Source organism: Triticum aestivum, chromosome 3A, assembly GCF_018294505.1.
Source record: "Triticum aestivum cultivar Chinese Spring chromosome 3A, IWGSC CS RefSeq v2.1, whole genome shotgun sequence".
NCBI classification, from domain to species: domain Eukaryota; kingdom Viridiplantae; phylum Streptophyta; class Magnoliopsida; order Poales; family Poaceae; genus Triticum; species Triticum aestivum.
Window position 1 is genome coordinate 122,841,584 of NC_057800.1, and position 72,089 is coordinate 122,913,672.

Sequence of the window (72,089 nt, forward strand, 5' to 3'; positions counted from 1 at the left end):
TTATGCCGCTTAGAGCGAGGGGTCGGCCCTGTCCGGCTTAAAGGCGTGTATCGCGCCCCGAGTTCGGCCTTCCGAATACCAGGGGCTTCGCCGAAATTTAAAATTATAGAATTCTATGGCTAAGTGAGAGTGATAAAGCATTATTAGTCTGGTTGCCTTGTTCGTTGTGCTGAGCACCTCCCTCGAAGGACCCAAAAATGGGAACAAGAGTGCTCAGGTTTATCCCAAACACCCTAGCACTCGCGGCATGGGGGCAGAAGCCGAGGACTAGCCATCTCTCAGATTGGATAAACAGCCAAACAGAAGGTAATATTTTAAATTCAAATAAGAGTTGCATAATGCATATGAACAAGTTTTCATAAATACAGGATCACACGAGCAAGTTTCACTCAAATATTACATCCTTCGTGCACACGTCCGCTATGAGATGGGCGCCCTTGAGAACACCCTAGTAGTACATCTCGGGGTGGCGATGCTCCTTGCCCTCCGGCGGCCCTTCCTTGATCAGCTTCAGGCGTCTAGCTTGACCCATTGCAACTTCACACGGGCGAAAGCCCGGCGTGCACCTTCAATGCAGACGGATCGCTTGACGACCTCCAGCCGCGGGCAGGCATCCACAAGCCGCCTCACCAGGCCGAACTAGCTGTTCGAAAGGGAATCGCCAGGCCACAGCCGGACTATAAAGCCCTTCATGGCCTGTTCAGCCGCCTTGTGTAGCTCGACCAGCTGCTTTAGCTGGTCGCTCATTGGCACCGGGTGTTCGGTCCCAGTATACTGAGACCAAAACAGCTTCTTTGTTGAGCTTCCCTCCTCGGCCTGGTAAAATTGTGCGGCATCGGACACGCTGCGGGGCAAATCTGTGAATGCTCCTGGAGAGCTCCAGATTCGGGTAAGTAACAGGTAATTTACTTTCACATGCTTGCTTTGCATATAGAATGCCTTACCCGCCACTATTTTTTTCATCGCATCAATCTCCTAGAGGGCCCTTTGGGCTTCGGCCTTGGCATTCTTTGCACTCTCAAGGGCCGCGACAAGCTCAGACTCCCGCGTCTTCGAGTCAAGCTCCAACGCCTCGTGCTTCGTCACGAGAGCTTGGAGCTCTTGTTGCACCTCGCCCACTCGCGCCTCCTGCTTTTCTCGCTCGGTGCGCTCCTTGGCCGCTTTGTTTTCGGCCTCGGACAACACTTGCTTTAGGGTCGCCACTTCGGCTGTGGCCCCTGGCAAATTCATGATGACCCTGTCATTTTGAAATCACATTCTCTTTATACATAGCCATAGACTAGGTATTACTTACCTTTTTTCTCCTCGAGCTGCCTCTTGGCAAGGCCGAGCTTGTCCTGGGACCCTTTAAGGTCCTGCTTCAGTACGGCGACCTCCGCAGTCAGTGCGGCAGATGCCAGTAGTGAAGCCTGCATACGCATATTGACATACTTATATTAGACTCCTCGATATTGTTTGATCCTCTGTTCGGCTTTTCTTTGTGAACACCGAACAGAGCATCACGGGCTACTGTCTATGCGGTAATATTTTTCCTATATTTTAAACACTCACCTCAAAGCCTGTTAGAAGGCTGGCACAGGCTTCAGTCAGTCCGCTCTTGGCGGACTGAACCTTCTAGACCACCGCACTCATAATAGTACGGTGCTCCTCGTCGATGGCAACGCTGTGAAGCGCTTCTAGCAGACTGTCTGGCGCCTCTGGATGGACAGAGGTCACCGGCACAGGCGTCTTGCCCCCCTTGGAAGGAGGCCGCCTGCCCGAGTCCGGAACCACTAGACGTTTCAGCGCAGTGTTCGGCTGAGGGCCGAACTCAGAGCCCCCAGGGGCCTTGTCCTCTCTGCTCCCGGAGTTTGGAAGGCCGCCTTGAGGCACCTCCGGGACTGTCTCCCCTCGACCCGGTGCCTCTTGAGACAATACCTCGGCGTCGTCCACAGGGTGAGGGGAGGTGGCGGTCGGAACTGGATCGCTATCCATATCCGACTAGCCCAGGGAGCCGTCCGACGACACATTGATACGGGCTCATGGCGGCCTGCATAATCATATTCGGCGTTAGGTAAAGCAGTGCGACAAAGGAATGCCATGAGTTACTCTGGTATCCGAATACTTACGACTTCCCCAGGGGCTTGGCCCTGGGCAGCCACTCGTCTTCGCCATCGGCGGCGGTGGTAGAACTATCCAGAAGGAGAGTCCTTCCCTTCTTGGACCCTTCGGCCTCCCCAGTTGGGGCGACCTTCCTTTTCTTGTCTCCCCCGTCTGGAGGGGGAGCATCTTCTTCTGCCTCCTCGTCTTCGGGGGAGGAGTGCGCCGTAGAGTCATCAGACGATGAGTCTGATGACGCCTGGCGTCGGGAACTCTTTCGGGTTCCCTTGGCCTTCTTGGTCTTCTCCGGCACCTTGTAAGGAGCCAGAGTCAGCATCTTCGCCAGGAGAGCGTTTGCTGGGCCTTCAGGCAAAGGAGCCGGACAGTCGATCTGTCCGGCCGTCTCCTGTCAGTCCTGTCAAAGGTACGGGAGTTTAGATCCCGCATGGAGTCAAACTATGAAAAACAAGTATCCTATAAGAGGTAAAACAGCTTACCACGCTAGCTTGGCGCTTCGCGCTGAATCTGCGATCCTCAGTAGTGGGAGGGGGAACCTCGGTGCTCTTGAATAGCACCTTCCAGGAATCTTCGTGAGTTGTGTCGAAGAGCCTGCTCAAAGTTCGATGCTGCGCTGGGTCAAACTCCCACAAGTTGAAAGCTCGTTGTTGGCACGGGAGGATCCGGCGGTTGAGCATGACCTGGACTACGTTGACGAGTTTGAGCTTCTTGTTCACCATGTTTTGAATACATGTTTGGAGTCCGGTCAACTCTCCTGAACTACCCCAGGACAGGCCCTTCTCTCGCCAGGAGGTGAGCCGCATGGGGAAGCCAGATCGGAACTCGGGGGCCGCTGCCCATTTAGGGCCGCGCGGTTCGGTGATGTAGAACCACCCCGATTGCCACCCCTTTATGGTCTCCACGAAGGAGCCCTCGAGCCATGTGACATTGGGCATTTTGCCCACCATGGCGCCTCCGCACTCCGCCTGGTGGCCGCTCACTACCTTTGGCTTGACATTGAAAGTCTTCAGCCATAAGCCGAAGTGGGGCTTGATGCGGAGGAAGGCCTCGCACACGACGATAAACGCCAAGATGTTGAGGATGAAGTTCGGGGCCAGATCGTGGAAATCCAGGCCATAGTAGAACATGAGCCCCTGGACGAATGGGTGGAGAGGGAATCCCAGTCAGTGGAGGAAATGGGTAAGGAACACTACCCTCTCATGGGGCCTGGGGGTGGGGATGAGCTGCCCCTTGTCTGGGAGCCGGTGCGCGATGTCGTCGGGCAGGTATCCGGCTCTCCTCTACTTCTTGATGTGTCCCTCCGTGATGGAGGAGACCATCCACCTGCCTCCCGCTTCGGACATGGTTGGAGAAGGTCGAGGTGGGAAATGCGAACTTGGGCGCTGGAGCTCGATGTGTGAAAATGGATGAGCAAAGGAGGAAGAAGGCGTGGATGAAAAGGTAAATCCTTATCCCTTTATATGGGCGGACGAAACTATGCGTCCCCACTAGCCTGGTAAAACTCGCTTATCCCCCAAGCGCCATAATTGATGGCGCGGTTGGGTTACCCACACCCGTATTGATGAGAATCCCGTGATAAGGGGACATGATCTCTGCTTTGACAAGACGTGTCAAAAAACTGCCTCGCGTTATGTGCGGGGCTAGTTAAAGGAAACGGTTCGAATAATCACCGGGCCGTGACATAATGTCGTGTTGCCAAAACAAGTCAGCAAATTGGATTTGTGGAAATATTATTCTCTCTACGGTGGTATGTGGAACTTATTTTGCAGGGTCGGACACTATCCTTGTATTCAAATTCTTCTGTGGTGTATTCGGAGGAGGAACCCGCCTTGCAATGCCGAAGACAATACTGCGCGCCGGACTCATCGTCATTGAAAGCCTGGTTCAGGGGCTACTGAGGGAGTCCTGGATTAGGGGGTCTCCGGACAACCGGACTATATCCTTTGGTCGGACTGTTGGACTATGAAGATACAAGATTAAAGACTTCGTCTCGTGTCTGGATGGGACTCTACTTGGCGTGGAAGGCAAGCTAGGCAATACGGATATGTGTATCTCCTCCTTTGTAACCGACCTTGTGTAACCCTAACCCTCTCCGGTGTCTATATAAACCGAAGGGTTTTAGTTCGTAGGACAACATAGAATCATACCATAGGCTAGCTTCTAGGGTTTAGCCTCTCTGATCTCGTGGTAGATCTACTCTTGTCTACCCATATCATCAGTATTAATCAAGCAGGACGTAGGGTTTTACCTCCATTAAGAGGGCCCGAACCTGGGTAAAACATCATGTCCCCTGCCTCCTGTTACCATCCGCCTTAGACGCACAGTTCGGGACCCCTACCCGAGATCCGCCGGTTTTGACACCGACATTAGGCTTCAGCGTTTCTCCTGAGCTGTTGCCCTAAGGCGGTGTGCATGATTCGCTGGAAGGTTGCGCCCATGTTGCACAGTACAAACGGCATGCGGGGGTAGCAGTACACCCCACATGGGGTCAGGAAGGCCGTCTTCTCCACATCTTCTACCGTCATCTTGATCTGGTGATATCCTGAGAATGCATCCAGGAAGCATAGCAAATCGCACTCGACGGTGGAGTCAGCGATCTGGTTGATGCGTGGAAGTGGGAACGGATCTTGGGGGTAGGCCTTGTTGAGGTTGGTGAAGTCGACGCACATCTTGGGGTCGACGACGGGGTTCGCCAGCCACTCGGGGTAACGAACCTCGCAAATGACACTCGCAGGCTCCAACTTGCGAGTTTCTTGGACGATGAAAGCTTGCTTCTCCGTGGACTGCCGCCTTGCCTTCTACTTCACAGGGCGTATGTTGGGGCACACCTTCAAGTGGTGCTCTATTACCTCTCTTGGGACCCCTACCAGCTGATCGGGCTCCCAGGCGAACACTTCCTTGTTTGCACGCAAAAACTTCACTAGCGCCTCCTCCTGAGCGGGCTCGAGGTTGGCGCCTATGGCAAAGGTTGCCCCTGAGGACCCGTCCTCCTTGACCAACACTTGCTTGGTTTCTGCCTTGGCCTGAGTGAAGAACTGGTTCTTCTTGGTTGGTATGTCTCCCTTGGCCTTGGAGGTATCCGCGTCGGTGGGTCATGTTGTCGCGGCGGCCTTGAGGGCGAGCTTGAGCACCGCCAGGGCCTCCTTGGCGCCCCCCTTGATGGTGAGGACACCCTGGCTCCCCGGCATCTTCATGAGATTGTAAGCAGGATGGGTTGCTGCCATGAACTGGGCCAAAGCAGGGTACCCGAGGATGGCATTGTATGGAAGGCCAATGTGGGCGATGTCGAAGTCGATGAGCTTGGTGCGGTAGTTGTCGCGCGTGTCGAACGTCACGGGGAGGCGGATCTGCCCCAGGGAGTGGGCGAGGCCCCCGCCAACTCCCGAGAAGGGCTTGTTGGGGCGGAGTCACTCGAACGGTACATGAAGGAGGCTGAAGGCCTCGATGGAGAGCACATTGAGGCCGGCGCCGCCGTCGACGAGTGTCTTGGTGATGGATACGTGGCAGATGGTGGGTGCGCACAGCATCGGGAGCGCACCTGAACCAACAGTGGAGGTGGGATGGTCCTCCGAGTCGAAGGTGAGGTTGGCCTCAGGCGTGGCCCAGCCGGGCGGAGCCCCCGGGCGCTTGGAAGCGAAGCCGATCTGGCGAAGGTATGGCTTGACGTGCCGATCTGAGGGTGGTGCTTGCGAACCGCCGAGAAGAGCTGCGATGACGGGGGCCACCAGTTCCCCGAAACGAGTGACGAAGAGGCTGCGCAGGTCCTCCCAGGTGGCAACAGAAGACTCTGGCAAGTGGAGGAGCCAAGCGCGCGGCGCGCCCACGAGGGCCATTGGGAACCAGTTGGCCATGATCTTGTCGTCGCCCCCGGCTTTCAGGACGGCCTCCTCATATGCTAGCAGGAAAGCCGATGGGCCCGTGATACGTCCATTTTGCATCATGCTTTTATATCAATATTTATTGCATTATGGGCTATTATTACACATTATGTCACAATACTTATGCCTATTCTCTCTTATTTTACAAGGTTTACATAAAGAGGGAGAATGTCGGCAGCTGGGATTCTGGGCTGTAAAAGGAGCAAATATTAGAGACCTATTCTGCACAACTCCAAAAATCCTAAAACTTCACGGAAGATGTTTTCCAAATATATAAAAAATACTGAGAGCAAGAACTTCACCAGGGGGCCACACCCTGCACACGAGGGTGGGGGGCGCCCCCCCCCCCTACCTCGTGGGCCCCCTGGTGGCCCTTCGGTGGCCATCTTCTGCTATATGGAGTCTTCCGATGGGAAAAAATCATAAGCCGTCTTCTCGGACGAAACTCCGCCGCCACGAGGCGGAACCTTGGCGAAACCAATCTAGGGCTCTGGCGGAGCTGTTCTGCCGGGGAAACTTCCCTCCCGGAGGGGGAAATCATCGCCATCATCATTCCCAATGCTCCTCTCATTGGGAGAGGGGAATCTCCATCAACATCTTCATCAGCGCCATCTCATCTCAAAACCCTAGTTCATCTCTTGTATCCAATTCTTGTCTCCAAGTCCGGGATTGGTGCTAGTAGGTTGCTAGTAGTGTTAATTACTCCTTGTAGTTGATGCTAGTTAGTTTAATTGGTGGAAGATCATATGTTCAGATCCTATATGCATATTAGTACCCCTCTGATTATGAACATGTTTATGCTTTGTGAGTAGTTACTTTTGTTCCTGAGGACATGGGAGAAGTCTTGCTATTAGTAGTCATGTGAATTTGGTATTCATTTGATATTTTGATGAGATGTATGTTGTCTCTCCTCTAGTGGTGTTATGTGAACGTCGACTACATGACACTTCACCATTATTTAGGCCTAGAGGAAGGCACTGGAAGTAATAAGTAGATGATGGGTTGCTAGAGTGACAGAAGCTTAAACCCTAGTTTATGTGTTGCTTTGTAAGGGGCTGATTTGGATCCATAGGTTTCATGTTGTGGTTAGGTTTACCTTAATACTTTTGCTGTAGTTGTGGATGCTTGCAATAGAGGTTAATCATAAGTGGTATGCTTGTCCAAGTAAGGGCAGCACCCAAGCACCGGTCCACCCACATACCAAATTATCAAAGTACCGAACGTGAATCATATGAACGTGATGAAAACTAGCTTGACGATATTCCCATGTGTCCTCAGGAGCGCTTTACATCATATAAGAGTTTGTCCAGGCTTGTCCTTTGCTACAAAAAGGATTGGGCCACCTTGCTGCACCTTATTTACTTTTGTTACTTGTTGCTCGTTACAAATTATCTTATCACAAAACTATCTGTTACCACTTATTTCAGTACTTGCAGAGAATACCTTTCTAGAAACCGCTTATCATTTCCTTCTGCTCCTCATTGGGTTCGACACTCTTACTTATTGAAAGGACTACGATAGATCCCCTATACTTGTGGGTCATCAAGACTCTTTTCTGGCGCTGTTGCCGGGGAGTGAAGCGCATTTGGTAGGTGGAATTAGGTAAGGAAAAAATTTATATAGTGTGCTGAAATTTACTATCACTTGTTACCATGGAAGGTAATCCTCTGAGGGGCTTGTTCGGGGTATCTTCACCTGGACCAGTAGAGCAAAGAGTTGCTCCTCAACCTACTGAACCTACTGAAAATGAAAATGAAAATGAAAATGCTTGCTTTGAAGTTCCTTCGGGTATGATAGAAAAACTGCTAGCTAATCCTTTTTTAGGAGATGGAACAAAACATCCTGATGAACATCTGATATATGTGGATGAAGTTTGTGGATTATTTAAGCTTGCAGGTGTACCCGGAGATGTTGTTAAGAATAAGGTTTTCCCTTAATCTTTGAGGGGAGATGCATCGACATGGTATAGGCCATGTGATGATATGAGGTCTTGGAATTACAAACGATTGAAATTGGAATTTCATTAGAAGTTTTATCCTATGCACCTTGTTCATCATGATCACAATTACATATATAATTTTTGGCCTCGCGAAGGAGAAAGCATCGCTCAAGCTTGGGGGAGGCTTAAATCAATGTTATATTCATGCCCCAATCATGAGCTCTCAAGGGAAATGATTATTCAAAATTTTTATGCTTGGCTTTCTGGTAACAACCGCACCATGCTTGATACTTCTTGTGTTGGCTCTTTTATGATGAAGACTATTGAATTGAAATGGAATTTATTGGAAAGAATTAAACGCAACTCTGAAGATTGGGACCTCGACAATGGTAAGGAGTCAGATATGACACCTAGTTTTGATTGTGTTAAATCTTTTATGGATATCAATATTTTTCGAAAATTTAGCACTAAATATGGACTTGACTCTGAGATAGTAGCTTCTTTCTGTGAATCTTTTGCTGCCTATGTTGATCTCCCCAAGGAGAAGTGGTTTAAATATCATCCTCCCATAGAAGTAAAAGTAGTTGCACCTATTAAAGTTGAATAAAAGACTATCACTTATAATGATTCTATTGTTCCTACTTCTTATGTTGAGAAACCACCTTTCCCTGTTAGGATAAAGGATCATGCTAAAGCTTCAACTGTGGTTCGTAAAAGCAATATTAAAACATATACACCTCCTGAGCAAGTTAAAGTTGAACCTAATATTGCTATTGTTAAAGATCTCTTGTCTGATAATATAGATGGGCATGTTATTTATTTCTGTGATGAAACTGCTAGAATTGCTAAACCCCGTGATAAAGATAAACATAGACCTGTGTTAGGCATGCATGTTATTTCTGTTAAAATAGGAGATCATTGTTATCATGGCTTATGTGATATGGGTGCTAGTGCTAGTGCAATACCTTATTCCTTATACAAAGAAGTTATGCATGATATTGCACCTGCTGAGATGGAAGATATTGATGTCACAATTAAACTTGCCAATAGAGATACTATTTCACCAATGGGAATTGTTAGAGATGTTGAAGGATTGTGTGTGAAAACTAAATATCCTGCTGATTTTCTTGTTCTTGGTTCCCCACAAGATAGCTTTTGTCCTATTATATTTGGTAGACCCTTATTAAATACTGTTAATGCTACCATAGATTGCAAAAGAGATGTTGTTACTATCGGTTTAGATGATATGACTCATGAATTTAATTTTTCTAAATTTAGTAGACAACACCGTGAAGAAGAATTACCTAGTAAGGATGAAATTATTGGCCTTGCTTCTATTCCCGTACCTCCTAGTGATCCTTTAGAACAATATTTGCTAGACCATGAAAATGACATGTTTATGAATGAAAGAAAGAAGGGAATTAGATGAAGTATTCTTTAAACAGGAACCTATTCTGAAAAACAATTTATCTGTTGAAATCCTAGGGGATCCTCCTCCACCCAAGGGTGATCCCGTGTTTGAGCTTAAACCGTTACCTGTTACTCTTAAATATGCTTATCTTGATGAGAAAAAGATATATCATGTTATTATTAGTGCTAACCTTTCAGAGCATGAGGAAGAGAGATTATTGAAAACTCTGAAGAAGCACTGCGCTGCTATTGGGTATACTCTTGATGGTCTTAAGGGCATTAGTCCCACTCTATGTCAACATAAAATTAATTTGGAAGAAGATGCTAAACCAGTTTGTGATCATCAACATCGGCTGAATCCTAAAATGAAAGAAGTGGTAAGAAAGGAGATACTAAAGCTCCTTGAGGCAGGTATAATTTATCCCGTTGCTGATAGTCAGTGGGTAAGCTCTGTCCATTGTGTCCCTAAGAAGGGAGGTATTACTGGTGTTCCTAATGATAAAGATGAATTGATTCCTCAAAGAATTATTACAGGTTATAGGATGGTAATTGATTTCCGCAAATTAAATAAGGCTATAAAAAGATCATTATCCCTTACCTTTTATAGATCAAATGCTAGAAAGATTGTCCAAACATACACATTTTTGCTTTCTAGATGGTTATTCTGGTTTCTCTCAAATACCTGTGTCAGCCAAAGATCAATCAAAGACTACTTTTAGATGCCCTTTTGGTACTTTTGCTTATAGACGTATGCCTTTTGGTTTATGTAATGCACCTGCTACCTTTCAAATATGCATGATGGTTATATTCTCTGACTTTTGTGAAAAGATTTGTGAGGTTTTCATGGATGACTTTTCCGTCTATGGGTCTTATTTGATGATTGCTTGAGCAACCTTGATCGAGTTTTGTAGAGATGTGAAGAAACTAATATTGTCTTGAATTGGGAAAAGTGCCACTTTATGGTTAATGAAGGTATTGTCTTGGGGCATAAAGTTTCTGAAAGAGGTATTGAAGTTGATAAAGCCAAGGTTGATGCTATTGAAAAGATGCCATGTCCCAAGGACATCAAAGGTATAAGAAGTTTCCTTGGTCATGCCGGTTTTTATAGGAGGTTCATTAAGGACTTCTCAAAAAATTCTTGGCCTCTGACTAATTTATTACAAAAAGATATACCATTTGTCTTTGATGATGATTGTGTAGAAGCATTTGAAATACTTAAGAAAGCATTGATCTCTGCACCTATTATTCAGCCACCTGATTGGAATTTACCCTTTGAAATTATGTGTGATGCTGGTTATTATGTTGTAGGTGTTGTTCTAGGACAGAGTTGATAAGAAACTAAATGTTATTCAATATGCTAGTAAAACTCTAGACAATGCTCAAAGAAATTATGCTACCACTGAAAAAGAATTCTTAGCAGTTGTATTTGCTTGTGATAAGTTTAGATCTTATATTGTTGATTCTAAAGTAACTATTAACATTGATCATGCTGCTATTAAATATCTTATGGAAAAGAAAGATGCTAAACCTAGACTTATTAGATGTGTTCTCTTACTACAAGAATTTGATTTGCATATTGTTGATAGATAAGGAGCTGAGAACCCCGTTGCAGACAACTTGTCTAGGTTAGAAAATGTGCTTGATAACCCACTACCTATTGATGATAGCTTTCCTGATGAGCAACTAAATGTCATAAATGCTTCTCATACTGCTCCATGGTATGCTGATTATGCTAATTACATTGTTGCTAAGTTTATACCACCTAGTTTCACATATCAGCAAAAGAGAAAGTTCTTCTATGATTTGAGGCATTACTTTTGGGATGACCCACATCTTTATAAAGAAGGAGTAGATGGTGTTATTAGACGTTGTGTACCTGAGCATGAACAGGAACAGATCCTACACAAGTGTCACTCCGAAGCTTATGGAGGACGCCATGCTGGAGATAGGACTGCACATAAGGTATTGCAATCTGGTTTTTATTGGCCTACTCTCTTCAAGGATGCCCGTAAGTTTTTCTTATCTTGTGATGAATGTCAAAGAATTGGTAATATTAGTAGACGTCAAGAAATGCCTATGAATTATTCACTTGTTATTGAACCATTTGATGTTTTGGGCTTTGACTATATGGGACCTTTTCCTTCCTCTAATGGTTATACACATATTTTAGTTGTCGTTGATTACGTTACTAAGTGGGTAGAAGCTATTCCAACTAGTAGTGCCGATCATAACACTTCTATTAAAATGCTTAATACTTCTTCCAAGATTTGGAGTCCCTAGATATTTAATGACTGATGGTGGTTCACATTTTATTCATGGTGCTTTCCGTAAAATGCTTGCTAAATATGATGTTAATCATAGAATTGCATCTCCTTATCACCCTCAGTCTAGTGGTCAAGTAGAATTGAGTAATAGAGAATTCAAATTAATTTTGCAAAAGACTGTTAATAGGTCTAGAAAGAATTGGTCCAAGAAACTTGATGATACATTATGGGCCTATAGAACTGCATATAAAAATCCTATGGGTATGTGTCCGTATAAAATGGTCTATGGAAAAGCATGTCACTTACCTCTCGAACTAGAACACAAGGCTTATTGGGCTATTAAAGAACTTAATTATGATTTTAAACTTGCCGGTGAGAAGAGGTTATTTGATATTAGCTCACTTGATGAATGGAGAACCCAAGCCTACGAAAATGCCAAGTTGTTTAAAGAAAAAGTTAAAAGATGGCATGACAAAAGGATACAAAAGCGTGAGTTTAATGTAGGTGATTATGTATTGCTATACAACTCTCGTTTAAGATTTTTTGCAGGAAAACCTCTCTCTAAATGGGAAGGTCCTTACGTTATCGAGGAGGTCTACCGTTTCGGTGCCATAAAAATCAACAACTTCGAAGGCACCAATCCGAAGGTGGTGAACGGTCAAAGAATCAAACACTATATCTCAGGTAATCCCATAAATGTTGAAACCAATGTTATTGAAACCGTAACCCCGGAGAAATACATAGGGGACACTTTCCGGAATGTTTCAGACTCCGAAAAGGAATAGGTATGTGGTGCGGTAAGTAAACCGACTCCAAAACAGTTTTTAAGGCAATATTTCTCTGTTTTGGGATATTTAGAAAAATAGAAAAGATAAGCAGCAGTCCGGGAAGGACACGAGGGCTCCACGAGGATGGAGGGTGCGCCCTACCTCGTGGGCACCTCGTGTGCTCTCTGGACTCTGTTTTCGTACACGACACGTATTTTGGTCGGTAAAGATTCATTATATAAACTCCCGGGCGTTTTGACTCCCGTATCATGCAAAAATCTCCTGTCAGGGTTGTCAAGGCCAGGCACTATGTCATCTCCCTCCTCCTCCAACCATGAGGGCAACGATGCTTGGCTAATGAAGATAGAGCTGGAGAGAGAAGAACCCATGGAGATCAACAAGGATGAAGGGATCAAGAAGGCCATGGAGGACCAAGTTCTGGCAGCAGAAGACACCCTTCAACTGGATCACAATCTTCTTACTCCAACAGAAATCGAAGCTTTCAAGATGATTGAGTTAGCTCATATACAAAATAAGTATCTCACACGTGAAAATATTTTGTTGAAGGAGCATATCATCGCACTCAAGGGCATTATCCGCAAGTTAGAAGACCTCCTACGCTCGATGTGCAACTATCCATCATCAACATCCCCACCTTCTTCACCAACAAAGGAGACATAATCACATGGGTATGGGCACTCCACTTGGAAACTACCAAGCTTGGGGGAGTGCCCCGGTATCGTATCACCATCACTTTATCTTTACTGTTTTTCTTAGTTCGATCCTTTTGGTAATATCTTGATCTAGTAGAATAAAAGTTCTTAGTGCGATCTAGTTGTGAGTTTTGCTTTATTATTCTTCTATGTAATCGAGTCCGTGAGCTATATAATAAAGATTAGTGTTGAGTCAAGGGCTTGATTATTTTGTCATAATCCTAAGTGAATAAAAGAAAAGAGAAAGAAATATAAAGAAACAAAGAGATCATGTGAGTCTTATGGAGAGTAATGAGATCACATAGAAAGAGTATGATGAATAAAGGTTGTTGAGGGTTGACAAACACAGTTTTGGTCATCGTTGCAATTAATAGGAAGTAATAAAGAAAGAGAGGTCTTCACATATAAATATACTATCTTGGACATCTTTTATGATTGTGAGCACTCATTAAAATATGACATGCTAAAGAGTTGACATTGGACAAGAAAGACAACATAATGGGTTGTGTTTTCTTACATCTGAGATGAATTATATTGTCTTGGATCTTCCAACATGATGAGCTTGCCTTTCCCCCTCATGCTAGCCGAATTCATTGCACCAAGTAGAGATACTACTTGTGCTTCCAAATACCCTTAAACCAGTCTTGCCATAAGAGTCCACCATATCTACCTATGGATTGAGTAAGATCCATCAAGTGAGTTGTCATCGGTGCAAGCAATAAAAATTGCTCTCTAAATATGTATGATTGATTGGTGTGGAGGAAATAAGCTTTATACGATCGTGTGATATGGAAGTAATAAAAGCGACAGACTGCATAATAAAGGTCCATATCTCAAGTGGCAATATAAAGTGACGTTCGTTCGCATTAAGATTTTGTGCATCCAACCATAAAAGTGCATGAAAACCTCTACTTCCCTCTACGAAGGGCCTATCTTTTACTTTTATCTCCTACATTTCATAAGAGTCCTGGTGATTTTCACCCTTCCTTTTTACACTTTATTCTTTGGCAAGCACAATATGTTGGAAAGATCCTGGTATATATGGCTAATTGGATGTGAGTTTTCATGAACTATTACTATTGACATTACCCTTGAGGTAAAACGTTGGGAGGCAAAACTATAAGCCCCTATCTCTCTCTGTATCCGACTAAAACTCCATACCCATGAGTTTTGCGTGAGTGTCAGCAATTGTGAAAGATTATATGATAGTTGAGTATGTGGACTTGCTGAAAAGCTCTTATACGTTGACTCTTTCCTATGTTATGATAAATTGCAATTGCTTCAATGACTGAGATTGTAGTTTGTTAGTTTTTGATGAAGTTTAAGATTCATACTTGATATTGTGATTGAATTATTACTCTAGCATTAGAGATTATATGACAAGAATTATATAAGTTGTTGTTCTAAGAATGATCATGATGCCCTCATGTCCGTATTTTATTTTTATCGACACCTCTATCTCTAAACATGTGGACATATTTTTTGATTTCGGCTTTTCGCTTGAGGACAAGCGAGCTCTAAGCTTGGGGGAGTTGATACGTCCATTTTGCATCATGCTTTTATATCTACATTTATTGCATTATGGGCTGTTATTACACATTATGTCACAATACTTATGCCTATTCTCTCTTATTTTACAAGGTTTACATAAAGAGGGAGAATGCTGGCAGCTGGGATTCTAGGCTGGAAAAGGAGCAAATATTAGAGACCTATTTTGCACAACTCCAAAAGTCCTGAAACTTCACGGAAGATGTTTTCCAAATATATAAAAAATACTGAGAGCAAGAACTTCACCAGGGGGGCCACACCCTGCCCACGAGGGTGGGGGCGCGCCCTACCCCCTAGGCGCGCCCCCTACCTCATGGGCCCCCTGGTGGCCCTCCGGTGGCCATCTTCTGCTATATGGAGTCTTTTGATGGGAAAAAATCATAAGCCATCTTCTCGGACGAAACTCTGCCGCCATGAGGCGGAACCAATCTAGGGCTCTGGCGGGGCGGAGCTGTTCTGCCGGGGAAACTTCCCTCCCGGAGGGGGAAGTCATCGCCATCGTCATCACCAATGCTCCTCTCATCGGGAGAGGGCAATCTCCATCAACATCTTCATCAGCACCATCTCATCTCAAAACCCTAGTTCATCTCTTGTATCGAATTCTTGTCTCCAAATCCGGGATTGGTGCTAGTAGGTTGCTAGTAGTGTTAATTACTCCTTGTAGTTGATGCTAGTTGGTTTAATTGGTGGAAGATCATATGTTCAGATCCTATATGCATATTAATACCCCTCTGATTATGAACATGTTTATGCTTTGTGAGTAGTTACTTTTGTTCCTGAGGACATGGGAGAAGTCTTGCTATTAGTAGTCATGTGAATTTGGTATTCGTTCGATATTTTGATGAGATGTATGTTGTCTCTCCTCTAGTGGTGTTATGTGAACGTCGACTACATGACTCACCATTATTTGGGCCTAGAGGAAGGCATTGGGAAGTAATAAGTAGATGATGGGTTGCTAGAGTGACAGAAGCTTAAACCCTAGTTTATGCGTTGCTTCGTAAGGGGCTGATTTGGATCCATATTTTTCATGTTGTGGTTAGGTTTTACCTTAATACTTTTGTTGTAGTTGTGGATGCTTGCAATAGAGGTTAATCATAAGTGGGATGCTTGTCCAAGTAAGGGCAGCACCCAAGCACCGGTCCACCCACATACCAAATTATCAAAGTACCGAACGTGAATCATATGAACGTGATGAAAACTAGCTTGACGATATTCCCATGTGTCCTCGGGGGCGCTTTACATCATATAAGAGTTTGTCCAGGCTTGTCCTTTGCTACAAAAAGGATTGGGCCACCTTGCTGCACCTTATTTACTTTTGTTACTTGTTGCTCGTTACAAATTATCTTATCACAAAACTATCTATTACCACTTATTTCAGTACTTGCAGAGAATACCTTGTTGGAAACCACGTATCATTTCCTTCTGCTCCTCGTTGGGTTCGACACTCTTACTTATCGAAAGGACTATGATAGATCCCCTATACTTGTGGGCCATCAGTCCGCCACGCCGTCATAGCGCGGTGGCGTCTCCGGCTTGAACTTGGGTGGCCACTGCACCTGCGGCAAAGCGGGGGCAAGGGCTCAGAGCCTCCGAGCGCCACCGTGGGCACCAGTAGATCTAGCTGGAGGGGTGTCTGCCACGGGGAGCGGGCGTGGAGATGGTGGAGCGCGAGCCGACGAAAGGAAGACTTCGGTGCACCCCTACCTGGCGCGCCAAATGTCGGATCATGGGTTCCGGCAAAACCCTTAAGGTTCGAACACTGGGGTGCGCATGAAGATCTCCCCCCTATCGATCCACATACTAACTTAGCAAAGATCTCACGAACTAACTCGACGAACTCACAACACAAAGGACGCAAGATTTATACTGGTTCGGGCCACCGTTGTGGTGTAATACCCTACTCAAGTGTGGTGGTGGTGGATTGCCTCTTAGGCTGATGACGAACAGTACAATGGGAAGAACAGACTCCTGAGGTCGAGGTGTTCTTGTGCTTGGTGAACTTGTGTGGTTGAGGATGACCTTAATGATCCGTCCCTGCCTATTGTAGTGGCTAGTCCTATTTATAGAGGACCTGGTCCTCTCCCCAAATATTGAGCGGGAAGGGAGCCAACAACGGCCAATTTGAAAGGGGACAGCTAGTACAAGCTATCCTGACAAAAGGTGGTCTTCGCCTGCTAAAGGTTGTGGTGGTGACACCGTCTTGGGCTCCATGGTGACCTCTGTCTTGCCGTCCTTCTGGTCTTGGTCTCATTGCACCAATATGGAAACATTTGCTTGATGCCTCGGTACTCCGCGCATGTGCTTGCCCCCTTAGCACCAAAGAGGAAACAAGGATGTTGCGCGCGCTGGCGCCCGCCTGGTCTTGATCGCCATGGCTTACGTCATGAGAACCTCGCGAGGTTTGCCCGGCCTCGAACTCCCCGTCCCTCATGAGCCAGCCTGGTGAGGCCGCTCCTGAGGAAGTCTTGTGTCGTCCGCCTCGCGAGGCTTGGCCCCTCGCGAGGGTATTGATTCCTTGTTGATGAAGATGGGACGTACAGGCCTGCCAACAAAGCCACGCCGTGGGCCGCAGGAAGGCAAGTCTAGGGACCCTCGTTCCCAGAACACCGACAAATTGGCAGTGGGCACTGGCTCAATATGTTTGTCCCAAAAATAGTATAAAAAGTTGCCAAAAGTATATGAAAGTTGTATAATATTGGCATGGAACAATCAAAAATTATAGATACGATGGAGACGTATCATGTACCTTCTCCCAAATTGGAAAGTAGTCCATCACAGAAATCAGTTCTAGTGATTCCTACACCAATTAGTGAGGAAGCTAATGATGATGATCATGAAACTTCAGATCAAGTTACTACCGAACCTTGTAGGTTAACCAGAGTACGATCCGCACCTGAGTGGTACGGTAATCTTGTTCTGGAGATCATGTTACTTGACCATGACGAACCTACGAACTATGAGGAAGCGATAATGAGCCCAGATTCCGCGAAATGGATTGAAACCATGAAATCTGAGATGGGATCCATGTATGAGAACAAAGTGTGGACTTTGATTGACTTGCCCGATGATCAGTGAGCCATTGAGAATAAATGGATCTTCAAGAGGAAGACGGACGCTGATAGTAGTGTCACTATCTACAAAGCTCGAATTGTTGCAAAAGGTTTTCGACAAGTTCAAGGTGTTGACTACGATGAGATTTTCTCACTCATATCGATGCTTAAAAGTCTATCCGAATCATGTTAGCAGTTGTCGCATTTTATGAAATTTGGCAAATGGATATCAAAACTACATTCCTTAGTGGATTTATTAAAAAAGAGTTGTATATGATGCAACCAGAAGGTTTTGTCAATCCTAAAGGTGTTAACAAAGTGTGCAAGCTCCAGCGATCCATCTATGGACTGGTGCAAGCATCTCGGAGTTGGAATATACGCTTTGATGAGTTGATCAAAGCATATAGTTTTATACAAACTTGCGGTGAAGCCTGTATTTACAACAAAGTGAGTGGGAGCACTACAGACTTTCTGATAAGTATATGTGAATGACATATTGTTGATCGGAAATGATGTAGAATTTTCTGGAAAGCATAAACAAGAATTTGAAAGGAGTTTTTCAAAGAAAGAATTGCCTGTAAAGCTACTTACATATTGGGCATCAAGATCTATAAGATAGATCAAGATGCTTGATAAGACTTTCGATGAGTACATACCTTGATAGTTGAAGGAGTTTAAAATGGATCAGTCAAAGAAGGAGTTCTTGCCTGAGTTGTAAGGTGTGAAATTGAGTAAAGACTCAAAACCCGGCCACGGCAGAAAATAAAAAGAGAATGAAAATCATTCCCTATGCCTCAGTCATAGGTTATATAAAGTATGTTATGCTGTGTACTAGACCTATTGTATACCTTAGCATGATTTTGGCAAGGGAGTACAATAGTGATCTAGGAGTAGATCACTGGACAGTGGTCAAAAGTATCCTTAGAGGGCTAAGGAAATATTTCTAGGTTATGGAGGTGATAAAAAAGTTCGTCGTAAAGAGTTACGTCGATGCAAGCTTTTTACACCGATCTAGATGACTTGTCGGGGGTTGGGTGCGACATATGCCAACGGATGGCTTATCATGGTGGGAGCGAGTAGAATGTCGTCGGTGCCTGGAAGCGGGATGAGGCGTAGAAATGAACGCCAGCGTACTTTACCCAGGTCCGAGGCTCTCCTAGGAGATAACACCCCTAGTCCTGCTCTGCGGGATCTCCGCATGGTCACTAAGGCACTAGTGAATACAATCGTGCTCCTCGAGCTGTATGCTAGACGTAGAAGAAGGCAGGGCTTGCTCTCCTCTCCCCCTAGGGGTGAGTCTAATCCTAACAGGTTCGAACCCTTTGCATGGGTGCCCTGGGGGTTTATATAGGCCTACCCCCCAAGGGTATAATGGTAATATGGCCGGGTGTAGGACCCGACTGCCAGTCTCTCTGGTCGCCGGCTTCTCCGCCGGCTGCTGGGGCCCGCCGACTGGTCTGGTACGGAGCTGACAGGCCGCTCCCGCCGCTCGCGGGTCTTGCCGGCTGCCGATTACTGTAGTCGTGATGCTAATGACGCTTGCTTGGTCAAGGGAGCGTGGCTACAGTCCCGCCACCTGGCAGGAGATCACTGTAGCCACTCCGAGTCTCATCTGCTTAATGGTGTTTGGGCCCCGAGGAAGGAACGGGCCGCCTGCTAGACGCCGGCCTTCCCCTGGTCCGACTGGTGAGGCTCCCGCCGTCTTCCGGGCCCTCGCTAACCGGTAGGGCCCGTCGTCTTCAGGCTATACCGATAGGCGGTCGTCGGAGCAGGGCTTCGCCTGACAGGAGTGATGTCAGGGGTGGAGTGACAATAGTGTCGCACCGGGCGGAGATCTCCGCTTGTACGGAGCACTGTGGCCACGCCCGGCCCAGGGTACGGGGGTGATGGGCTACACTATAGCCCCACCCGTCTTGTCTTCTTAATGGGGTGCAAACTTTAAGGGCACCGTGGGCCGACTGCTGGGAGCCAGCCTCTCTGGAGGTGCCTGCCAGGAGTCGGCCCGTCTTGGAGCCGCCTTCTTGAGCTTGGTCGTCTTCTGGCAGTCAGACGTTCAGCCAACAGGCCACCAGAAGGGGGCGCTTCATCTTGACGTCTTGAGGGACGCAACCGGCCCAATGTCTTGAAAGGTCCTGGGACTCGGGCTAGGCTACCCGTGGCCCATTACTCCGACAGTAGTCCCCGGAGCTGGTGAGGAGCCGCGACTGAAGAGCCGATGGGCCTCAATAGTTTCCCCCTTCGGGCGCTCTGGAAGGAAGCTTCATCCGACTCCTGGCGAGTCGGACGGTAGGAGTCGGCCACGACCAGTCGGATTTGTCTGAAACTTCGAACATTACGGCGAGAACTGGGTGGCGTGCTAGCTAAGCTTCCTGGCCTACCACTCGTCGCCGGCGCGCCACGTGGTGTCAGCCAACCGGGCCAGCCGGTGAGCCCATGCGTGTGATGGGACGCGATTGCAGGCTAGGCCTGCCACCACCGAGCCTCGGCACGCGAGCGAATCCGCTGCGGCCGAGGCGGGCGGTTGAGTTTCCCCGCGGAGTTGCTGCGTGCAGTAACCCGCGTGATAAAGGTGGGAACATGGGGTCGTGGGCACAGCTAATCCCACGATCCCACGCCCGCCCCCTTGGCTTCATAGCCCGCAGGCTATAAGTAGGGGGGAGAGGGAGCGGTGGAGCACGCGCGCCCCCTCACCCTGCTCTTGCCTCCCCCTTCTTCTTCCTGTCGCAGCGCCCCTGAGCCACGCCGAAGCGCCGCCGCTGCTCGTTTCCGTCGAGATCGTCCGCCCTAAGCCCTCTGGGTTCCGCCCCATTCTCTGCTCCTTGCCGTGTCGTTTTCTTCGTCGAGCTTCTCCATGGCACGCGAGCGAGGAGGAGACTGGGATGGGTCGAATGTCAATGAAGACCATATCACTTTCCTCTGCAAGACGTGGCGTCTCCCCGGTGTGGGCCACGTGAAGGCACACATGCCGCCGGAGGGAGAGATCTCACCGATGCCGGGGGAGGGCGAGCGGTCGTCTTCCGCTCGCACTTCACCGGTGGCTTCGGCCTGCCGGCGAGCGGCTTCCTCCGCTCGTTCCTAGAGTTTTATCACCTCCAGCCTCATCACCTCACGCCCAACACCGTGATGCTCCTCGCCCCCTTCGTCACGATGTGCGAGGGCTATCTCGGCATCCTCCCCACCATCGAGCTGTGGGGAGCATTCTTCTACACCAAGTTGGGCACCTCCGTTCGGGAGGTGGCTGCCCAGTGTGGTGCCGTCATCGCGGTTCGCCAGCCGTCACCGAAGAACGTCTTCCCCACCATCAAGCTGCCGCAATCGGTCAAGATGTGGCAGCAATCTTACTTCTACGTGGAGAATGTGGACCCAGCCGTCGACTTCATCAACCTGCCGGCTTATGAAGATGGCCCGCCGGCTGAGCCTCGGGCCAACTGGGGCTACAAGCCGAAACCGGTATCAGCAGACGGCGCCGCCGCCATCCAACGACTCCAGGAGCTAACCAACACTGAAGGCCTCAGGGCGTCCGACTTGTTGGTTGCCTTCGTCGTGCCGGGTTCTCCCGCTCCAAGGCCAGCCTCACTTGATCAGCCGGATGAGCGAGCATCGCGACCCGTGCCGGCTGAGTACCAAGGAGATGCTGGCTGCCGAGGTTGCAAACTTGGTGAATGATATCTCCGGCTTCAAGCTGGAGGGGTCTTGGCGCTTCGGCAAGCGGCCATATTCCCGCGCTGACCCGCCTCCTGCGGTAAGTTTTCCAATTCTTTCTTTTTGATACTCGTCTTGGCCTTGAACTTGGTCTTGACCAGCTGGCCTCTCCCCACTTGAAATAGATCTACATGTCGGAATCGACGGCAGCCATCGTAGGGGCAGACGGCGACTATGAGCCAGACCGGGCGGTGAGCGACGTGGACGACCCCGACTTGGGGGCGGCCGCCTTGGAGGATACCGCGACAGGCGGTGTCTATGAAGCAGGCGGCTTCGAAGAAGGCGGCATCGAGACTTGGCCTAACGATGATGAGGAGGAAGACGAGCCCGGCCCTGCGCGGGGTGCTGGCAGGGTAGACGCAGGCCCCTCTGTCGAGCCGACCGCCCGAGGCGGCACGCGTAAGCGTAAGCAAGGCGCCGCCTTGTTCGGCAGCGCGCCTAAGAAAGCCAAGAATCCGACCGCCGCGACCAGGCGGAAAGAGGCCGCGATGAAGGCGGCCAAGTACCAGAAGCTCCCAAAGGCGCCTCCTACGGTGTCGGCGTAAGTATCTTTTCCTTGCGTTCTTATTTCTCGTCGATTCCTTCTGAGATTTCTCTCTGCGTCTTTCTTGATTTAGGGCCCCGCTCTCTCTTGAGAAGTTAGCCATCGCCTCCATCTTTGGGTCGGCGGAGACCTCCACCACCACCCGGCGAATCGATCCGACCGCCGACCTCCGGGAGGCGCGGGAGCAAAACGCACGGGAGGTGCGCGAGGAGCAGGAAGCCGCCCGCCGGGAGAAGGCGGAGGCGAACAAGGCGGAAGCCGCCGCTTTGAAGAAGTTGGCGGAAGCCGAGGCCGACGCCACCGTGAAGAAACGGCTTGAGGAAGCCGCGCGCCGCCAGGAGCCGGTCTTCGTTGTTCCTCTGAACTCGGCAACCCCACCGCCAGAATTTGTGGCGTAATACGTCTCCGTCGTATCTACTTTTCCAAACACTTTTGCCCTTGTTTTGGACTCTAATTTGCATGATTTGAATGGAACTAGCCCGGACTCACGCTGTTTTCAGCAGAATTGCCATGGTGTTATTTATGTGCAGAAACAAAAGTTCTCGGAATAACCTGAAACTTCACGGAGATTATTTTTGGAAATAATAAAAAATACTGGCAAAAGATCAAGACCAGGGGGCCCACACCCTAGCCACGAGGGTGGGGGCGTGCCTGCCCCCTGGGCGCGCCCCCCTACCTCGTGGGACCCCTGGAGCTCCTCCGACCTCAACTCCAACTCTATATATTCGTGTTCAGAGAGAAAAAAATCAAGGAGAACGATTCATCACGTTTTATGATATGGAGCTGCCTCCAAGCCCTAAACTCTCTCGGGAAGGTTGATCTGGAGTCCGTTCGGGGCTCCGAAGAGGGGAATCCATCGCCATCGTCATCATCAACCATCCTCCATAACCAATTTCATGATGCTCACCGTCGTGCGTGAGTAATTCCATCGTAGGCTTGCTGGACGGTGATGGGTTGGATGAGATTTATCATGTAATCGAGTTAGTTTTGTTAGGGTTTGATCCCTAGTATCCACTATGTTCTGAGATTGATGTTGCTATGACTTTGCTATGCTTAATGCTTGTCACTAGGGCCCGAGTGCCATGATTTCAGATCTGAACCTATTATGTTTTCATGAATATATGTGAGTTCTTGATCCTATCTTGCAAGTCTATAGTCACCTACTATGTGTTATGATCCGGCAGCCCCGAAGTGACAATAATCGGGACCACTTCCAGTAATGACCGTAGTTTGAGGAGTTCATGTATTCACTATGTGTTAATGCTTTGGTCGGGTACTCTATTAAAAGGAGGCCTTAATATCCCTTAGTTTCCACTAGGACCCCGCTGCCACGGGAGGGTAGGACAAAAGATGCCATGCAAGTTCTTTTCCACAAGCACGTATGACTATATTCGGAATAGATGCCTACATTACATTGATGAATTGGAGCTAGTTCCGTGTCACCCTAGGTTATGACTGTTACATGATGAACCGCATCCAGCATAATTCTCTATCATTGATCCATTGCCTACGAGCTTTCCATATATTGTTCTTCGCTTATTTACTTTTCCGTTGCTATTGTTATCATCACTACAAAATACCAAAAACATTACTTTTGCTACCGTTACTTTTTCTATCGTTACCACTACTATCATATTACTTTGCTACTAAATACTTTGCTGCAGATATTAATTTTCCAGGTGTGGTTGAATTGACAACTCAGCTGCTAATACTTGAGAATATTCTTTGGCTCCCCTTGTGTCGAATCAATAAATTTGGGTTGAATACTCTACCCTCGAAAACTGTTGCGATCCCCTATACTTGTGGGTTATCAAGACTATTTTCTGGAGCCGTTGCCGGGGAGCATAGCTCTATTCTTTGAGTCACTTGGGATTTATATCTGCTTATCATTATGAAGAACTTGAGAGATCCAAAAACCAAGATTTATCCCTCAACTACGAGGAGAGGTAAGGAACTGCCATCTAGCTCTGCACTTGATTCACCTTCTGTTTTGAGTAAGCTTGCGACACCTAAACCTGCTTCTGTTATTAATTCTGTTATGTTGCATATTATTGATGATGCCACTTCTGCTACACATGATACTTATGATGAAACTACTTCTATGCTTGATACAACTGTGCCACTTGGTGAATTTCTTGATGAACAACTCGCTAGGGCTAGAGAGAATGAAATTATTGAAACTGATAATACTGATGAAAGTGATTATGAAGGTTCTCCTAATAAATATGAATTACCTGTTGTGCCTGAGAGCTATGTTATGGATGAAGAAACTAAAAGAGACTTTCTTGCTTGCAATGATAGAAGTGATCTTAAGAAATTGTTAGCTAAGCTTAAACAAAAAACTTTGAATGCTAGAATGAAATATGATCCTGCTTATGCTACTTCACCTATCTTTGTTACTGATAAGGATTATGAATTCTCTATTGATCCTGATATAATTACTTTGGTTGAATCTGATCCTTTTTATGGCTATGAATCTGAAACTGTTGTGGCACATCTTACTAAATTAAATGATACAGCTACCCTGTTCACTAATGATGAGACAACTCGCTACTTTTATATCCTTAAAATATTTCCGTTCTCATTAAAGGGTGATGCTAAGATATGGTTTAATTCTCTTGATCATGGTTGTGTGCGTAGTCCCCAGGATATGATTTATTACTTCTTTGCTAAATATTTCCCTGCTCATAAGAAACAAGCTGCCTTAAGGGATATATATAATTTTGTGCAAATTGAAGAAGAGAGTCTCCCACAAGCTTGGGGGAGGCTTCTACAATTACTTAATGCTTTGCCTGATCATCCTCTTCAGAAAAATGAAATACTTGATATATTTTATAATGAACTAACCGATGCTTCCAGAGATTACCTGGATAGTTGTGCTGGTTCTGTTTTCAGGGAAAGAACACCGGATGAAGCTGAAATTTTATTGAATAATATGTTGACAAATGAAAATAATTGGACACTTCCTGAGCCAACTCGTGAGCCTATTCCTAAACCAACTCCGAAGAAAAGGGGCGTTCTATTTCTCAGTCCTGAAGATATGCAAGAGGCAAAGAAATCCATGAAAGAAAAGGGTATTAAAGCTCAAGATGTTAAGAATTTACCTCCAATTGAAGAAATACATGGACTTAATTTACCACCTATTGAAGAAACACATGGTCTTTATAACCCGACACAGGTAGTAGAGGAAAATTCTCTCTATAGATATGATAAAGCTGAAATCCCATTTACTAAGTTTGCTAGCCCATACTTAGATGAGTTTGATAAATTTATGGTTAAGCAAGAAGACTTCAATGCTTACTTTGGTAGAGAATTAAAACGCAGTGCTGATATGCTTGAACACTTGGGTGATTATATGGCTAATGTCAAAGGTGAACTTAAACTTATTAGTAAACATGCTTCTATGGTTACCACTCAAGTAGAACAAGTACTTAAAGCTCAAAATGATTTGCTCAATGAACTGAATAGTAAGAATCGAAATGATATTTCTATTTCTGATGCTGAAACACAATCTGGTAATGAACCTGAAACTAGTGATAATGTTAATGATAATGTTCATGATGATGCTCAACCTAGCAATGATAATGATATAGAAATTGAACCTACTGTTGATCTTGATAACCCATAATCAAAGAATCAACATTATGATAAGAGAGACTTTGTTGCTAGGAAACATGGTAAAGAAAGAGAACCATGGGTTCAGAAACCCATGCCTTTTCCTCCTAAGCCATCCAAGAAAAAGGATGATGAGGATTTTGAGCGCTTTGCTGAAATGATTAGACCTATCTTTTTGCGTATGCGTTTGACTGATATGCTCAAAATGTAACATCCCATTAGATCATCTATGCATATCATATTTTATTTCTGCATTTTGGTTGATCCTAGAAATCCTAAGCAACTCAAGGACCCACGGAGAGAGTTGGGGGTTTCGTTATTTTCATATTTGAGTTTTCTCAAATTTTGAGAATAGGATCATTTGATTTTATTTATTTTATCATCAATTATTTCTATTACAAAAATATGAGAGAGGGAATAAAATGACTTTCCCAAAATAAAGAAATATTGAGGATCAAATAACAAAATCAAATAAGATTTTATTTCGGAGTTTTTCGGTGTTTTATTTGAATTTAGGAAAAATGTGCGTTTTTCAAAATTGCATTTAGGTCCCAAATAAATGTTCACCTTGTGCGGCTTGATTTTAGAAGCCCGTGAAAATTTATTTCGGAATTTTTGGAGTCTGTTTAGTATTTCTTTTTTATTTTTCTTCTGCGCGTAAAAAACGCGCACCGACCTACGGGCCGTGTCCGACCTGGACACCGGCCCGGGAAGGCTTTATAAGCCGGGGGAGAGGCCCAGCCGAGCCAGCGCCCCAGCCCCCGAAACCCTAGCCGCCAGCTCCAGCCGCCGCCGTCACCCCCCCCCCCCCCCGCCGCCGCCGCCGCCGCTGGATGCCGCCGACCCGCCGCCTGAGGTCCGCCGCCGCCTCGTTTTCCGTGCCGTTTTTTTTTCGAAAAACCGTTCGGTTTTTCCGTCGTTTTTTTTTTCTAGTTTCAGTTTTTATAAATAGATCAGTTTTCCGGTTTATTTAAATAGTGAGTGTTCGTCCGTTCGTTCGTTCTAGCGAACGTTCGTCGTTTTTCTTTTTCTCGGATTAAATCCGCGATTTTTCTGATCGCGATTCCTGATCCGATTTTCGTTTTAGTATAACTTTTCGCTCGTTTATCGGAATCAGGCGATTCAAGCGCCTGGAGTTTCATCTCGAAACCCTCTATCCGTTTAACCAACTTAAACAAGATTTTGCTACTGTACAATTTGTCCTAGATCCAGATTAGTAGAACGAAGTTGTTTTCTTTCGCCGTTTGACTTTCGTTGCTTCGTTCGATTTGATTCTTTTGCCAACCGGAGTTCTTAGGTTGAACCTTCTGGTTAGATCTCTTATTTGCGTTTACCCGTGCATTAGATGAGTACTTATTGTATGCTTGTTTGTTTGTCTGCGATAGAATACCCGGAGTGCGCCGCCTGTTACTTCGAATCTCTAGGTTTCGCGGATCATCAGCAAGGCAAGTAACACTTTGATCATACCTTTCCTACTACCCAGTTTTATTGCATTAGATCAATCCTCACACATTGCATGATTAGGATCTAATTAAATTGTGGGATGGGAAGTAGTTGAGGTAGTACCTATTACCTGTTTATTATCAAACCTTTGGGAGTTACTTCTACGTTTGCTTGTTACGCCATGCTATGCTAGTAGACGTGGATTGGGTGAGTGATATCCATGACAGATGTGAGTTTTGTTAATTAATGGTTTATCTAAGGTGGCAACTTAAACACACATCTGGGTGGATTGAGGCACCTGGGTATTCCAGAACTTGCCTGTTTTCTTTTGGACCGCCACCCAGGCTCAAAGCGATCATGAGACTATTCATACTAGAAACTTCCGTGTGCAGCCACAAGCAATTATGGGCTCTAGCATAGTTGACTAAGTCATGCGAACTCTTACAGTGGTAGACTAGCAGATGTAGGGGATGTAGGTGGTACGGTCTACCCGATCGTAAGGTGCTAGCGCTTCTAAAAGACTATGTCTCGGTCATCCGTCTTCTCAAACACCCTGTAGTGCGAGAAACCAAACGGAGGCGATCGAGTCTTGTGGGGAAAAGTGTGCAAACCTCTGCGGAGTGTAATAAACTAATCATGATTAGCCGTGTCCCCGGTTATGGACATCTTGAGTATCTAGTACCTGGATTATCATGTGAATCTCAACATGTTACTCTAAATTAATTTTGTTGGGTTATGTTTAATGATGATGTTTAATTGGGATTGAGAATGTTGTCAACCATTCTCAATGTTTAACAACTACCATGATAGTAATTAAATTTCATTCCTTTGAAGTAGGGAAAAATTGGCTTTACGCAAAACTGTAACCATAGAGCTTTCCACCAGCCAAATATGCATATAGTATAGCTGTTTCATTCCATTACTCTCTATGTGTTACCTTGCCAGTATATTCCATGTGCTAACCCATTTTCGGGCTGCAACGTTAATGTTGCAGACTTTTCAGACGATGATTAAGGAGTTTTAGGTCGTGGTTCTATACTCAGCGATGCCGTTGGAGTTGATGGACTCACTTATCTTCCAAGCCTTCCGTTGTTATCGTTATTATATGGCCTTAAGCCATATTTATTGTAATAAGTTCTCTTATGAGACACTCGATGTAATAAGTGTGTGATTGCTACTCTGTTATAAATCCTCCGAGTACTGTGTGGTGTCAGCATTACTGATCCAGGGATGACACCGGAGCACAGAGATCAGACTGTTTGAGGTCTGGTCGCTACAGAGATGGTATCAGAGCACACGCTGACTGTAGGACACGACCACTAAGCTAAAAGACCTAGATCACTTTTCACTCTCTTCTCTTCTGACTTCTCATCTTTTCTACTCTTTAGGATGGCGGATGCAAGGAACAAGTTCACGCAACCGGATGAAGATACACCCTTTGGACGTCACTTGAAGGAAGTCACTAGATACCTGAATATAGGAGTACCAAGCTTCACCAGAACCTACAACGCCACTTTACCTGAAGAAGAGCGCTGGATGATTTAAGTTCAAGTTCCAGGAAGGACGTTCATGACAGTCACTGAGCCCATAGAGTTTTCTTTTGATGCAACAACTTGGAGTCTAGGAAAGAGCATGGCATCTCACATCACCATGGGACGCATTGGAGAAGTCTACCGCAAGGATCTCAAGGATACTATCTACCAGATTTGTGGGCGCCGAGATGAGCACTGGGAGATGATCAGCACCAGAAAGGATAGATCCATTGCATGTTTTATCCAGGAGTTAAACCAGCACATTCGACGACAGGAGAACCAGATGTGCACCGACATGATAGATCTGAAGAAGGCTAAGGCTAGAATCAAGGAACTGGAGGAAGAACTCAAGGCTGCACGTGAAGATTATGAAGAGGAAATTGAAGTATTGGTGGAGAAGAATGACGACCTGATCAAGAAGATTGGGATATTTATGGGAGGCCCTACACCAGTGGATGAAGACGAAGAGATTCGCCCGGAAGACTACATCATCATTGACGGCACCGACTCGGATCCAGATGATAGCGATGATGACTATGTTGATGAAGCTGGAGCAGATATCATGGAGTCTGCAACCGAAGAATATTTCTAGTAGACCACCTCATCAGTAGTAGTAGTCCACCATGTAAATATAGTAGTTCGAGCACTTGTTGCGATAGATAGATCGATTGTATGCCCTTGTTTGATTGAATGAAGTGAATTGTTTGCTTTTGCCTCATGTGCATATGGGTAGTGTTTTCTCTTTAGACCCCCTCTATTCTTACATCTCATCTTTTCTAAACCCCTCAGATGCCTCCGAGATGTGACCCCGGATTTGCCTTTCCACCGGAGCTCACCCAGTTGATCCAGCAGCAGAACACATTGATGCAGTTGCTAGTTCAGAATCAGAACCAGGGGAACAACAACAACAACCCACCACCACCACCACCACCTGTTGACCACTTAGCCCGTTTTCTTAGGCTGAACCCGCCGGTGTTTTCCAGTAGCACCGAGCCGATAGTAGCAGATGATTGTCTCTGCAAAACAGCTAGGGAATTGACCACAGCAGGATGCACAGATGCGGAGAAGGTGAAGTTTGCCGCACATCAGCTAGAAGGACCTGCAGCATCATGGTGGGAGAATTTCATAGCCACTTTCCTAGTCGACACTGTCACATGGGACCAGTTTCAGCAGGCTTTTTGTACTGCACATGTTTCAGCAGGAGCTATGGCCATGAAGAAGCGTGAGTTTCGCAACTTGCGCCAAGGAGGACGGACAGTTGGCCAGTATGTGGAGGACTTTAGTAAGTTAGCATGTTATGCACCAGATGACGTCGCTACGGATGCAGCTAAGCAGGAGAAGTTTCTGGAAGGACTGAATGATGAGTTGAGCATGCAGTTGATGGTAGCAACCTTCAACAACTACCAGGAGTTGGTAGATCGTGCTCTTATGATTGAAGGGAAGCAGCAGCAAATTGAGAATCGCAAGAGGAAGTATGGACAAGGGAAGTACAATTCAGGAGCTCAGCAGAAGCCACGTTTTACCCCTAGACCGGGAGGATGTTTTTAGCATACCCATGGAGGAGGTAGCTCGCACAATCACAATGGCACCAAGAATGGTAATGGCAATGGAGGAAGCAACGGCCAGAATCGCACCAACCCATCAACCCCAGCCAAGAAGGACCTGAGCCAGGTCACTTGCTTTAAGTGTCAGAAGACCGGACACTATGCCAATGAATGTCCTGAAGGACAAAATGGCAATGGAAGTTCTGGGAAGAAGCTGAACCCTTTCAACAGGGGACAGGTGAACCACGTTAGCGTGGAGGAGGTTGAAGCTCAGCCTGATGTAGTAATAGGTAAGTTTCCGGTTAAGTCATTTATTGCACTCGTTCTTTTTGATACTGGTGCATCGCATTCATACATCTCAAGGGGATTTGTGGATAAGTATAACCTAGCAACCCAAGCCCTTAGGTCATCCATGTTAGTAACCTCGCCTGGAGCAGAGTATGTGGCTAGTCTATGGCCTGATCGGTTACCATTAAGGATTGGTAACTATGTTTTTTCCTCAGACCTAATAGTATTGGAATCCCAAGGATTGGATGTGATATTAGGCATGGATTGGTTATCAAAGTATGAAGGGAATATTGAATGTGCTAGTAAGTCAATTTTGCTTACCACCCCAGAAGGGAGAAGGATCAAGTATGTATCCCGACATGTGCCAAAGAGGACTCAAGTGAATTGCCTAACATGAGCTGTGCAGGAGGAAGTAAAAGTGGTAAGGGATTTCCCTGAAGTATTTCCAGAGGAGTTGCCAGGCATGCCACCGGATAGAGATATTGAGTTTTTGATTGAGCTATTGCCAGGCACAGGGCCAATATCAAAGAGACCATATAGGATGCCAGCAAAGGATTTGGTGGAAATTAAGAAGCAGATTAAGGAATTGCTGGATAAGGGATATATTCGCCCAAGTTCTTCACCTTGGGGATCGCCAGTACTTCTAGTGGAGAAGAAGGATGGATCGTTAAGGATGGTTGTTGATTCTCGAGGATTGAATGAAGTAACAATCAAGAACAAGTACCCACTACCAATGATTAATGATCTGTTTAATCAATTGCAAGGAGCTAAGGTATTTTCCAAGATCGATCTGCGATCAGGATACCACCAGTTGAAGATTAGCGAACAGGATATTCCTAAGACAGCTTTTACCACCAGGTATGGGCTGTACGAGTATACCGTTATGTCATTTGGTCTGACTAACGCACCCGCATATTTTATGAACATGATGAACAAAGTATTTATGGAATTTTTGGATAAGTTCGTTGTAGTGTTCATTGATGATATCCTGGTTTATTCGAAGAATGAAGAGGAGCATAAGGAGCATTTGTGTTTAGTACTTGTAAAGCTCAGAGAACATCAATTATATGCCAAGTTCAGCAAATGTGAGTTTTGGTTGAAGGAAGTAGGATTCCTCGGACATGTTATATCTGGAGAAGGTATAGCAGTTGATCCCACTAAAGTTGATACCGTGACCAAGTGGGAAGCCCCAACAACAGTTGGAGAGATCCGGAGTTTTCTTGGACTCACAGGATACTACCGGAGATTTATTGAGAATTTCTCAAAGATTGCGAAGCCTATGACTGAGTTGTTAAAGAAACATACCAAGTTCATATGGACGAAGGAATGTGAGGCTAGTTTCCAGGAGTTGAAGAAACGTTTGGTTACCTCACCAGTGTTGATTTTGCCAGACCAGACCAAAGATTATGAGGTGTATTGCGACGCTTCACGTCGAGGACTTGGAGCAGTGCTTATGCAGGAAGGGAGAGTTGTTTCATATGCCTCAAGACAACTGAAACCTCATGAGTTGAATTATGCCACGCATGATTTGGAGTTAGCAGCCGTAGTGCATGCTTTGAAAACATGGAGGCATTTCCTCATTGGAAATCATTGTAAGGTGTACACGGATCATAAGAGTTTGAAGTACATTTTCACACAGAAGGAGTTGAATCTCAGACAAAGGAGATGGTTGGAGCTCATCAAGGATTATGATATGAGATTGCATTATCACCCCAGAAAGGCTAACGTAGTAGCTGACGCATTAAGCCGTAAGAGCCATGTCAATACATTAATGACGGGAGAAATACCAAGTGAGTTAGCAGTAAATCTTCGTGAACTATGTTTGGAAATAGTTCCGAGAGGCTATGTAGAAGCATTGGAGATTCAGTCAACCTTGATGGATAGAATCAGGGAAGCTCGGAAGACCGACAAAGAGATTGCCGCTATAAAGGAGAAACTTAGCAAAGGAAAAGCTAAGGGATTTTGTGAGGATGAACACGATACCCTATTGTTTGAAGACCGCGTTTACGTGCCCAATGACCCGGAGATCAGGAAGTTGATATTGCAAGAGGCACACGATTCACCATATTTGATTCACCCAGGAAATACCAAGATGTATTTGGATTTGAAGGATATTTTCTGGTGGACCGGAATGAAGAAGGATATTGCAGAGTACGTAGCAGTTTGTGATGTATGCCAGAGAGTAAAGGCAGAGCATCAGAAGCCAGCAGGATTGTTACAACCATTGCCGATACCCGAATGGAAGTGGGATAAGCTAGGCATGGATTTTATCACAGGATTACCCAGGACTCGTTCAGGCTATGACTCAATTTGGGTTGTAGTTGATCGATTGACGAAAGTAGCTCATTTCATCCCGGTAAAGACCACTTACACCAGTGCTAAGTTGGCAAAGATATACATGACCAGGATCATATGTTTGCATGGAGTTCCGAGGAGTATCGTATCAGATAGAGGAACCTAGTTTACCTCAAAGTTCTAGAAGCAGTTGCATGAGACGTTGGGAACCAGGCTAGAATTCAGTACAGCTTTTCATCCACAGACAGATGGACAAACCAAGAGAGTCAATCAGATTTTGGAGGATATGCTGAGAGCTTGTGCGCTAGATTACGGATCTAGTTGGGACGATAATTTGCCATATGCAGAGTTCTCTTACAACAATAATACCAAACCAGTTTAGAGATGGCCCCTTTCGAAGCCTTGTACGGAAGGAGGTGCAGGACATGGTTGTCGTGGGATGAAGTTGGAGACCGCCAGTTGTTTGGACCTGACTTGATTAAAGAGTCTGAACAGAAGGTGAAATTGATTCGCGATAGGCTCAAGGTAGCTCAATCCAGACAGAAGAGTTATGCAGATTCTAAACGAAAGGAGACTGTTTGTGAAGTCGGAGATAGAGCTTATCTTCGAGTATCTCCACTTCGAGGAACAAAGCGTTTTGGAGTTAAAGGAAAGTTAGCGCCATGATTTGTAGGACCATATCGAGTTTTGGAGCGTATGGGAGAAGTGGCCTACAAGTTGGAATTACCCGAAGGATTGTCAGGAGTTCATGATGTGTTCCACGTTTCTCAGTTAAAGAAGTGCCACGCGGAGATGGCTGACATACCTTTGAGAGACACAGTGCCATTGGAAACTATTCAGTTGGATAACGATTTGACCTACGAGGAGAAACCAGTTAAGATTCTCGAGTTTGCCAACCGAGTCACCCGCAGCAAGGTTATCAAGTTTTGCAAGGTTAAGTGGAGCCACCACACGGAGGATGAAGCCACCTGGGAACGAGAGGAAGATTTGCTGAAAGACCACCCTCACCTATTTTCTAGCCAACACGAATCTCGAGGGCGAGATTCATCTTAAGGGGGGTAGGTTTGTAACATCCCAAATTTTCAATTTGGAATGTTATACATTAGATCATCTATGCATATCATATTTTATTTCTGCATTTTGGTTGATCCTAGAAATCCTAAGCAACTCAAGGACCCACGGAGAGAGTTGGGGGTTTCGTTATTTTCATATTTGAGTTTTCTCAAATTTTGAGAATAGGATCATTTGATTTTATTTATTTTATCATCAATTATTTCTATTACAAAAATATGAGAGAGGGAATAAAATGACTTTCCCAAAATAAAGAAATATTGAGGATCAAATAATAAAATCAAATAAGATTTTATTTTGGAGTTTTTCGGTGTTTTATTTGAATTTAGGAAAAATGTGCGTTTTTCAAAATTGCATTTAGGTCCCAAATAAATGTTCACCTTGTGCGGCTTGATTTTAGAAGCCCGTGAAAAATTATTTCGGAATTTTTGGAGTCCGTTTAGTATTTCTTTTTATTTTTCTTCGGCGCGTAATAAAAAAAACGCGCACCGACCTACGGGCCGTGTCCGACCTGGACACCGGCCCGGGAAGGCTTTATAAGCCGGGGGAGAGGCCCAGCCGAGCCAGCGCCCCAACCCCCGAAACCCTAGCCGCCAGCTCCCGCCGCCGCCGCCGCCGCCGACCCGCCACCCGAGGTCCGTCGCCGCCTCGTTTTCCGCGCCGGTTTTTATTTTATTTTATTTTCAAAAAACCGTTCAGTTTTTCCGTCGGTTTTCTTGTCGGTTTTTTTCTAGTTTCGGTTTTTTTAAATAGATCGTTTTTTCGGTTTATTTAAATAGTGAGCGTTCGTCCTTCGTTCGTTCTAGCAAATGTTCATCGTTTTTCTTTTTCTCGGATTAAATCCGCGATTTTTCTGATCGCGATTCCTGATCCGATTTTCGTTTTAGTATAACTTTTCGCTCTTTTATCGGAATCAGGCGATTCAAGCGCCTGGAGTTTCGTCTCGAAACCCTCTATCCGTTTAACCAACTTAAACAAGATTTTGCTACTGTAAAATTTGCCCTAGATCCAGATTAGTAGAACAAAGTTGTTTTCTTTCGCCGTTTGACTTTTGTTGCTTCGTTCGATTTGAGTCTTTTGCCAACCGGAGTTCTTAAGTTGAACCTTCTGGTTAGATCTCTTATTTGCGTTTCACCCGTGCATTAGATGAGTACTTATTGTATGCTTGTTTGTTTGTCTGTGATAGAATATCCGGAGTGCGCCGCCTGTTACTTCGAATCTCTAGGTTTCGCGGATCATCAGCAAGGCAAGTAACACTTTGATCATACCTTTCCTACTACCCAGTTTTATTGCATTAGATCAATCCTCAAACATTGCATGATTAGGATCTAATTAAATTGTGGGATGGGAAGTAGTTGAGGTAGTACCTATTACCTGTTTATTATCAAACCTTTGGGAGTTACTTCTATGTTTGCTTATTACACCATGCTATGCTAGTAGATGTGGATTGGGTGAGTGATATCCATGACAGATGTGAGTTTTGTTAATTAATGGTTTATCTAAGGTGGAAACTTAAACACACATCTGGGTGGATTGAGGCACCTGGGTATTCCAGGACTTGCCTGTTTTCTTTTGGACCGCCACCCAGGCTCAAAGGGATCATGAGACTATTCATACTAGAAACTTCCGTGTGCATCCACAAGCTATTATGGGCTCTAGCATAGTTAACTAAGTCGTGCGAACTCTTACAGTGGTAGACTAGTAGATGTAGGGGATGTAGGTGGTACGGTCTACCCGATCGTAAGGTGCTAGCGCTTCTGAAAGACTATGTCTCGGTCATCCGTCTTCTCAAACACCCTGTAGTGCGAGAAACCAAACGGAGGCGATCGAGTCTTGTGGGGAAAAGTGCGCAAACCTCTGCAGAGTGTAATAAACTAATCATGATTAGTCGTGTCCCCGGTTATGGACATCTTGAGTATCTAGTACCTGGATTATCATGTGAATCTCAACATGTTACTCTAAATTAATTTTGTTGGGTTATGTTTAATGATGATGTTTAATTGGGATTGAGAATGCCGTCAACCATTCTCAATGTTTAACAACTACCATGATAGTAATTAAATTTCATTCCTTTGAAGTAGGGAAAAATTGGCTTTACGCAAAACTGTAACCATAGAGCTTTCCACCAGCCAAATATGCATATAGTATAGCTGTTTCATTCCATTACTCTCTATGTGTTACCTTGCCAGCATATTCCATGTGCTGACCCGTTTTTGGGCTGCAACGTTAATGTTGCAGACTTTTCAGACGATGATTAAGGAGTTTTAGGTCGTGGTTCTATACTCAGTGATGCCGTTGGAGTTAATGGAGTCACTTATCTTCCAAGCCTTCCGCTGTTATCGTTATTATATGGCCTTAAGCCATATTTATTGTAATAAGTTCTCTTATGAGACACTCGATGTAATAAGTGTGTGATTGCTACTCTGCTATAAATCCTCCGAGTACTGTGTGGGGTCAGCATTACTGATCCAGGGATGACACCGGAGCACAGAGATCAGACTGTTTGAGGTCTGGTCGCTACACAAAATGAATCCTTATGCTAAGTACATGAAACATATTGTTACTAATAAAAGAAAGATACCGGAAGCTGAAATTTCCACCATGCTTGCTAATTATACTTTTAAAGGTGGAATACCTAAGAAACTAGGAGATTCTGGAGTACCAACTATACCATGCTCCATTAAAAGAAACTATGTTAAAACTTCTTTATGTGATCTTGGAGCCGGTGTTAGTGTTATGCCTCTCTCTTTATATCGTAGACTTGATTTGAATAAGTTGACACCTACTGAAATATCTTTGCAAATGGCTGATAAATCAACTGCTATACCTGTCGGTATTTGTGAGGATGTGCCCATTGTGGTTGCAAACATTACTATTTTAACGGACTTTGTTATTCTTGATATTCCCGAGGATGATAGTATATCTATTATTCTTGGAAGACCCTTTTTGAATACTGCAAGGGCTGTTATTGATTGCACCAAAGGCAATGTCACTTTTCATGTTAATGGTAATGAGCATACGGTACACTTTCCGAGGAAACAACCTCAAGTCCACAGTATCAATTCTATTGGAAAAATTCCATCGATTATTTTTGGAGGTTTTGAATTTCATCTTCCTACTGTCAAAAAGAAATATGATATTCTTATTGTTGGGGATGTGCATATCCCCGTTCAGGTAACCTAGTATTATTCAAAAATTCTCCGGTTCCATGTTATTCAGAATGAGTTTGTTAACAAGACTTGATCAACCTTGTTAGTGGATTCCTTTTGATGAGCATAAGATGGATGAATTTAGAAGACAGAACTCACTGTACCCTCTTTTTACTTTCTGTTATTTATATTAAATAAAGCAAAAATAGTATTTTCTGTCTGTTATCTGAATTATCCGTGCAATGTAAAAATACCCTGAAAATAGAAGTTCTCCAAATGCCCTGAAATTTAAATATGATTTTTTCTGAAATATTTGAGAATATTTGGCACTGAGAACACAGCAGGGGGGCATCCACCTGGCCACGAGGGTGGAGGGTGCACCCTACCCCCTGGGCGCGTCCCCCTGCCTCGTGGGCCCATGGTGGCCCTCCCCCACTTATTCCTGCACCCACACACTCCTTCTTCCTCCCACAAACACCATTATCCAGCTCAAGCACGAGTTTTAGCTCATTTTGCTGCGATTTTCTATCTCCTTGCTCAAAGCACGTCTCACAAAACTGCTTTGGGGGAAGTTTCCTTGGTATGTGAATCCTCCATTGGTCCAATTAGTTTTTGTTCTAGTGCTTTATTCATTGCAAATTTTTGTTGCTTAGGTGACCCTGTTCTTAAGCTTGCATGTCAAATGTATATGGTTCCAAGTAGTTTTGATGCATGATATAGGCTCTAGGCACTTGTAGGAGTAGTTGCTATCAATTTTGTTGAGTTTGGTTCACTTTTATTTTGAAGTTACTAAAAATTTCAGAAATTTTTCAGAGGAAGAAATACGTTTAGGAAAATGTACCAAGGTGGTTCTTCAAGGAAACAAGGACCCAGGCTTACAATGCGTGATGCTGATGATGAGCCACCAAGGGACGCTCCAGTGCGGTCTTGTGAATGGCCTTCAGAGGACTTCATGGATCGAGCAGGAATTAAGGAAGAATTTAACGCATATTTGCGTAATGCTGATCTTGTGAGCTTCGAGGCAGAAAAGTGTCGTCAGTACCACTATCTCACTAGTTCCTTTGTGAGGAGGTTTGAATTTTCATCTTCACGCAATTCTCAAACTGTCCTATTTGATCTTTATGAAAATTCTTATACCATGGACTTAGAGGACTTTACCACTGCTTGCAAACTTCCACAATGGGGGAGTGCTAGTGAACCTCGCAGATCTGAATTTAGAGATTTTCTTGCTAGTATAACTGTGGGGGAATCTAGAGATATAGCACAAGCTACCATAGGGAGCATTCATTTTCCTGCTATACATTATTTTGCTCTCTTCATAGGTAGATGCATTAATGGTAAAGATGAAGCATGTCACATGTGTGTCCCTGACCTCAGTATTCTTAGGAGTGTTGTATTAGGAGATAAATCTTATAATTTGGGAGCCATTGTTGCACATAGGGTGCATCTTAATAGATTTAATAGAGATTTCTTTGGTAGAATTTATGCAACCCGCATAGCTAATTTTCTTGGTATAACCATACGTGAAGATGATATTGAGTTGCCTCCTGCTTATTTGGATTATGAGGCTATGGTTCGTCATCAGTTTGTTGAGAGGAACGATCAGTTCCTCCAGTACCGACTAATCTTTGATAGACGACGCACATATCATGTCGCTCTCCTTGCTTCTACTTTCTTTGATTTTCAGGCAAAAGGGAGATATTTTATAACTAGAGAGGAGGCGGAAGAGTATAAGAGGAGGGCTGAGATAGCTCGCCTCCAAGCTGCATCCCATGATGCAATGACTGATGCATCTCAGTACGACCCCAACTACAACTTTGGATATTTGCCAGGCCATCCGTGGCATTAGACCAACTTAGGCCAAAATCCTAAGCTTGGGGGAGTACGTATTTCTCACCGACATTACATTCATGTTCACACACTTATTGCTAGATGTCGGTGCTCATACTTTTTCACTGTATTATCCATGCTAGTTTGCTAGTTTATTTCCTTTTTATTGCTTTCTTCTTGTGTGTTTAATAAACCTTAAGAAAAACAAAACAAAAAATTAGTTGTAGCTTTTAATTAGTTTACTTTCCATGCTTGTAGTAGTAATTAAAAAGAAAACCCAAAAAGAATTTATGTTCTTATTTTTTCTTGTTGGGAGATTTCCCGTGTAAATATTTTTATTTCTTTTCTTTGGGGGTCGATAGGAGAAGACCATGATTAAATTGTTAAAGTGGCTCTTATATGCATTATTGTTGATCTGACAAAAGAGCCCATATTGCCTTGTCTTCTCCTGTTTATTGAATGCTTGCAGATTCCAGCTTAGTCCAATGCACGCGCACTATTATTATTATTCACATCATTCGGCCGTGCAAGTGAAAGGCAATTATGACGATATATGATTGACTGATTGAGATGGGAGAAGTTGGTATGAACTCGACCTCTCTTGTTTTTGTAAATATGATTAGTTCATCGTTCCTGATTTAGCCTATTATGAATAATCATGTTTGCGATGACAATTAGAGATCATAGTTTCTTATGTCATGCTTAATTAGCTAGGAGCTTATAATGGTTTACCTTGCGTGCCAACATGCTATTAAAATGGTGTGATGTGGTATGATAGGGTAGTATCCTCCTCTGAATGATCTAAGTGACTTGACTTGGCACATGTTCACGCATGTAGTTGAAACACAATCAACATAGCCTTCCCGATATTTATGTTCATGGTGGATTATATCCTACTCATGCTTGCACTCAATGTTCATTAACTTTAATGCATGTTCATGACTGTTGTCGCTCTCTAGCTGGTCGCTTCCCAGTCTTTTGCTAGCCTTCACCTGTACTAAGTAGGAATACTGCTTGTGCATCCAATCCCATAAACCCCAAAGTTATTCCATATGAGTCCACCATACCTACCTATATACGGTATCTACCTGCCGTTCCAAGTAAATTTGTATGTGCCAAACTCTAAACCTTCAAATAAACATTCTGTTTTGTATGCTCGAATAGCTCATGTATCAACTAGGGTTGTCCATATCTTCCATGTTAGGCGGGTTATTCTCAAGAGGAGTGGACTCCGCTCCTCACACACGAGAAAGTGGCTGGTCACCGGGATGCCCAGTCCCATGCTTTATGCAAATCAAATCAAAATAATTGCAAAAGAACTCGCCCTGAGACTCTTCTTGGTTGGAGGCACTCGATGTTTCGAGCAAGCCATGGATTGATGCTTGTTGGTGGAGGGGGAGTATAAACTTTACCATTCTATTTGGGAACCGCCTATGTAGCATGGAAGATATCGCCATCTCTTGGTTGTTATGCTGACAATGAAATTATAGCGCTCAAAATATTATTCATCTCTATTTCAAAACCGAGCTCTGGCACCTCTACAAATCCCTGCTTCCCTCTACGAAGGGCCTATCTATTTACTTTCAAGTTGATTCATCATCCTCTTATTAAAAAGCACCAGTTGGAGAGCACCACTGTCATTTGCATTCATTACTGTTAGTTTGCATTGAGTATGACTTGACTAGATCTCTTTTACCATGAATTACAATGTCTAGTCAGTCCTTGATCTTTAAAGGTGGTCTGCATTTATGTTTTGCGGTCTCAAAAAGGGCTAGCGAGATACCATCTTGTTATATCATATTATGATTGTTTTGAGAAAGTGTTGTCACCCGAGATTTATTATTATTGCTCGCTAGTTGATTATGCCATTGATATGAGTAAACATGAGACCTAAGTGTTATTGTGAATATGGTTAGTTTTAATCTTTGCTGAAAACCTAGGTGTTGGCTTTACATATTTACAACAACAAGAGCAAACAGAGTTTGTAAAAGTTTTTCTTTATCACTTTCAGTTTGTCAACTGGATTGCTTGAGGACAAGCAAAGGTTTAAGCTTGGGGGAGTTGATACGTCTCTGTCGTATCTACTTTTCCACACACTTTTGCCCTTGTTTTGGACTCTAACTTGCATGATTTGAATGGAACTAACCCGGACTGATGTTGTTTTCAGCAGAATTGCCATGGTTTTATTTATGTGCAGAAACAAAAGTTCTCGGAATGACCTGAAACTTCACACAGATTATTTTTGGCAATAATAAAAAATACTGGCAAAAGATCAAGACCAGGGGGCCCACACCCTAGCCACGAGGGTGGGGGCGCGCCCCCCTACCTCGTGGGCCCCCTGGAGCTCCTCTGACCTCAACTCCAACTCTATATATTCGTGTTCAGAGAGAAAAAATCAAGGAGAAAGATTCATCACGTTTTATGATACGGAGCCACCGCCAAGCCCTAAACTCTCTCGGGAAGGCTGATCCGGAGTCCGTTCGGGGCTCCGGAGAGGGGAATCCGTCGCCATCGTCATCATCAACCATCCTCCATCACCAATTTCATGATGCTCGCCGCCGTGCGTGAGTAATTCCATCATAGGCTTGCTGGACGGTGATGGGTTGGATGAGATTTATCATGTAATCGAGTTAGTTTTGTTAGGGTTTGATCCCTAGTATCCACTATGTTCTGAGATTGATGTTGCTATGACTTTGCTATGCTTAATGCTTGTCACTAGGGCCCGAGTGCCATGATTTCAGATCTGAACGTATTATGTTTTCATGAATATATGTGAGTTCTTGATCCTATCTTGCAAGTCTATAGTCACCTACTATGTGTTATGATCCGGCAGCCCCGAAGTGACAATAATCGGGACCACTTCCGGTGATGACCGTAGTTTGAGGAGTTCATGTATTCACTATGTGTTAATGCTTTGGTTTGGTACTCTACTAAAAGGAGGCCTTAATATCCCTTAGTTTCTGCTAGGACCCCGCTGCCATGGGAGGGTAGGACAAAAGATGTCATGCAAGTTCTTTTCCACAAGCATGTATGACTATATTCGGAATAGATGCCTACATTACATTGATGAATTGGAGCTAGTTCTGTGTCACCCTAGGTTATGACTGTTACATGATGAACCGCATCCGGCATAATTCTATATCACCGATCCATTGCCTACGAGCTTTCCATATATTGTTCTTTGCTTATTTACTTTTCCGTTGCTATTGTTATCATCACTACAAAATACCAAAAACATTACTTTTGCTACCATTACTTTTGCTATCGTTACCACTACTATCATATTACTTTGCTACCAAATACTTTGCTGCAGATATTAAGTTTCCAGGTGTGATTGAATTGACAACTCAACTGCTAATACTCGAGAATATTCTTTGGCTCCCCTTGTGTCGAATCAATAAATTTGGGTTGAATACTCTACCCTCGAAAACTATTGTGATCCCCTATACTTGTGGGTTATCATGGCGCCGGCACCCGTGCCGGCGACGACCACCCATTCATGGAGAGCGAGGGCGGCGACGTCGCCATGTCGGACGTAGTCGTGCCTCTAGCATCGCCAGCCGAAGGAGCGCAGGACACGCAGCCGACCGACCAATCAGCGCCACCAGCTGACAGCGAGATGGTGACGGGCCCGACTCCTGAGGTCCGCACACCATCGTGCCGCCGGTTTGTGAAGGCGGCCTCGGCACCGTGCCCGCTAGAAGTCGGCGCTGTGAGCTCATCGATCCCGGATGCCGAGGCGACCAGCGCCGCGCCCGTCTTCTGGGTGCGAGGAGGCGGGACGGCCCCCTTGAACCAAGCAATCCTGGACGTCCAAAGTAAGCTTCAAGCTGAAGCCAATGCCCTGAAGCGGTGCAACCAGGAGTTCCTCGAGTCGCGAGCAACCGTCTGGGTATGCTTCTTGGTTCTTTATTTTTGACTCCTATAACTCTTATACTTCTCTGTGTGGGCGCGCCAGCGCACCCACTGGGTGTAGTTGTTGGAAATATGCCCTAGAGGCAATAATAAATTAGTTATTATTATATTTCCTTGTTCATGATAATCGTTTATTATCCATGCTAGAATTGTATTGCTAGGAAACTCAGATACATGTGTGGATACATAGACAACACCATGTCCCTAGTAAGCCTCTAGTTGACTAGCTCGTTGATCAATAGATGGTTACGGTTTCCTGACCATGGACATTGGATGTCATTGATAACGGGATCACATCATTAGAAGAATGATGTGATGGACAAGACCCAATCCTAAGCATAGCACAAGATTGTGTAGTTCGCATGCTAAAGCTTTTCTAATGTCAAGTATCATTTCCTTAGACCATGAGATTGTGCAACTCCAGGATACGTAGGAATACTTTGGGTGTGCCAAACGTCACAACGTAACTGGGTGGCTATAAAGGTGCACTACGGGTATCTCCGAAAGTGTCTGTTGGGTTGGCACGAATCGAGACTGGGATTTGTCACTCCGTGTGACGAAGAGGTATCTCTGGGCCCACTCGGTAGGACATCATCATAATGTGCACAATGTGATCAAGGAGTTGATCACGGGATGATGTGTTACGGAACGAGTAAAGAGACTTGCCGGTAACGAGATTGAACAAGGTATCGGGATACCGACGATCGAATCTCGGGCAAGTACAATACCGCTAGACAAAGGGAATTGTATACGGGATTGATCGAATCCTCGACATCGTGGTTCATCCGATGAGATCATCATGGAACATGTGGGAACCAACATGGGTATCCAGATCCCGCTGTTGGTTATTGACCGGAGGACGTCTCGGTCATGTCTGCATGGTTACCGAACCCATAGGGTCTACACACTTAAGGTTCGATGACGCTAGGGTTATAAAGGAAGTTTGTATGTGGTTACCGAATGTTGTTCGGAGTCCCGGATGAGATCCCGGACGTCACGAGGAGTTCCGGAATGGTCCGGAGGTAAAGATTTATATATGGGAAGTCCTGTTTTGGTCACGGAAAAGTTTCGGGTTTTATCGGTAATGTATCGGGACAGGAGGGTCTCGGGGGTCCACCAAGTGGGGCCACCGGCCCCGGAGGGCTGCATGGGCGAAGTGTGGGAGGGGACCAGCCCCAGGTTGGCTGGTGCGCCCCCCCACAAGGGCCCAAGGCGCCTAAGGGGAGGAGGAGGGCAAACCCTAAGGGCAGATGGGCCTTAGGGCCCATGCCTGGTGCGCCTCCCACTCCCCCTCCCCTTGGCCGCCCCACCAGATGGGATCTGGGCTGGCCGCCGCCCCTAGGGTGGAACCCTAGGTGGGGGCGCAGCCCCCCCTCTCCCCCTATATATAGTGGAGGCAAAGGAGCAGCCCACAGACAAAGTTTCTTCTCTTGTTGGCGCAGCCCTACCTCTCTTTCTCCTCATATCTCGCGGTGCTTGGCGAAGCCCTGCTGGATCACCATGCTCCTCCACCACCACCACGCCATTGTGCTGCTGCTGGATGGAGTCTTCCTCAACCTCTCCCTCTCTCCTTGCTGGATCAAGGCATGGGAGACGTCACCGGGCTGTACGTGTGTTGAACGCGGAGGTGCCGTCCGTTCGGCACTAGGATCTCCGGTGATTTGGATCACGACGAGTACGACTCCTTCATCCCCGTTCTCTTGAACGCTTCCGCTTAGTGATCTACAAGGGTATGTAGATGCACTCTCCTTCCCTCGTTGCTGGTTTCTCCATAGATAGATCTTGGTGACACGTAGGAAAATTTTGAATTTCTGCTACGTTCCCCAACAGTGGCATCATGAGCTAGGTCTATGCGTAGTTTCTATGCACGAGTAGAACACAAAGTAGTTGTGGGCATTGATTTTGTTCAATATGCTTACCGTTACTAGTCCAATATTGATTCGGCGGCATTGTGGGATGAAGCGGCCCGGACCGACCTTACACGTACTCTTACGTGAGACTGGTTCCACCGACTGACATGCACTAGTTGCATAAGGTGGCTAGCGGGTGTCTGTCTCTCCCACTTTAGTCGGATCGGATTCGATGAAAAGGGTCCTTATGAAGGGTAAATAGCAATTGGCATATCATGTTGTGGTTTTTGCGTAGGTAAGAAACGTTCTTGCTAGAAACCCATAGCAGCCACGTAAAAAACTTGCAACAACAATTAGAGGACGTCTAACTTGTTTTTGCAGCAAGTGTTTTGTGATGTGATATGGCCAAAGGATGTGATGAATGATATATGTGATGTATGAGATGATCATGTTCTTGTAATAGGAATCACGACTTGCATGTCGATGAGTATGACAACCGGCAGGAGCCATAGGAGTTGTCTTAATTTATTTATGACCTGCGTGTCAATATAAACGTCATGTAATTACTTTACTTTATTGCTAACCGTTAGCTGTAGTAGTAGAAGTAATAGTTGGCGAGACAACTTCATGAAGACACGATGATGGAGATCATGATGATGGAGATCATGGTGTCATGCCGGTGACAACGATGATCATGGAGCCCCGAAGATGGAGATCAAAAGGAGCAAAATGATATTGGCCATATCATGTCACTTTTTGATTGCATGTGATGTTTATCATGTTTTTGCATCTTATTTGCTTAGAACGACGGTAGTAAATAAGATGATCCCTCATTAAAATTTCAAGAAAGTGTTCCCCCTAACTGTGCACCGTTGCGAAAGTTCGTCGTTTCGAAGCACCACGTGATGATCGGGTGTGATAGATCCTTACGTTCGAATACAACGGGTGTTGACGAGCCTAGCATGTACAGACATGGCCTCGGAACACATGCGAAACACTTAGGTTAACTTGACGAGCCTAGCATGTACAGACATGGCCTCGGAACACAAGAGACCGAAAGGTCGAGCATGAGTCGTATGGTAGATACGATCAACATGAAGATGTTCACCGATGATGACTAGTCCGTCTCACGTGATGATCGGACACGGCTTAGTTGACTCGGATCATGTAATCACTTAGATGACTAGAGGGATGTCTATCTGAGTGGGAGTTCATAAGATGAACTTGTTTATCCTAAACATAGTCAAAAGGATTTTGCAAATTATGTCATAGCTTGCGCTTTAGTTCTACTGTTTAGATATGTTCCTAGAGAAAAATTAGTTGAAAGTTGATAGTAACAATTATGCAGACAGTAGAAGGCTTATGTCCTTAATGCACCGCTCAGTGTGCTGAACCTCGAACGTCGTCTGTGGATGTTGCGAACATCTGACATACACATTTTGATAACTACATGATAGTTCAGTTAAACGGTTTAGAGTTGAGGCACCGAAGACGTTTTAAAACGTCGTGAAACATATGAGATGTTTCGAGGGCTGAAATTGGGATTTCAGGCTCGTGCCCACGTCAAGAGGTATAAGACCTCTGACGATTTTCTTAGCCTACAAACTAAGGGAGAAAAGCTCAATTGTTGAGCTTGTGCTCAGATTGTCTGAGTACAACAATCGCTTGAATCGAGTGGGAGTTGATCTTCCAGATGAAATAGTGATGGTTCTCCGAAGTCATTACCACCAAGCTGCTAGAGCTTCGTGATGAACTATAATATATCAGGGACATATATGATGATCCTTGAGATATTCGCGATGTTTGACACCACAAAAGTAGAAATCAAGAAGGAGCATCAATTGTTGATGATTGGTGAAACCACTAGTTTCAAGAAGGGCAAGGGCAAAAAGGGATACTTCATGAAACGGCAAATCAGCTGCTGCTCTAGTGAAGAAACCCAAGGTTGAACCCAAACCCGAGACTAAGTGCTTCTGTAATAAGGGGAACAGCCACTGGAGCAGAATTACCCTAGATACTTGGTAGATGAGAAGGCTGGCAAGGTCGATAGAAGTATATTGGATATACATTGTGTTAATGTGTACTTTACTAGTACTCCTAGTAGCACCATGGTATTAGATACCGGTTCGGTTGCTAAATGTTAGTAAACTCGAAATAAAAGGCTGCGGAGTAAACGGAGACTAGCTAAAGGTGAGCTGGCGATATGTGTTGGAAGTTTTTCCAAGCTTGATGTGATCAAGCATCGCACGCTCCCTCTACCATCGAGATTGGTGTTTGCGTTGAGCATAGACATGATTGGATTATGTCTATCGCAATACGGTTATTCATTTAAGGAGAATAATGGTTACTCTGTTTATTTGAATAATACCTTCAATGGTCTTGCACCTAAAATGAATGGTTTATTGAATCTCGATCGTAGTGATACACATGTTCATGCCAAAAGATATAAGATAGTAATGATAGTACCACCTACTTGTGGCACTGCCACGTAAGTCATATCGGTATAAAACGCATGAAGAAGCTCCATGTTGATGGATCTTTGGGCTCACTCGTTTTGAAAAGTTTGAGACATGCGAACCATGTCTATTGGTGTATATGCATGAAAAAAACTCCATGCAAATGGACCGTTTGGACTCACTTGATTTTGAATCACTTGAGACATGCAAATCATACCACATGGGCAAGATGACTGAAAGCCTCGTTTTCAGTAAAATGGAACTAGAAAGCAACTTGTTGGAAGTAATACATTTTGATGTGTGCAGTCCAATGAGTGCTGAGGCGTGTAGTGGATATCGTTATGTTCTTACTTCACAGATGATTTGAGTAGATGTTGAGTATATTTACTTGATGAATCACGAGTCTGAATTATTGAAAGGTTCAAGTAATTTCAGGGTGAAATTGAAAGATCGTCGTGACAAGAGGATAAAAGATCTATGATATGATCATAGAGATGAATATCTGAATTACGAGTTTGGCACAGAATTAAGACATTGTGGAAATTGTTTCACAACTAATACAGCCTGGAACACCATAGTGTGATGGTGTGTCCGAACATCATAACTGCACCCTATTGGATATGATGCATACCATGATGTCTCTTATCGAATTACCACGATAGTTTATGGGTTAGGCATTAGAGACAACCACATTCACTTTAAATAGGGCACCACGTAATTCCGATGAGATGACACCGTATGAACTATGGTTTAGAGAAACCTAAGCTGTCATTTCTTAAAAGTTTGGGGCTGCGACGCTTATGTGAAAAAGTTTCAGGCTGATAAGCTCGAACCCAAAGCGGATAAATGCATCTTCATAGGACACCCAAAACAGTTGGGTATACCTCCTGTCTCAGATCCGAAAGCAATAAGGGATTGTTTCTAGAATCGGGTCCTTTCTCGAGGAAAAGTTTCTCTCGAAAGAATTGAGTGGGAGGATGGTGGAGACTTGATGAGGTTATTGAACCGTCTCTTCAACTAGTGTGTGGCAGGGCACAGGGAGTTGTTCCTGTGGCACCTACACCAATTGAAGTGGAAGCTTATGATAGTGATCATGAAACTTCAGATCAAGTCACTACCAAACCTCGTGGGATGACAAGGATGCGTACTACTTCAGAGTGGTACGTAATCCTGTCTTGGAAGTCATGTTGCTAGACAACAATGAACCTACGAGCTATGGAGAAGCGATGGTGGGCCCGGATTCCGATAAATGGCTCGAGGCCATAAAATCCGAGAGAGGATCCATGTATGAAAACAAAGTGTAGACTTTGGCAGAACGGCTCGATGGTCGTAAGGCTGTTGAGTACAGATGGATTTTTAAAAGGAAGACGGACAATGATGGTAAATGTCACCATTAAGAAAGCTCGACTTGTTGTTAAGATGTTTCCCGACAAGTTGAAGGAGTTGACTACAGTGAGACTTTCTCACTCGTAGCGATGCTAAGAGTCCGTTGGAATTATATTAGCAGTCACTGCATTATTTATGAAATCTTGCAAATAGGATGTCAAAAACCATTGTTTCCTCGCGATTTTTTGAGGAAAGGTTGTATGTGATACAACCGGAAGGTTTTGTCAATCCTGAAAGATGCTAATAAGTATGCAAAGCTCCAGCAATCCTTCTAAGGACTGGAGTAAGCATCTCGGAGTTGGAATGTATGCTTTAATGAGATGATCAAAGATTTTGGGTGTATACAAAGTTTATGAGAAACTTGTATTTCCAAAGAAGTGAGTGGGAGCACTATAGAATTTCTGATGAGTATATGTTGTTAACATATTGTTGATCGGAAATGATGTAGAATTTCTGGAAAGCATGCAGAGTTATTTGAAAAGTGTTTTTCAATGGAAAACCTGGATTAGGCTACTTGAGTATTGAGCATTAAGATCTATAAGGATAGATCAAAACGCTTAATAGTACTTTCAAATGAGCACATACCTTGACATGATCTTGAAGGTGTTCAAGATGGATCAGTCAAAGAAGGAGTTCTTGCCTGAGTTGTAAGGTATGAAGTTAAGACTTAAAGCTCGACCACGGCAGAATAGAGAGAAAGGACAAAGGTCGTCCCCTATGCTTTAGACGTAGGCTCTACAGTATGCTATGCTGTGTACCGCACCTGAAGTGTGCCTTGCCATGAGTCAGTCAAGGGGTACAAGAGTGATCCAAGAATGGATCACAGGACAGCGGTCAAAGTTATCCTTAGTAACTAGTGGACTAAGGAATTTTCTCGATTATGGAGGTGGTAAAAGAGTTCGTCGTAAAGGGTTACACCGATGCAAACTTTGACACTAATCCAGATTATTCTGAGTAGTAAACTGGATTCGTATAGTAGAACAGTTATTTGGAATAGCTCCAAATAGAACGTGGTAGCTGCATCTGGGAGATGACATAGAGATTTGTAAAGCACACACGGATCTGAAAGATTCAGACCCGTTGACTATAACATCTCTCACAAGCATAACATGATCAAACCCAGAACTCATCGAGTGTTAATCACATGGTAATGTGAACTAGATTATTGACTCTAGTAAACTCTTTGGGTGTTAGTCACATGGGGATGTGACCTTGAGTGTTAATCACATAGCGATGTGAACTGGATTATTGACTCTAGTGCAAGTGGGAGACTGTTGGAAATATGCCCTAGAGGCAATAATAAATTAGTTATTATTATATTTCCTTGTTCATGATAATCGTTTATTATCCATGCTAGAATTGTATTGATAGGAAACTCAGATACATGTGTGGATACATAGACAACACCATGTCCCTAGTAAGCCTCTAGTTGACTAGCTCGTTGATCAATAGATGGTTACGGTTTCCTGACCATGGACATTGGATGTCATTGATACTGGGATCACATCATTAGAAGAATGATGTGATGGACAAGACCCAATCCTAAGCATAGCACAAGATCGTGTAGTTCGCATGCTAAAGCTTTTCTAATGTCAAGTATAATTTCCTTAGACCATGAGATTGTGCAACTCCCGGATACCGTAGGAATACTTTGGGTGTGCCAAACGTCACAACGTAACTGGGTGGCTATAAAGGTGCACTACGGGTATCTCCGAAAGTGTCTGTTGGGTTGGCACGAATCGAGACTGGGATTTGTCACTCCGTGTGACGGAGAGGTATCTCTGGGCCTACTCGGTAGGACATCATCATAATGTGCACAATGTGATCAAGGAGTTGATCACGGGATGATGTGTTACGGAACGAGTAAAGAGACTTGCCGGTAATGAGATTGAACAAGGTATCGGGATACCGACGATCGAATCTCGGGCAAGTACAATACCGCTAGACAAAGGGAATTGTATACGGGATTGATCGAATCCTCGACATCGTGGTTCATCCGATGAGATCATCATGGAACATGTGGGAACCAACATGGGTAACCAGATCCCGCTGTTGGTTATTGACCGGAGGACGTCTCGGTCATGTCTGCATGGTTCCCGAACCCGTAGGGTCTACACACTTAAGGTTCGATGACGCTAGGGTTATAAAGGAAGTTTGTATGTGGTTACTGAATGTTGTTTGGAGTCCCGGATGAGATCTCGGACATCACGAGCAGTTCCGGAATGGTCCAGAGGTAAAGATTTATATATGGGAAGTCTTGTTTTGGTCACCGGAAAAGTTTCGGGTTTTATCGGTAACATACCGGGACCACCAGGAGGGTCCCGGGGGTCCACCAAGTGGGGCCACCGGCCCCGGAGGGCTGCATGGGCCAAGTGTGGGAGGGGACCAGCCCTAGGTGGGCTGGTGCGCCCCCCCACAAGGGCCCAAGGCGCCTAAGGGGAGGAGGGGGGCAAACCCTAAGGGCAGATGGGCCTTAGGGCCCATGCCTAGTGCGCCTCCCTCTCCCCCTCCCCTTGGCCGCCCCACCAGATGGGATCTGGGCTGGCCACCACCCTTAGGGTGGAACCCTAGGTGGGGGCGCAGCCCCCCTCTCCCCCTATATATAGTGGAGGCAAAGGAGCAGCCCACAGACAAAGTTTCTTCTCTTGTTGGCGCAGCCCTACCTCTCTTTCTCCTCATATCTCGCGGTGCTTGGCGAAGCCCTGCTGGATCACCATGCTCCTCCACCACCACCACGCCGTTGTGCTGATGCTGGATGGAGTCTTCCTCAACCTCTCCCTCTCTCCTTGCTGGATCAAGGCATGGGAGACGTCACCGGGCTGTACATGTGTTGAACGCGGAGGTGCCGTCCGTTCGGCACTAGGATCTCCGGTGATTTGGATCACGACGAGTACGACTCCTTCAACCCCGTTCTCTTGAACGCTTCCGCTTAGTAATCTACAAGGGTATGTAGATGCACTCTCCTTCCCCTCGTTGCTGGTTTCTCCATAGATAGATCTTGGTGACACGTAGGAAAATTTTGAATTTCTGCTACGTTCCCCAACAGTAGTCCCCGAGTTTCGGGCCGGCTGCTGAGCAAGCGGCTCGGAACTTTAACTGGCAAGCTTCGAGTGCTGACATTGTCTGATCTCTTTGCTGCAGGATTATCATAACCTTCGTGCAACCGCCTTCAACTCCAAGGTCCAGGAGCTGACTCAACGGACCACCGACCTATCAGAAAGCCGGAGTAAGTCCTTGTTGTCTTTCTCCGCGGGGGCGCACTGGCGCACCCATGGGCTGTAGTCCCCGAGATTCGGGCCGATTGCTGAAGAGTCGGGCCGGATCTCCCAGGCAACTGTTCTTTTTGTTGATTGTTGATGTCTCTTCCTTCTTCTACTTTTGCAGAGGCCAACGCCGCCCTGCAGCGGCAGCTGGGCGAGGCCAACACTGCGCTGCTTGCCAAGGAAGCGAACTGCAGCAAGCTGGCCGAAGAGCGTGACCGGCTGGCCGTGCAACTGGCGGAGCAGGCGGAGCTTCTCAAGAAGGCCCATAAGGATGCGGAGGACAAAGAATCTAGTCTCCTTGCTGAGTTTGAGACCGAACGCTCCGCCTAGACCGACAAGGAGGCTTTGCTGACCGCCGACTTCGACAAAATTGAGGACATTGTCGACGGTAAGCTTCCCTATTTTTTCTTCTTCGAGCTGCCGGCTACTGACCAAGCCGGCCTCTTGTCTCTAACTTTGGCTCTTTTGCTTTTCGTTTGAGCAGACTTCTTTCCTGGTCATTCTGATGTCGCCAACCAGGCCATCGAGGCTGATCGCGAAGAGCGGAGGGCGGAAGGTGCGCAGATTGCTGCCAACGCCCCCCGGACCCTCAGCGAGCAGCTCCTCAGCATTCAGGCCCGTCTTCGGCCGGCTCATCAGATGCCGCGCCGTCTTCAGTGTGTTGGCGCACAAGCGGTCGCCGCCCTGTGGCTAGGCATGCCGGCTCCACGCACACCCAGTTGGACCGCCGACTGGCTGGAGGTGGCGGCCGGCCGCCTTGAGGCCTGGAAGGGTTCCTCGGCCCGGGGCTGGGGCACGCTGGGTCTTGGAATTCGTCAAGGCGTAGTACCCTGGGCTAGATCTAGCCCAGTTGGCCACGCTCCAACTGGAAGCCCGAGAAGAGCAGGCAGCGGTGGAGCGTGAACTTGTCCAGTGAGATGCGGCAATCACCAAGTACACCGACACCAGCGTCTTCGTCCCGGAGCTGGCTGAGAACGGCACCGAGGTGCCGCAAGAGTGGTTCGGGCTAAACCCGGAAGATGGCGAGGACTCGGCCGAATTGATCGACTCCAGCGACAAGGGAGAAAGCGGGGAGGAGGAGGAAAGTGAAGAGGAGGCACCAGAGGTCGGGGCGGATGGCCAGCCTCAGCTCGACCGCGCCTCCAGCAACGAGCCACGCCCGAGCGAGCCGGCTGCTGCACAGGGCAACCAAGCAGAGACCAACCAGCCGGCCACTCCACGAACCGGCACCGCCGATTCCACCGTTCTGCCGAACCCGTCCGCCGCTCCCTAGGCCGGCAAGTTATCTTTGTTTTTACCTGCCTATTAGTCTTAGCAAACTTTGTTAATTTCGCATAATTCCAGCTGCGGGGTGTATTTCAAACTCCTGTTGAATGTTGGCCAAGGGCCTTTTGGTATGTAAATATGTTTGCCGGGTTCTTTCTTTCCTTGCTTTTTTCTTCTTGGCTTTTTTCCTTTGTCGCCCTCCCTAGGCTGCCGCCTGGCCAGCCAAACAGCCGCTCTACGGACTGTGGCTGGGTTCAGTACTTGACTGCTTTGGGAGGATAAGTACTTAGCCGTTTAGAGTTTTTTAGAAAATTAAACAGAAACCGGCCGACCGGCTGCTCAGCAGCCGGTCGGTGAGGCGGGAAGCCAGCATGAACTATGTGCATGCTTTGGGTCCTTAGCCATTTTTCATGCGGACACCCTTTCTACCTTGACTCCTACCCGCCGGACAGTCGCTCTGTGATACGTCTCCAACGTATCTATAATTTTTTATTGTTCCATGCTATACTATATTCTGTTTTGGACATTATTGGGCTTTATTATACACTTTTATATTATTTTTGGGACTAACCTATTAACTGGTGGCCCAACCCAGAATTGTTGTTTTTTGCCTATTTCAGAGTTTCGTAGAAAAAGAATATCAAACAGAGTCCAAACGGGAACGTGATTTTTGGAATGAACGTGATCCAGAGGACTTAGACCCTACATCAAGAAAGCAACAAGGAAGGCACGAGGTAGGGGCGCACCTACCCCCCCACCCACCCAGGCGCGCCCACCACCCTCGTGGGGCCCACGTTGCTCCACCGACGTACTTCTTCCTCCTATATATACCTACGTACCCCCAAACTACCAGATACGGAGCCAAAACCCTAATTCCACCACCGCAACCTTCTGTACCCGTGAGATCCCATCTTGGGGCCTTTTCCGGAGCTCCGCCAGAGGGGGCATCGATCACGGAGGGCTCCTACATCAACACCATAGCCTCTCCGATGATGTGTGAGTAGTTTACCTCAGACCTTCAGGTCCAAAGTTATTAGCTAGATGGCTTCTTCTCTCTTTTTGGATCTCAATACAATGTTCTCCCCCTCTCTTGTGGAGATCTATTCGATGTAATCTTCTTTTGCGGTGTGTTTGTTGAGACCGATGAATTGTTTATGATCAAGTTTATCTATGAACAATATTTGAATCTTCTCTGAATTCTTTTATGTATGATTGGTTATCTTTGCAAGTCTCTTCGAATTATCAGTTTGGTTTGGCCTACTAGATTGATCTTTCTTGCAATGGGAGAAGTGCTTAGCTTTGGGTTCAATCTTGCGGTGTTCTTTCCCGGTGACAGTAGGGGTAGCAAGGCATGTATTGTATTGTTTCCATCGAGGATAACAAGATGGGGTTTATATCATATTGCATCAGTTTATCCCTCTACATCATGTCATCTTACTTAAAGCGTTACTCTGTTCTTTTGAACTTAATACTCTAGATGCATGCTGGATAGTGATCGATGTGTGGAGTAATAGTAGTAGATGCAGGCAGGAGTCGGTCTACTTGTCTTGGACGTGATGCCTATATACATGACCATACCTAGATATTCTCATAACTATGCTCAATTATGTCAATTGCTCAACAGTAATTTGTTTACCCACCGTAATACTTATGCTCTCGAGAGAAGCCACTAGTGAAACCTATGGCCCCGGGGTCTATTTTCCATCATATTAATCTCCCATCAACAAACTATTTCTTTTGCCATTTTTTATTTCGCTTTATTTACTTTGCATCTTTATCATAAAAATACCAAAAATATTATCTTATCATGTCTATCAGATCTCACTTTCGTAAGTGACCGTGAAGGATTGACAACCCCTTTATTGTGTTGGTTGCGAGGATTTTATTTGTTTGTGTAGGTGCGTGGGACTCGCCTGTGGCCTCCTACTGGATTGATACCTTGGTTCTCAAAAACTGAGGGAAATACTTACGCTACTTTGTTGCATCACCCTTTCCTCTTCAAGGGAAAACCAACGCAGTGCTCAAAAGGTAGCAAGAAGGATTTATGGCGCCATTGCCGGGGAGTCTGCGCAAAAGTCAACATAGCAAGTACCCATCACAAACCCTTATCTCCCGCATTACATTATTTGCCATTTGCCTCTCGTTTTCCTCTCCCCCACTCCACCCTTGCCGTTTCATTTGCCCTCTCTCTCCGTCCTCCTTCTATTTCCCTATTTGCCTCTTTTTGCCCGTTTCTTGTTTGCTCGTGTGTTGGATTGCTTACCTGTCACGATGGCTCTACCTAGATTTGGTGATCTTCACCTTAAAATGTTAGAAGAGATCGGAAGCAACGTCAGAGTTTTATGGTCTTACAATTTGAGCATAATAATTTCCTTAGAAATGAGCTTAAAGAACAAAAGGCTTTATGGGTTATATGAATAAAGAGCTCGATGATATGTCTAAAGAATTTTATGGTTTGAAATCTCAGATTGCTCATCTTGAGAAGTTAATAGCTGAAGTTTTGAATAAGCAGGCCACCTTAGTTAATAAGATGGCCGCTAAGCTGGAATTTTTTTGGGAAAATAAAGATGAAGATCTAAAAGTTATTGACGTGTCCCCTATTAAATCTTTGTTTTGCAATGTGAATCTTGATAATGATGGGACTGAATATGATCCACCTTTACCTAGAAGGCGTTCAAAAAATTCAGAATCTTTAGATCTTGATGCTAAAATTGTTAGAAGTGGGATTGAAGAGATCAAAACTTTAAATATCAATGAACCCACTATTTTGGATTTCAAGGAATTTAATTATGATAATTGCTCTTTGATAGATTGTATTTCCTTGTTGCAATCCGTGCTAAATTCTCCACATTCTTATAGTCAAAATAAAGCCTTTACCAAATATATCGTTGATGCTTTAATGCAATCTTATGAAGAAAAACTTGAGTTGGAAGTTTATATCCCTAGAAAAAATTATGATGAGTGGGAACCTACTATTAAAATTAAAATTAAAGATCATGAATGTTATGCTTTGTGTGATTTGGGTGCTAGTGTTTCCACGATTCCAAAGACTTTGTGTGATTTGCTAGGTTTCCGTGATTTTGATGATTGCTCTTTAAACTTGCACCTTGCGGATTCCACCATTAAGAAACCTATGGGAAGAATTAATGATGTTCTTATTGTTGCAAATAGGAATTATGTTCCCGTAGATTTTATTGTTCTTGATATAGATTGCAATCCTTCATGTCCTATTATTCTTGATAGACCATTCCTTAGAACGATTGGTGTAATTATTGATATGAAGGAAGGGAATATTAGATTAAAATTTACGTTAAGGAAAGTAATGGAACACTTCCCTAGAAATAAAATTAAATTACATATGAATCTATCATGAGAGCCACTTATGGATTGCCTACCAAAGATGGCGATACCTAGATCTATCTTCGCTTTTATGCCTAGCTAGGGGCGTTAAACGATAGCGCTTGTTGGGAGGCAACCCAATTTTTTTTATTCCTTGCTTTTTGTTCCTGTTTAGAATTAAATAATTTATCTAGCCTCTGTTTTGGTTGTGTTTTTTGTGTTTAATTAGTGTTTGTGCCAAGTAGAACCGTTGGGAAGACTTGGGGAAAGTCCTTTTGAGCTTGCTGTAAAAAATAGAAACTTTAGCGCTCACGAGAACTGCTGCTATTTTTATTTGGAAAGTGCTATTTAGTTAATTATTTTTTAAGATGATTAATAGATAAATTCCTCACTTCCAGAAATTTATTTTAGAATTTTTGGGGTTCCAGAAGTTTGCGTTAGCTACAGATTACTACAGACTGTTCTGTTTTTGACAGATTCTGTTTTTGGTGTGTTGTTTGCTTATTTTGATGAATCTATGGCTAGTAAAATAGTTTATAAACCATAGAGAAGTTGGAATACAGTAGTTTTAACACCAATATAAATAAAGAATGAGTTCATTACAGTACCTTGAAGTGGTGTTTTTTTTTCTTTCGCTAACGGAGCTCACGAGATTTTCTATTTTGAGTGTTGTGTTGTGAAGTTTCCAAGTTTTGGGTTAAGTTTTGATGGATTATGGAACAAGGAGTGGCAAGAGCCTAAGCTTGGGGATGCCCATGGCACCCCAAGGTAAAATTCAAGGACACCCAAAAGCCTAAGCTTGGGGATGCCCCGGAAGGCATCCCCTCTTTCGTCTTCGTCTATCGGTAACTTTACTTGGAGCTATATTTTTATTCACCACATGATATGTGTTTTGCTTGGAGCGTCTTGTATTATTCGAGTCTTTGATTTTTAATTTACCACAATCATCTTTTCTGTACACACCTTTTGAGAGAGGCTCACACGATTTGAAAATTATTAGAATACTCTATGTGCTTCACTTATATCTTTTGAGCTATATAGTTTTTGCTCTAGTGCTTCACTTATATCTTTTAGAGCACGGTGGTGGATTTGTTTTATAGAAACAATTGTTCTCTCATGCTTCACTTAGATTATTTTTTAGAGTACTACAAAACAGCATGGTAATTTGCTTTAATTATGATAGGCATTCAAGATTAATAAAAAAATTCTTATGAGTGTGTTGAATACTATGAGAAGTTCGATACTTGATAATTATTTTGAGACATGGAGATTGTGATATTAGAGTCATTCTAGTTGAGTAGTTTTGAATTTGAGGAATACTTGTGTTGAAGTTTGTGATTCCCGTAGCATGCACGTATGGTGAACCGTTATGTGATGAAGTCGGAGCATGATTTATTTATTGATGGTCTTCCTTATGAGTGGCGGCCGGGGACGAGCGATGGTCTTTTCCTACCAATCTATCCCCCTAGGAGCATGCGGGTAATACTTTGTTTCGATAACTAATAGATTTTTGCAATAAGTATGTGAGTTCTTTATGACTAATGTTGAGTCCATGGATTATACACAATCTCACCCTTCCACCATTGCTAGCCTCTCTAATATCGTGCACTTTTCACCGGTATCATACACCCACCATATACCTTCCTCAAAACAGCCACCATACCTACATATCATGGCATTTCCATAGCCATTCCGAGATATATTTCCATGCAACTTTCCACTATTTTGTTTACTATGAGACGCTCCATCATTGCCATATTGCATTGCATGATCATGTAGTTGAAATTGTATTTGTGGCAAAGCCACCGTTCATAATTCTTTCATACATGTCACTCTTGATTCATTGCATATCCCGGTATACCGCCGGAGGCATTCACATAGAGTCATATTTTGTTCTAAGTATTGAGTTGTAATTGTTGAGTTGTAAGTAAATAAAAGTGTGATGATCATCATTTTTAGAGCATTGTCCCAAGTGAGGAAAGGATGATGGAGACTATGATTCCCCCACAAGTCGGGATGAGACTCGGGACTAAATAGAAAAGAAAAAGGAAAAAAGAGGCCATAAAAAAGAGAAAAGGCCAAAATAAAAAAACGAGAGAAAAAGAGAGAAGGGAAAATGCTACTATCCTTTTACCACACTTGTGCTTCGAAGTAGCACCATGATCTTCATGATAGAGAGTAATATCACTTTCATATACTAGTGGGAATTTTTCATTATAGAACTTGGCTTGTATATTCCAATGATGGGCTTCCTCAAAATGCCCTAGGTCTTCGTGAGCAAGCAAGTTGAATGCACACCCACTTAGTTCCATTTGTTGAGCTTTCATATACTTATAGCTCTAGTGCATCTGTTGCATGGCAATCCCTACTCACTCACATTGATATCTATTAATGGGAATCTTCATAGCCCGTTGATAAGCCTAGTTAATGTGAGACTATCTCCCCCTTTTTTTCTCCACAACCACCATTCTATTCCACATATAGTGCTATGTCCATGGCTCATGCTCATGTATTGCGTGAAGATTAAAAAAGTTTGAGAACACCAAAAGTATGAAACAATTGCCTGGCTTGTCATCGGGGTTGTGCATGATTTAAATACTTTGTGTGGTGAAGATAGAGCATAGCTAGACTATATGATTTTGTAGGGATAACTTTATTTGGCCATGTTATTTTGAGAAGACATAATTGCTTAGTTAGTATGCTTGAAGTATTATTATTTTTATGTCAATATTAAACTTTTGTCTTGAATCTTTTGGATCTGAATATTCATATCACAATTAAGAGAATTACATTGAATTTATGCCAAGTAGCATTCCACATCAAAAAAATTGTCTGTATCATTTACCTACTCGAGGACGAGCGGGAATTAAGCTTGGGGATGCTTGATACGTCTCCAACGTATCTATAATTTTTGATTGTTCCATGCTATATTATATTCTGTTTTGGACATTATTGGGCTTTATTTTACACTTTTATATTATTTTTGGGACTAACCTATTAACCGGAGGCCTAGCCCAGAATTGCTGTTTTTGCCTATTTCAGAGTTTCACAGAAAAAGAGTATCAAACGGAGTCCAAACGGAATGAAACCTTCGGGAACGTGATTTTTGGAATGAACGTGATCCAGAGGACTTGGACCCTACGTCAAGAAAGCAACCAGGAAGGCACGACGTAGGGGGGCGTGCCTACCCCCCCCCCCCCCAAGCGCGCCCTCCACCCTCATGGGGCCCACGTTGCTCCACCGACGTACTTCTTCCTCCTATATATACCTACGTACCCCCAAACTACCAGATACGGAGCCAAAACCCTAATTCCACCGCCGCAACCTTTTGTACCCATGAGATCCCATCTTGGGGCCTTTTCCGGAGCTCCGCCAGAGGGGGCATCGATCACGGAGGGCTTCTACATCAACACCATAGCCTCTCCGATGATGTGTGAGTAGTTTACCTCAGACCTTCGGGTCCAAAGTTATTAGCTAGATGGCTTCTTCTCTCTTTTTGGATCTCAATACAATGTTCTCCCCCTCTCTTGTGGAGATCTATTCGATGTAATCTTCTTTTGTGGTGTGTTTGTTGAGACCGATGAATTGTGGGTTTATGATCAAGTTTATCTATGAACAATATTTGAATCTTCTCTGAATTCTTTTATATATGATTGGTTATCTTTGCAAGTCTCTTCGAATTATCAATTTGGTTTGGCCTACTAGATTGATCTTTCTTGCAATGGGAGAAGTGCTTAGCTTTGGGTTCAATCTTGTGGTGTCCTTTCCTAGTGACAGTAGGGGCAACAAGGCACGTATTGTATTGTTGCCATTAAGGATAAAAAGATGGGGTTTATATCATATTGCATGAGTTTATCCCTCTACGTCATGTCATCTTACTTAAAGCGTTACTCTGTTCTTTTGAACTTAATACTCTAGATGCATGCTGGATAGCGGTCGATGTGTGGAGTAATAGTAGTAGATGCAGGTAGGAGTCGGTCTACTTGTCTCGGACGTGATGCCTATATACATGATCATACCTAGATATTCTCATAACTATGCTCAATTCTGTCAATTGCTCAACAGTAATTTGTTTACCCACCGTAATACTTATGCTATTGGGAGAAGCCATTAGTGAAACCTATGGCCCCTGGGTCTATTTTCCATCATATTAATCTCCCATCAATAAACTATTTCTTTTGCCGTTTTTATTTCGCTTTATTTACTTTGCATCTTTATCATAAAAATACCAAAAATATTATCTCATCATATCTATCAGATCTCACTTTCGTAAGTGACCGTGAAGGGATTGACAACCTCTTTATTGCTTTGGTTGCGTGGAATTTATTTTTTTGTGTAGGTGCGAGGGACTCATGCGTGGACTCCTACTGGATTGATACCTTGGTTCTCAAAAACTAAGGGAAATACTTACACTACTTTGCCACATCACCCTTTTCTCTTCAAGGGAAAACCAACGCAGTGCTCAAGAGGTAGCACTCTGCGAGCTGCGGCTTCTGGCAGGAGAAGGCTTAAATGCCAACACATTACTTGTCCGGCTACAGGAAGCATTACATAGTGCAAGGTGGCGAGTCCTCGGGTCGACTAGTCGAACCCGGTGCCAGGCGGACTAATGAAATAACACATCGATAGGCATAATACTTATCATATAGACAAAAGAGGGCAGTCCCCGAGCGCTTCTCGGGGGACCCGGAGTCTTCGTACTTAATACAAAAGTTGGCGTGGTACATACTGCATCAACTGTAAAACCTTCGAAGGAGGTTTGCATTCCATGGTCGCTCCGTCTCCTTGCTGGAGTCGTCTCTTTTGCGTGCTCGAGGCTTCTGAGCATCGATGAGGTAGTAGGACCATTTCCCAACACCTTGGTGATGATGAAGGGACCTTCCCAAGGTGCCAAGAGTTTGTGCTGGCCGGCTGTTCGCCGGATCAGCCGGAGCACCAGGTCTCCTTCTTGGAAGGATCTTGGCTTGACCTTCTGGTTATAGTATCGGCGCAGGCTCTCTGGTAGATGGTGGACCGGCTGAGTGCCAACACTCGGCCCTCTTCCAGCAGATCGACGCCATCTTCTCGTGCTTCTTTTGCCTCCTCTCCGGTGTACATGGTGACTCGAGGGGAGTAAAATTCTATGTCCGTAGGGATAATGGCTTCGGCACCGTAGACGAGGAAGAAACGCGTGAAGCCGGTTAACTTGTTCGGAGTTGTGCGCAGGCTCCAGAGGACGGCTGGCAGCTCGTCGAGCCAACAGCCAACTGAACGCTCCAGAGGCTCGACCAGTCGGGGCTTGATGCCGGATAAAATGAGGCCGTTTGCTCGCTCTACCTGGCCGTTTGACTGCGGATGGGCAACGGACGCTAGGTCTAGTCGGATGCCCTGCGTCGCGTAGAAACGGGCCAAGGCGCCTTTGGCAAAGTTTGTGCCATTGTCGGTGATGATGCTGTGTGGTATGCCATACCGGATGGTGATGTCGGAGATGAAAGTCACATCAGTTGGACCATTCAATTTCTTAATTGGTTTAGCTCCTATCCACTTGGTGAACTTGTCCACTACGACAAGCAAATGAGTCATGCCGCCACACGCCGTCTTGAATGGTCCCACCATGTCCAGGCCCCAGACGGCAAAGGGCCAGGCAATGGGGATGGTCTTGAGTGCAGAAGCCGGCTGGTGCGGCTTGGAGCGGAACTTCTGGCACCCTTTGCATTTCTGGACCAATTCTTTGGCATCGTCTAGAGCAGTCGGTCAAAAAACCCGTGGCGGAAAGCTTTGGCCACAAGTGCTCTTGAAGCTGCATGGTGACCACACTCGCCTTGATGGATATCTTTGAGGATTGCTTGGACCTGCTCTGGTGTTGGGGAACGTAGTAATTTCAAAAAATTTCCTACGCACACACAAGATCATGGTGATGCATAGCAACGAGAGGGGAGAGTGTTGTCTACGTACCCTCGTAGACCGGAAGCGGAAGCGTTAGCACAACGCGGTTGATGTAGTCGTACGTCTTCACGGCCCGACCGATCAAGCACCGAAACTACGGCACCTCCGAGTTCTAGCACACGTTCAGCTCGATGACGATCCCCGGACTCCGATCCAGCAGAATGTCGGGGAAGAGTTCCGTCAGCACGACGGCGTGGTGACGATCTTGATGTTCTACCGTCGCAGGGCTTCGCCTAAGCACCGCTACAATATTATCGAGGATTATGGTGGAAGGGGGCACCGCACACGGCTAAGAGATCAATGATCAATTGTTGTGTCTTTGGGGTACCCCCTGCACCCGTATATAAAGGAGCAAGAGAGGAGGAGGCCGGCCCTAGGAGGGGGCGCGCCAAGTGTGGAGTCCTACTAGGACTCCCTGGTCCTAGTAGGATTCCACCTCCCATATGGAATAGGAAAAGAGGAAGGGAAAAGGAGAAGGAAGGAAGGGGGCGCCCCCCTTCCCTAGTCCAATTCGGACCAGACCAAGGGGAGGGGTGCGGCCACCCTTGAGGCCCTTTTCCTTCTTTCCCGTATGGCCCAATAAGGCCCAATACGTATTCCCGTAACTCTCCGATACTCCGAAAAATACCCGAATCACTCGGAACCTTTCCGATGTCCGAATATAGTCGTCCAATATATCGATCTTTACATCTCGACCATTTTGAGACTCCTAGTCATGTCCCCGATCTCATCAGGGACTCCAAACTCCTTCGGTACATCAAAACTCATAAACTCATAATATAACTGTCATCGAAACCTTAAGCGTGCGGACCCTACGGGTTCGAGAACAATGTAGACATGACCGAGACACGTCTCCGGTCAATAACCAATAGCGGAACCTGCATGCTCATATTGGCTCCCACATATTCTACGAAGATCTTTATCGGTCAGACCGTATAACAACATACGTTGTTCCCTTTGTCATCGGTATGTTACTTGCCCGAGATTCGATCGTCGGTATCTCAATACCTAGTTCAATCTCGTTACCGGCAAGTCTCTTTACTCATTTCGTAATACATCATCCTGCAACTAACTCATTAGTTGCAATGCTTGCAAGGTTTAAGTGATGTGCATTACCGAGAGAGCCCAGAGATACCTCTCCGACAATCGGAGTGACAAATCCTAGTCTCGAAATACGCGAACCCAACAAGTACCTTCGGAGACACCTGTAGAGCACCTTTATAATCACCCAGTTACGTTGTGACGTTTGGTGGCACACAAAGTGTTCCTCCGGTAAACGGGAGTTGCATAATCTCATAGTCATAGGAACATGTATAAGTTATGAAGAAAACAATAACAACAAACTAAACGATCAAGTGTTATGCTAACGGAATGGGTCAAGTCAATCACATCATTCTCCTAATGATGTGATCCCGTTAATCAAATGACAACTCATGTCTATGGTTAGGAAACATAACCATCTTTGATCAACGAGCTAGACAAGTAGAGGCATACCAGTGACACTCTGTTTGTGTATGTATTCACGCATGTATTATGTTTCCGATTAATACAATTCTAGCATGAATAATAAACATTTATCATGATATAAGGAAATAAATAATAACTTTATTATTGCCTCTAGGGCATATTTCCTTCAGTCTCCCACTTGCACTAGAGTCAATAATCTAGTTCACATCGCCATGTGATTTAACATCAATAGTTCACATCACCATGTGATTAACACCCATAGTTCACATCGACATGTGACCAACACCCAAAGGGTTTACTAGAGTCGATAATCTAGTTCACATCTCTATGTGATTAACACCCAAAGAGTATTGAGGTGTGATCATGTTTTGCTTGTGAGAGAAGTTTAGTCAACGGGTCTGCCACATTCAGATCCGTAAGTATTTTGCAAATTTCTATGTCAACAATGCTCTGCGTGGAGCTACTCTAGCTAATTGCTCCCACTTTCAATATGTATCCAGATTGAGACTTAGGTCATCTGGATCAGTGTCAAAACTTGCATCGACGTAACCCTTTACGATGAACCTTTTGTCACCTCCATAATCGATAAACATATCCTTATTCCACTAAGGATAATTTTGCCCAATGTCCAGTGATCTACTCCTAGATCACTATTGTACTCCTTTGCCAAACTCAGGGCAGGGTATACAATAGGTCTGGTACACAGCATGGCATACTTTATAGAACCTATGGCTGAGGCATAGGGAATGACTTTCATTCTCTCTCTATTTTCTGCTGTGGTCGGGTTTTGGGTCTTACTCAACTTCACACCTTGTAACACAGGCAAGAACTCCTTCTTTGACTATTCCATTTTGAACTACTTCAAAATCTTGTCAAGGTATGTACTCATTGAAAAAACTTATCAAGCGTCTTGATCTATCTCTATAGATCTTGATGCTCAATATGTAAGCAGCTTCACCGAGGTATTTCTTTGAAAAACTCCTTTCAAACATTCCTTTATGCTTTGCAGAATAATTCTACATCATCTCCGATCAACAATATGTCATACATATACTTATCAGAAATGTTGTAGTGCTCCCACTCACTTTCTTGTAAATACAGACTTCACCGCAAGTCTGTATAAAACTATATGCTTTGATCAACTTATCAAAGCGTATATTCCAACTCCGAGATGCTTGCACCAGTCCATAGATGGATCGCTGGAGCTTGCATATTTTGTTAGTACCTTTAGGATTGACAAAACCTTCTAGTTGCATCATATACAACTCTTCTTTAATAAATCCTATTAAGGAATGCAGTTTTGTTTATCCATTTGCCTGATTTCATATAATGCGGCAATAGCTAACATGATTCGGACAGACTTAAGCATAGATACGAGTGAGAAATTCTCATCGTGGTCAACACCTTGAACTTGTCAAAAACCTTTTTGCAACAATTCTAGCTTTGTAGATAGTAACACTACTATCAGCGTCCGTCTTCCTCTTGAAGATCCATTTAATCTCAATGGCTCGCTGATCTTTGGGCAAGTCAATCAAAGTCCATACTTTGTTCTTATACATGGATCTCATCTCAGATTTCATGGCCTCGAGCCATTTCGCGGAATCTGGGCTCATCATCGCTTCCTCATAGTTCGTAGGTTCGTCATGGTCAAGTAACATGACCTCCAAAACAGGATTACCGTACCACTCTGGTGCGGATCTCACTCTGGTTTACCTACTAGGTTCGGTAGTAACTTGATCTGAAGTTACATGATCATCATCATTAGCTTCCTCACTAATTGGTGTAGTAGTCACAGGAACAGATTTCCATGATGAACTACTTTCCAATAAGGGAGCAGGTACAGTTACCTCATCAAGTTCTACTTTTCTCCCACTCACTTCTTTCGAGAGAAACTCCTTCTCTAGAAAGGATCCATTCTCAGCAATGAATATCTTGCCTTTGGATCTGTGATAGAAGGTGTACCCAACATTTTCTTTTTGGGTATCCTATGAAGACGCACTTCTCTGATTTGGGTTTGAGCTTATCAGGTTGAAACTTTTTCACATAAGCATTGCAACCTCAAACTTTAAGAAACAACAGCTTAGGTTTCTTGCCAAACCATAGTTCATATGATGTCGTCTCAACGGATTTAGATGGTGCCCTATTTAACGTGAATGTAGCTGTCCCTAATGCATAACCTCAAAACTATAGTGGTTAATCGGTAAGAAACATCATAGATTGCACTATATCCAATAATAGTACGGTTATGACGTTCGGACACACCATTATGCTGTGGTGTTCCAGGTGGCACGATTTTGTGAAACTATTCCACATTGTTTTAACTAAAGGCCAAACTCATAACTCAAATATTTTACTTCTGCGATCATATCATAGAAACTTTTATTTTGTTACGATGATTCTCCACTTCACTCTGAAATTCTTTGAACTTTTCAAATGTTTCAGACTTGTGTTTCATCAAGTAGATATACCCATATCTGCTCAAATCATCTGTGAAGGTCGGAAAATAACGATACCCGCTGCGAGCCTCAACACTCATTGGACTGCATACATCAGTATGTATTATTTCCAATCAAGTTTGTTGCTCGCTCCATTGTTCCGGAGAACAGAGTCTTAGTCATCTTGCCCATGAGGCATGGTTTGCAAGCATCAACTGATTCATAATCAAGTGATTCCAAAAGCCCATCAGCATGGATTTTCTTCATGCGCTTTACACCAATATGACCTAAACGGCAGTGCCACAAATAAGTTGCACTATCATTATTAACTTTGCATCTTTTGGCTTCAATATTATGAAAATGTGTATCACCATGATCGAGATCCAACAAACCATTTTCATTGGGTGTATGATCATAGAAGGTTTTATTCATGTAAACAGAACAACAATTATTCTCTAATTTACATGAATAACCGTATTGCAATAAACATGATCCAATCATATTTATGCTCAACGCAAACACCAAATAACATTTATTTAGGTTCAACACTAATCCCGAAAGTATAGGGAGTGTGCGATGATGATCATATCAATCTTGGAACCACTTCCTTGCTCTAGTTCTATCCTCAGGATTTACTTACCTGAGTACCTAGCACCGAGGATCGATGTAATTTACTTTCAAAAAGATGCGAAAGGTGTCAGCAGGTGCGCGGATCCGGAGCCGGCATGTTCGCCCGCTGGGCCGAGTGTTCGCCCACTTCTTTTTCTTCGCCTTTAGAGAGAAATCCGTGTCCGCCCCAGCAAGAAAACATATGCGCGTGTCGTCTCAGACCAGATACATCTATGGAAAGAAAGGATTTCATAGAAAATCTGCATTTTTCTATTTTTTTATCCCCATGCATTCCGTTCTTTCCGGAATTGGAAGTATTCGTCGCCCTACCCTAAGAAAGAAGTCACTATAAAACAGCTTGCCCTCCAGAAGTACCAAAGGTGCGCGGAGCCCGGTATCAGGCCTAGCAGCTGCTTCATAATATAGGTGAGATAGATTAATTGAACACACATCGTCACTTCACCCTTAACTAGTCTCTGTTTATTTTGCAACTCCCATTTCGAGTTACTACTCTTAGCAACTGAACCAGTATCAAATACCGAGGGGTTGCTATAAACACTAGTAAAGTACACATCAATAACATGTATATCAAATATAGCTTTGTTCACTTTGCCATCCTTCTTATCCACCAAATACTTGTGGTAGTTCCGCTTCTAGTGACCAGTTCATTTGTAGTAGAAGCACTTAGTCTCAAGCTTAGGTCCAGACTTGGGTTTCTTCACTTCAGCAGCAACTTGCTTGCCGTTCTTCTTGAAGTTCCCTTTCTTTCCCTTTGCCCTTTTCTTGAAACTAGTGATCTTGTTAATCATCAACACTTGATGCTCTTTCTTGATTTCTACCTTCATCGATTTCATCATCATGAAAATCTCGGGAATCGTTTTCATCATCCCTTGCATACTATAGTTCATCACGAAGTTCTACTAACTTGGTGATGGTGACTAGAGAATTCTGTCAATCACTATTTTATCTGGAAGATTAACTCCCACTTGATTCAAGCGATTGTAGTACCCAGACAATCTGAACACATGCTCACTTCTTGAGCTATTCTCCTCCATCTTTTAGCTATAGAACTTGTTGGAGACTTCATATCTCTCAACTCGGGTATTTGCTTGAAATATTAACTTCAACTCCTAGAACATCCATATGATCCATGATGTTCAAAGCGTCTTTGAAGTCTCGATTCTAAGCTGTTAAGCATGGTGCACTAAACTATCAAATAGTCATCATATTGAGCTAGCCAAACGTTCATGACGTCTGCATCTGCTCCTGCAATAGGTCTGTCACCTAGCGGTGCATTAAGGACATAATTCTTCTGTGCAGCAATGAGGATAAACCTCAGATCACGGATCCAATCCGCATCATTGCTACTAACATCTTTCAACTTAGTTTTCTCTAGGAACATATCAAAAATAAAACAGGGGAGCTAAACACGACCTATTGATCTACAACATAGATATGCTAATACTACCAGGACTAAGTTCATGATAAATTTAAGTTCAATTAATCATATTACTTAAGAACTCCCACTTAGAAAGACATCCCTCTAATCTTCTAAGTGATCACGTGATCCAAATCAACTAAACCATAACCGATCATCACCTGAAATGGAGTAGTTTTCAATGGTGAACATCACTATGTTGATCATATCTACTATATGATTCACGCTCGACCTTTCAGTCTCAGTGTTCCGAGGCCATATCTGCATATGCTAGGCTCGTCAAGTTTAACCTGAGTATTCTGCGTGTGCAAAATTGGCTTGCACCCATTGTAGATGGACGTAGAGCTTATCACACCCGATCATCACGTGGTGTCTGGGCACGACGAACTTTGGCAACGGTGCATACTCAGGGAGAACACTTTTATCTTGAAATTTAGTGAGAGATCATCTTATAATGCTACCGTCAATTAAAGCAAGATAAGATGCATAAAAGATAAACATCACATGCAATCAAAATATATGTGACATGATATGGCCATCATCATCTTGTGCCTTTGATCTCCATCTCCAAAATATCGTCATGATTTCCATCATCACCGGCATGACACCATGATCTTCATCATCTTGATCTATATCAATGTGTCGTCACATGGTCGTCTCGTCAACTATTGCTCTTGCAACTATTGCTATCGCATAGCGATAAAGTAAAGCAATTATTTGGTGCTTGCATCTTATGCAATAAAGAGACAACCATAAGGCTTCTGCCAGTTGTTGATAACTTCAACAAAACATGATCATCTTATACAACAACTTATATCTCATCACGTCTTGACCATATCACATCACAACATGCCCTGCAAAAACAAGTTAGACGTCCTCTACTTAGTTGTTGCAAGTTTTACGCGGCTGCCACACGCTGTGCAAGAACCGTTCTTACCTACGCATCAAAACCACAACGATAGTTTGTCAAGTTGGTGCTGTTTTAACCTTCTCAAGGATCGGGCGTAGCCACACTCGGTTCAACTAAAGTTGGAGAAACTGACACCCGCTAGTCACCTGTGTGCATAGCACGGCGGTAAAACCAGTCTCGCTTGTGTCGGTCCGGGCCGCTTCATCCAACAATACCGCCGAACCAAAGTATGACATGCTGGTAAGCAGTATGACTTATATCGCCCACAACTCACTTGTGTTCTACTCGTGCACAACATCAACACATAAAACCTAGGCTCTGATACCACTGTTGGGGAACGTAGTAATTTCAAAAAAATTCCTACACACACGCAAGATCATGGTGATGCATAGCAACGAGAGGGGAGAGTGTTGTCTACGTACCCTCATAGACCGGAAGCGGAAGCATTAGCACAACGCGGTTGATGTAGTCGTACGTTTTCACGACCCGACCGATCAAGCACCGAAACTACGGCACCTCCGAGTTCTAGCACACGTTCAGCTCGATGACGATCCTCGGACTCCGATCCAGCAGAATGTCGGGGAAGAGTTCCGTCAGCACGACGGCGTGGTGACGATCTTGATGTTCTACCATCGCAAGGCTTCGCCTAAGCACTGCTACAATATTATCGAGGATTATGGTGGAAAGGGGCACCGCACACGGCTAAGAGATCAATAATCAATTGTTGTGTCTTTGGGGTGCCCCATGCACCCGTATATAAAGGAGCAAGGGAGGAGGAGGCCGGCCTAAGAGGGGGCGCGCCAAGTGTGGAGTCCTACTAGGACTCCCTAGTCCTAGTAGGATTCCACCTCCCATATGGAATAGGAAAAGAGGAAGGGAAAAGGAGAAGGAAGGAAGGGGGCGCCCCCCTTCCCTAGTCCAATTCGGACTAGACCAAGGGGAGGGGTGCGGCCACCCTTGAGGCCTTTTCCTTCTTTCCCGTATGGCCTAATAAGGCCCAATACATATTCCCGTAACTCTCCGGTACTCTGAAAAATACCCGAATCACTCGGAACCTTTCCGATGTCCGAATATAGTCGTCCAATATGTCGATCTTTACGTCTCGACCATTTCGAGACTCCTAGTCATGTCCCCGATCTCATCCAGGACTCCGAACTCCTTCGGTACATCAAAACTCATAAACTCATAATATAACTATCATCGAAACCTTAAGCGTGCGGACCCTATGGGTTCGAGAACAATGTAGACATGACCGAGACACGTCTCCGGTCAATAACCAATAGCGGAACCTAGATGCTCATATTGGCTCCCACATATTCTACAAAGATCTTTATCGGTCAGACCGCATAACAACATACGTTGTTCCCTTTGTCATCGGTATGTTACTTGCCCGAGATTCGATCGTCGGTATCTCAATACCTAGTTCAATCCCAACAATTCTGGCCTTGGCCTGGCGCGAGTAAGAGTGGCGAGGCAGGGGCGAGTGGCGCGTCCGCACAGGCAGCGTCGTGGTTGCCTTCTCCTCCGTTATTCTAACCAGTGACGCGGGGCCTATTGGTTTTGCTTCAATAATGGAGGCAGTCCTAGGTTTCTTCTAGCACCAAGACGGTGTTCTACTTGATGCCGACCCTCATTGATCTGGCCGTTGACGAGTTCCGGAAGGCTCCGCAAGAGATCTCCTTTGGGTGCTTGACGCCTGTAGATTGCTGGATCGAATGGAATTCGGTCGTGTGCGCCCATAATTCAGCCCATGTTGCTTCTGGAAGGCATGACGTGAAGCTTCGTTGTCTATTGACATTATGTGACATGTCGGTATTTCAATTTTCATGGTGAAGATAGTGGCGGAGAAGGTCATGGTGGCTAAGGTCTGAGGCCTAATACTGGCGGATCTAGTCTTCCAGACGATGAGGAGTTTGCTTGGTGTAGCAGCGACATCGGCAAGTGGGGGCGACAACACAGGAGGAGTACAGAGTCTTAGCTTTCAGGGTGAAAACCCAAGTTCTGGCCTTAATTGGTTGTGCCTGACAGTGGACTTGTTGAAGGCATTGTTTTTTAGAGCACGAATTTTCTCCATGGTGAAAATCTAAAATCTATAATCGGGCGACGACGGCGTTTGTGCATTGTTTTCTTTTTGGAGGGGTCGCTTGTGGAATAATTTAGACTTTGTGTGTTGTCTTCATGGTGGTTCGTCCTGCAGTTACAAGAAATTGATCATTATTGTGGTTCGTCCTGCAGTTGCATGCATCCCTAATGTCTTTAGGACATTTCGTTGTTGTAGAGATTGAGTGTAATTGATATCTTCTCGATATTTATATCTTCTCTTTGTCAATAAATAAATAAATTATTCTAGGTACATAATACCTACGGTGAACAAGGATAACCTACTATACCAAAAGGCGAGGGTCCTCGTTTGAACGATAGTTACTGATAAAAGCCTGCATGAGTAGATTTTTGAAGCACGTAATACATGCTTCTCCAAACAAGTACTCACTACCAGACGATGAAGTTTGGACTTGTATGTCATAACTAGACCATGAACACGTGCATACTGCGCCCGTTCACCTTGTAGATAAAAAGTTCGATTTATTAAAGATAATCAGAACAGTAGAAACATTTGATACGCCCAAGGGCAAATTTCTCAACTAGATTGTTTGTGAGATATATAGAGGAAAGTCGTACGCCTGAAGCAAGGTAAGCAGCTACTATGGCCAGCACGCGTTCGTCAAAGGTCTTCGACACCAAAGAACATGAAGGTGTGGGCTGCCGTGCTCATTTGTGCGGAACGAACTACGTAAATATATAAGTATTTAAGAAAAAAAGTAACATTTGATACGGTTCGAAAAGCTGTAATTGTTACTGTACATGTCATCATCTTCATATAAGAAGATAAGGTGCAAGAATAATGAACAACGCAAACTATTTCTCAACTAGGTGATCAAATTCAACTAATCACAATTGCAACTAGTCCATTTGGATACATGGTAGATTCGGTCTTCTCAAAACTGTTACGTGCAAATTAAGAACTAGGTACTCCCTCCGATCCTTTTTATTCTGCATATTAGGTTTGTCTGAAGTCAATTTCATCCAACTTTGACCAAGTTTATACATAAAATTATTAACATTCACATAACAACACATTTATTATTAGATC